The 72,089-nt window shown below is 30.4% G+C and overlaps 3 protein-coding genes across 4 annotated transcripts; 1 reads left to right on the top strand and 2 right to left on the bottom strand.

Moving 5' to 3' along the window:
* The first annotated feature begins 25,684 nt into the window (after positions 1 to 25,684).
* Positions 25,685 to 43,399, top strand: LOC113523616 (uncharacterized). Of its 2 annotated transcripts, XM_026909613.3 has the most exons (10): positions 25,685 to 25,830; positions 26,259 to 26,470; positions 28,303 to 28,494; positions 34,167 to 34,234; positions 36,061 to 36,238; positions 36,817 to 36,994; positions 39,417 to 39,612; positions 40,217 to 40,349; positions 41,395 to 41,575; positions 42,805 to 43,399. In XM_026909613.3, exons 1-10 carry the CDS (start codon positions 25,694 to 25,696, stop codon positions 42,941 to 42,943), a joined length of 1,614 nt encoding a protein of 537 aa, XP_026765414.2. In that variant the 5' UTR covers positions 25,685 to 25,693; the 3' UTR covers positions 42,944 to 43,399. The 2 variants fall into 2 exon arrangements, with proteins under 2 accessions (XP_026765414.2, XP_052758297.1); XM_052902337.1 differs by lacking the exon at positions 41,395 to 41,575 and having other exon boundaries at positions 42,805 to 42,946.
* On the bottom strand, positions 43,196 to 55,943 carry LOC113523417 (cytochrome P450 4g15). Its single transcript, XM_026909386.3, has 9 exons — positions 55,785 to 55,943; positions 49,397 to 49,623; positions 48,828 to 49,031; positions 47,559 to 47,738; positions 45,653 to 45,849; positions 44,988 to 45,281; positions 44,667 to 44,904; positions 44,217 to 44,402; positions 43,196 to 43,632 (listed from the first exon to the last, which is right to left on the bottom strand). Exons 2-9 carry the CDS (start codon positions 49,602 to 49,604, stop codon positions 43,454 to 43,456), a joined length of 1,686 nt encoding a protein of 561 aa, XP_026765187.1. The 5' UTR covers positions 49,605 to 49,623; positions 55,785 to 55,943; the 3' UTR covers positions 43,196 to 43,453.
* A 14,785-nt stretch (positions 55,944 to 70,728) lies between these two features.
* Positions 70,729 to 71,741, bottom strand: LOC113509146 (uncharacterized). Its single transcript, XM_026892448.3, has one exon. The coding sequence runs from the start codon at positions 71,468 to 71,470 to the stop codon at positions 70,832 to 70,834; it is 639 nt and encodes a 212-aa protein (XP_026748249.1). The 5' UTR covers positions 71,471 to 71,741; the 3' UTR covers positions 70,729 to 70,831.
* Positions 71,742 to 72,089: the final 348 nt, after the last annotated feature.

The raw sequence follows: 72,089 nt of genomic DNA, 5'->3' as shown, positions 1-72,089 counted from the left end.
TATCAATCTTCTTTTACATTTTCTAACTCCTATTTCCATTTTGTTTTCTAACATAATATTACTGGGGGGAAAGGCATTGTTAGTAATTTTGTTTCATGCCCTATTGCTAGCAATATACCTATAAGGTATATTGCTAGCAATAAGGCACTAGCAATAGACCTTCACGCGGTTTTCCCTGGAAACCATCGTGGTTTATTCTTGTTAAATTCGCCACGATGGGCTGACTGACTTGCTTTCACGTGGGGTTATCACACATAAAAAAATACATCCTACCAGATGGACCTCCACGCTGTTCTTTCTGAAAACCATCGTGGTTAATTCTAGTGGAATCCTTCACGATGGGCTGACTGACTTGCTTTCATCCCCACCTATCATCCTTCACTGGTGCCCTACCAACGTATACCGATAGCGTAGGTGGGGTTACCATTTCATTATCACCCACTAAAAAAACACAATATTACTTAGGGGAAACAACGGAAAGTGCATATCCATCAGTCAAGATCAACATGGCCTAATTAGATCAGCCAACATTTTCTGACCCTACTTTTATTTTGTATGTTTATTGGTCTTTATGAATTTGGGTCATCCTATAATTAGGTAACTGTACTGCTTTCTAACGAAATTATTTATATACATTTTTATACTAGCTTTTTTATATAACTTAGAATGGCAAACAAGCTGATGGTCCACCTGATGTAAAGTCGTAACCGTTGCCTATAGACATGAGCAGTACCATGGACATAACAAAGTATACTGTTTCGCCCATGAAACCCCCCAAGCGTTGCCGTTCCTGAGGACTCAGATATTATTCCTCTGTACCCTGTAAATTCACGCCATATCTTACCCTTCAAACCGAAACACAGCCATGCAAACACAGCTGTTTCACGGTTGAAACACGAAGGGACAGATATTGTTATAATTATCCAAATATATATCTATAATATATATTTAGACAACATATCCATCTCCAATATATATTTATAGTTATCTTATTCCGCTGAATTTAAGACAAATTAAAACAATATATTCAGACTGTCTTAGTATTGGACTACGTAATGGGTGTCCAGTACAATTTTTGTTCTTACTTACTTACTTACTTCTTAGGTTCACCTCGTAGAAAGTAGTAACCACCGCCTATCTAGCGTCATAGAATACACTGTGAGTACTTTTTATAAATACTCACAGTGTATTATATATATTATTAATTTTAAAGTATTGATTCACGTAAAAATAAACTAGCATTATAATATTTTTAACACGTAAATAAAGGCATAAACGATTAGGTAGAAGCTGTCAATGAATTAATGGTTTGTTCTAGATTAAAAAAAATATATTAAAACTTCATTAAAAATAACACAGAATTTTGAGTACCTGTATATTTTTGGAGTTATTAAAAAACATGGATATTTTGTTATATGTGGAGGTGTTATGGTGGAGGGAAGGACAGCAGCGTCCTTCTTAAAATATTTGTAAAACCCTAACTGTAATTTGCAACTCACCTACCAAGCGTGGCAACTTTTGGCAAAACTCCCCTTATGGGGAAGGCTTATGTTGTGGTGTATATATTAACAGTGGATAGTTAAACGTTGAAATAATAATAATATTGTTAATATTATAATGGTATTAAAACATGCTATGGAAAAAGTTTTTAGAAGATTAATTATTCACATGACGTGTCCTACAAGGTAAAGAGGTCAATCTCTAATGTGTTAATGTAGTTGCCATAAATTGTGTTATTTTGCAAAGAGGTATCTATTGGTATGTGAGTCAGGGGGACGAAGATTAATAGTTCCATGTCACGATATGTATAGGTACCATTATGCGTGCCTGCACAAAATATTACGATTTTATTACTTCCGATTTGCAGTGAGTAGGTTGTAAATTAAAACTATAAAAAAGTCGAACTTTTGTATTTAATCATTACGAAGGCATTATGTCTTCGTACGGTGTATTGTATCCATAGTCCTCTTGGACATGGTGAAGGTAATATACCTAAATGATATAATATGTAATATATAGGTGACTTATATTACATATTATATTATTTATTTATTTATATCAAAGAACATATTCAGATAATAACAATGTGTCAGTTGTATTCGTTCGATAAACGTAGTACCAAAGGTATTAAACCACTGGTTGTCCCATATTCTATCATAGATAAACTTATAAACTGTACTGTTTACACACATACTCAACATAAAATGTACTGTATATTTAGGTATATATACAGTACATTTTATGTTTGTAGAACATATGTATATAAAATTAGGTATGTAAAAGTATATTGAGAGTATTGAATATTCAAAACGTGTCAACAGTTACTCAGTAAAGTAAAGTAAATTGACATTTGGCCGAGTCATTTTTACTCATATTTTTTTTAAACCAAAATAAAATGCGCCATTTTTTCAGTATTACAATTAGTTTGAATTTCGGAGATCAGGTTGATTTCTTAAATTTGAAACTTTTTTTACTTTTTTTACTATATAAATATACATATGTATATAATACTTGCAAAGTAATATATACATATTAATTGAAATGGCGGCCATTTTCAATTATTAAAAAACGAAAACATATTTTATATTTATACTATAAAATATGTATTCATTTGTAATTAAATAGATGTAAATTAAAGTATTCAATAAAGTTAAGCGTCATTACAAATCATTATGCACTGTTCTTTCAAATATATTCATAAGAATTTTGTATCGTTTTTATTTTTCAATTTAACCTTCTAATATAATGCCCTCCATGTAATGAGTAATAAATGTATATTATAATAACCCTATTTACGCGTACAAGAATAAATAACAAGACAAGACAAGATACAAAATTTTACCAGTTTTAGTGAAATATTTGCATTAATACACTATCTACATAATCTAAAGTCAAAATATAAATATATTCAATTTTTGACAAAAAATCTTTTTATACTTTATGAATAAGCAATGAAAAGAGAGAAATCAACCACTTTTGTTATAATAAGATTTTCAAATAAATTCTCAGAATTTTATGTACAGTAATTTGTTTCGACCAATCGGAAACCATGTCTTGAAAATATACTCCGGCTATAAACTGAAAGCTTCGTATGGGCTTCCAACTTCAAATATAAATTTCATTCTGCCGCCGAGGTTTTAGTTTTATTGCGGTCTCTTGAAACACATACTGAACTTTAGAAAGACACAGCTGTAACTTCTAATGTTTCACTCTATTTCCAAATTCCATTAAATATAAAAATGTTAATATTTTAACTCATGAATAAATAACATAATATATTTATCGCATAGTGTCATTAATTGTATACTAAGTAGAGTGATACTATGAATACTAGAGAACTGAAAGACATAAGTACTTAACTACATTTTTATACAAAAATAAATATTATAATATACAAAAGAAAAACAATACAATATCCTTGATATAATTAGAAACCATGAACCAACAAATACATTATATTAAATAAGATACATAGTACAATCATAACATACAAATGTCATACATACTATAAATAGTGCGTACAATAAAGTATAAATAAGTAAAAAGGGCAATAGAACTCTCAAATATATTTACTTTAAGTACTCTTCACCTGACTTCAGAAAAGGAGTTTAGTTTGTTACGTCAGAACTCCCTTATTCATAATGAATTTGGAAAATTTCTTTTTTACCTGAAAAGATATAGTTTAGGGTTGGTCTTATAGAAATTTTATCAAAATCTATTCAGTTCTTTAAATCAATAGTTTTTACTATGATAATAATAATATCGATGTTTTATTTGTGGAACAAATCTTTAATTACATTTAAGGTTTTACTAGGTCCTCGGTTAATATATCGAAATACAACGAATTGCTATTGACTTCTTAATTTATTTCTTATCATTGAAGATATATCCAAGTTAAGTAAAAACAGGATAAACTTAGATCCCGCCAAATAAAACTTAGAAAAAACATAACTCGATTTAACAAGATTCTCTTCGATAACCAGATCTAAACCTTTTTTGTTACACATTGCATTGTTGCTTAGCTACCTATACACATCTACCTATTTATTTTTTCTACGGATTCAAATAAAAATCTCAATGGTATTGAAACATCGAGAATACAAAAAAATCTTGGCAACTAGAAATAAGATACGGGAATAAATTCCAATATTCCCACAAGAAATAATATTTTGTTCTTCTGACTTAAATATTATACGTGACTGTTATTATAAGTATTATATTTTATTTATTAAAAATAGTTATAAATGTTCTTAATATTTTGTTTTCGTCATTAAATACGAGCTGTATCTCGCAGCTTTGCTTGTTATTGTAATGTATTGAATTACCTATAACCTTCCCCAAGAAAATTGTTAAAGATTAAAAAAATATTCATATTCATAGTTTCAGTTAAAATAGTTCAAATAGTTTCAGAGATTAGAGTGTTGAAACAAATAAAGTCTTCCTATTTATTATATTACAAAGAAGTAAGAAAGAAAGTAGGAAATAATTTAATCAAAGAATATTAGTATAAATGATATGTCTAAGGATGATTCGCGAATAGAAAACATACAGGTTTATAGACTGACTCCACATTCATTCTACAAATTACTAATTTCATGTAGATAGATATAATTATGCCACATAATCGTAAAAGAGGGTAGCAGATACATTAATAAAACTATAGATATTAATTTGTTTTAACCTATCAATTTCAGTTTCAAGTTTTTTTTTTTGGCTTACATCTATTTTTTCTTCTTGATTGCCTTTCTACATTGAGCTGGTATAATGTACTCAAGTAAATGAAGTCCTGCTATCGCTGTCTAGAAGAACTTGTGCTAACTTATCAGTGGTCTAGTACGAGTACTATGAGTACTAGATGTTATTGTATTCTAATAATAATAATAAAATATTATTTAAATCCTTAAACACTATATAATACAGAAATACGATTTAGTTGTAGATGCTTACAATTTATAAATATGGAATTTGTAGTGCATGACAAAATAAAGAGAAACGTAAACGAAAATATACCTACATTTGCATTTTCTTTTCATAAAAAAAAATATAATGGTACGCAACGCGTACTGTATAAAGTAGCTATTTGCATATTCTGTGAAATTGAATTTCGTTCTTAATATCAGCTTTAGGTATTTTTAATTAAAAGAGTTAAATGATATTTTAAATGTAACAACTTTACGTTTTCCGCTATATATATATATATATATATATATATATATATATATATATATATATATATATATATATATATATATATATATATATATATATATATATATATATATATTGTGATGATTATGTAGATAAATTTTCAAAGAGATGTTTATTAGATTGTTAAAATAAATAAATGTAAATACCTACCATATGCTTGTATAGGCTAGTTTTTACAACACATAATGTTACAATGTTTGTTGTTGTAGGTAAGCTAGACATATAGAACAAATTAGTATAACTTAATGTGAAAACTTATGATACAGTGTAAGTAAAAAGTTATAATAGCTATTTACTGTCAGATATTATAATAATGATACCCATTTATGGTGAATTACTGTTTCTTTATTATATTTGATAGAATAATTATCATATATTAATATTACTTGTTTTTAACATATACAGCGCCATCTAGCCTTAATTATAGTTTATACCATAGGTATTAGACAACTGATAGACATATTTAAATACATTTTTGTGAATATGTACACGGTATATTATACTACGTAATAATACTACGTATATAATACGTAATAGAGACCAAGATCAATATAAACAAGCGTATAGGGATTGAGCCTTCAACTATCGGAAGGTGAAAAATATTATATATATATATATATATATAATATATATTATATATATATATATATATATATATATATATATATATATATATATATATATATATATAATATTTTACCAGAGGGAGACATTGTACAAAAGTCGATTGCTTGGGCCGTTTATTTGCCATTCTAAGTTGCATAAAAAAAATCAAATATTATAGACAATATATATATTATTATCTTATTAATATTTAAAAATTGTAATAAAAAAATGTATGATGATATGTGTACATGGCAAATATTTAAGAAAAATTATTATGAGAGGTTGTATAATAAGACTATATAGATAGATGTCTATCTATCTGTATGCCCATATGTATATTTGTTTCGGCATTACGTTAAAACTATTGCACCAAATTAGATGTGCCTTTCACAGTTTTGTTTCTAAAGGCCTAATTAAAACAGGGGTAGATTTTATCCTGATACACTTATAAAAAGTAATGTCGACTTATAGAAATCTAGTTATCGTTCTCCCTCAGACTTTATTCCACCGACTGTGCACCTGTCTCTCTCGGGTGGCGACTTGCAGTGGCCAATATGAAAATCTCTTTACAGATTGCGAACCCAGGTACTGCTGGAGGTACAACCTGGTGAAATAGGGTATTATATCTCAAGAGGCCTGCGACTGTGGAGCGCTATCGCAGACCATGTCTTACCTCCTGTCCATTGCTTTGTGTCTTTCATCTTGGACGAAAGAGAGCCTGAACAAGGCTACCAACTGTGCTAGTTAGTTACTAAGTTACTAAGTTTCAGTCCAAATATATTAAGGTAGCTAATTGATTCGAAAGGAAAAGAAGAAGATTATCTAGAAGTAGTATTTCTATAATTTTTTGTACTGAATTATTACCTTTATTAGTATTTCTTTCCTTGATTTCCTATTTCTGAAATTCATGTGTATGAAGCAGTGAACAAAAAATAGTAGATATGTATTGCAATAATATTTGTCATAATAATACAATTGTCTATATTTTGTCTTATACACCGAAGCCGAAATGCCATAAAATATGGGTATATTTTATTGGATTTCGACCTTCGTCGTCCAATTACGTACCTCATGATATTACGTCTAGTTTGTCCGGTAACCTTTTTATCTGAAACGATCTTTTTTTCGAACATTTTTAGCTCGAGAAAATGTACAATATATACCAATACAAGAATCAAACACCAATTACAAGTTAGTGTTATAAGATTTCGACTTTTATCCGCAACTTGATACACGTGGATTATTTTAATAACCTAATATTTTTTTCTTAAATATCACCTATGTTTAGATATCACCCTATTACAACTCTATTATGTTAGATAATATTTGGTAATATATAGGCTACAAAATGGACAGAATTCAAAATGCCAGGAAAATTAAGCGGTTACCAGGGACTGCAGAAGATTTATAATGGCCGTGGTTGAGTTTAATCGCTTTTGCAAAATATAGCTGTTTCTGTGTTTCTAGTAGTAGGTACCTAATTGTATATAACTAAGAACGCTCTGTAATACATTCACACTAAACAGATTTTTTTTTTTATACAACTTAGAATGATAAACAATTTGACGGCCCACTTGATGGAAAGTGGTAACCGTCGCCTATAGACATGAGCAGTTCCATGGACATAACAGAGTATACTGTTTCGCCCATAATACCTGCCATGCGTTGCCTATTCCTGAGGACTCAGGTGTTATTCCCCTTTACCCAGTAAATTCACGCCATATCCCACCCTTCAAACTGAAACACAGCCATGCAAACAGAACTGCTTCACGGTTTAGATTTAAATGATGAGACAAAACTAGTATTGATTACTATTCTTATTAGAAAACGTATCGATGAACGAAGATGTGTTTGATAGATAGTTATATAGTCCTTACTAATACTCGTATTACAAATGTGGAAATGAGTTTGTTTGTTATCTTTTGGTGCTTTAATTGTAAGTCATTAGGGTTTGGTTAAGACCAATTACTATGATAATGGTATACATATATATGGGATGAAAAAGGGCATACTACTCGTTACGTACTTGTTACTTCACTTAGTAAAGATGTCTTGTCTTAGTCACGCAAAGTTGCAGATAAAAGCTAGTAGAAAATATTCAGCACACGGAATCGCTAGTCATCATTTCAGCCATTATTCGTCCACTGCTGGACATAAGCCTTCCCAATAGACTGCCATAAAGCAATCGCTAGTGTATAAGTAAATTTTAATTTACAACAAAACAATAGTTTGTATCGTAACAAAAATGCCATCTTTAATCATAAAAAAACTAATCTACATATACATAAAAATTAATATCCGTCCATTAGTCCAGTTTAAACTCAAAAATATACTTATAGTAATACAGAGGTGGTTTAAAAAAAAGTCGAAAATACCTAAAGTCCAGCTAAAATTTCAAAAATTTAAATGGGTAATTTTATATGTGAATCACTGTTTCGAATACCTTTAATAGATGGCGTTGTTGATAGTCAGCTAGTATAGGAAAAACAAGAGCGTATAAAAATCGATTCATAAATAACAAAACTGTAGCGTAATATATTTAAAAAAGTAAACAAATCGAGGATATTTTTTTTTAAATTACTGGAAAATTTTAAGATCATGAGAGCAAATATTTGCTCTTTTTTCTTATTTCTGCCCTTTTCCACATCTATTTGGGGTTGGCGTAATATATTTTTCTTGTTTTATGCATCTTTATTTGGAGCGTTTATCTAAAATAAAAATAAAATTATTAAATCGTTTTGAAATATTTATATGTACAAAATTTGTAAGCGAATCCAAGCACATTACGACCTCAATAAGATATATCTATTTGTCAGTTGCCAATATATTCTTAGTCAGTTCACCGGATAAAGCCTGTCAGCTGTTTCATATTAATATTTATTCTGAGAATCCGATAGAAAATACTGAATTTGTGGAATGCAACGTTTTATTACGTACTTAATATGTTGTTGCAATATACACTTTGAAGACATGCATTAACACCATCGTATATAATATATTTGCTATTAAAATTGTTGACTCCAATGGCATTTACTTATAAATAACGTGGCCTACATTGCATGAAAACCGTAAGTTTAAGACAAAATTTCAACTTCAATTACATTTTAAAATCTTTGTGACTTTAATCACAATCTTTATTAATACGAATATAAGTTTGTTTAGTTGTTACCTCTTAACGACAGAACGATTTAACCAGTCGTCATGAAATTTAATTTATTTGGGCTATGTCCGTGGTTCTATTGTGGATATTCTCATTTCGGACTCTGTCACGTGAAGAATCTCCGATTTTTTATTTACTTTTGTTTTGATAAAATTATTTTAAAATATTTTAAATGCCAAAGAATTCAACGTTGAGTTTAGTGAGTCATACCTACTGTAAACGATTCTTTGACAATCACAACGCCATTTCCAATCAAGTAAAATTATAACAAGATGAAACATTGTGGTCTTTTGTTGTAAATTATTATGAATGACTTCTAAGCTTCTCGGAAATTTTTCCAATTACATATATATCTGTTGGTATGAAATTTAGTCTTTGTTACCGTGTATGTGACAGTCCCGAGTGACTCTCTTTCTTCTCTGTAATCCAAATTATATTTATTCATTAGGTATGTACTTTTTAGTTTATCCTATCTGAAACAACAATTATAACATAAACATACGAATAAAATGTTATTGCTTCTTAAAAACCACGTAAACTAAACCTACAGTTAAACATAAAGAAAGCATAATTAAAAAAAAAAACTTTATAGGTCGTTAATCACGTAATTACATATTTTACTTAATATAATATTATATTTACTGAAGTATAATTATAAACTCATTAGCAACGTATTTCAGTACGTAAACATTCCTTGAAAGATTGATCTCTCTCTCTTCAGTGATCTCCCAAATAATTTGAAAGGTTATTATTGTACAGATGATGACAAATTACATTATATTTGTTAATACGACGCATTTTATTTTATCATAGTAATATTTACTAATATTATAAATCTACAATTTTATGATGATATTCCAATGTTCGGATATAATCAATCACGCGTAAACGATTGAGCGCATTGGATTTTTGATATACAGGCCGTCAAGATGATGATCGCCAGTACATCGCTAAGTGTTGTGATGATACTATACACGTACTTAGATCACGCTGCCCTCTTTCCAGCAGAACCTCAATATTGTTATTCTACTTTATATATGCAAACAATTAAATTGGAATATTACATTTTCGTCATGTTTATTGTAGCCTTAGATAAAATTATCTTTAAAATATAAATGGTGACCCTCACATAATGAATGTAACAATGTAATATAAATAACATTTTAATTATTTTAACTTACTTCAAACATCTCAATAAACTGTATTTTAATATTATTTATTTATTAAACTTTATTACATCTAGACAGTGTAAATAGCGGACTTTATATCATATAGCGTATTGCATGTAGTTATTCGTCGATTAATAAAGTGATTTTCTTATGGTGCCTAGTTTCGAACCGGAATATACCTACACTTCTGCAATTATAGACTTAGATATAATAAATACTAACGCAGCAAATGCAATATTACTGCAATGTGTGCTAAGGTACTTTATAACAGTGTCGGATTAAAATACAGAAGTTTATTTTTTGACCCAAAATTTTACATCAATACACTTTTTAATGATTAGTATAGAAAAAGTTACTGAAAAATATTGATTTGATATTTTTCGCATACCATACTTAATTAGAAATAATTATTCGTATAATATTGCTAACTACTGGCAAACCCCCCTTATGGGAGAGCAGTGGATAACTGTAAATATTCTGATGATGATTCGTATAATATATTAATTTAGCGCGATAGAAATTGGCAGTGCGTATTTACCTTGAAGTTGTTTTAAAAATAATATCGAAGTGCCTAGTCATTAGCTTCATAATATATAAATGACAAATTAAATCGCATTTTCTTTCATTGTAGCTACTCTTTTCCTTCTACTCTTCTGTAATATTTCACTGGATTCTTTGTGTGTGCTATGTATATACACTCCTCGCAAAAATTAAGGGAACATAAAAATTTTTGAAATTTTTGGGTGATTTTCAACAGGCTGTATTTCAGTGAAAAATAATCGTACAGGAAATTTAAAAAAAGGGTTTGAAGCTTGAAAACTCTAGTTTTCAGATTTTTTAGTTAAAAATTTTTTTGAGCTCCGGTTTCCATGCAATTCTTAAACAAAGCTCAAAATAATTTTTTTCTAAATTTTCTAGGTTTCGTTTTTCACTCTATGGGCATGGAAAAATTTTTTCGAGCTACTCCATTGTATAGGTCTCTTAACGTGTTTATTCAGCTTCAAAAATCGCTTTAGATGGCTCAATTACGACCACTTGTCTCCGAGATATCGAACTTTGAATGCAAAAGCATCCTTTTCCATTCAACTGCTAATATCTCTAGAACTACTGATCGCACAGCAAGCAAAAATTTTTCTTAAAAATTTTCTTGAATTTTTTAGATTTTTTTTTGATAATGAATTTTTAAAAAACAAAAAATTGAGTAAAAAGTGAAAAACAAATGAAATTATTGATTTTTGAATGGATTAGGGTGAGTTTAAGGGACAAAAACCTTGTTCCCTTATTTTTTCCAAAATTTCAATCAATTGGTCCGGCAAAAACCGTTGAACCGATCGCTCCAGGGATTTAGGGGGTTCTTTAAGGAACAATAGACTGTAAAATTTTCCTCAAACCTTAGCTTTCCCGCCCATATTAGCGAAGATACAGCCAAGTAACCAAAAAAGGAGAACAAGTCACTTTTTTCCACTTTTTTCAATTCAATGTTAGAGGTGGAAAAAAATTTTTTCTTCACTAACTCTTGACTGTGCTTAATTGGAAATTTTATGCAGATAAAGAAACTCGGCGACCGCTTGCTGTACGACCAGTAGTTCCAGAGATATTAGCAATTGAATGGAAAAGGATGCTTTTGCATTCAAAGTTCGATATCTCGGAGACAAATGGTCGTAATTGAGCCATCCAAAGCGATTTTTGAAGCTGAATAAATACGCTAAGAGACCTATACAATGGAGTAGCTCGAAAAAATTTTTCCATGCCCATAAAGTGAAAAACGAAACCTAGAAAATTTTGAAAAAATTTATTTTCAGTTTGTTTAAGAATTGCATGGAAACCGGAGCTCAAAAAATTTTTTCACCAAAAAATCTGAAAACTAGAGTTTTCAAGCTTCAAAACCCTTTTTTTAAATTTCCTGTACGATTATTTTTCACTGAAATACAGCCTGTTGAAAATCACCCAAAAATTTCAAAAATTTTTATGTTCCCTTAATTTTTGCGAGGAGTGTATTTATATGTGTCTATAAATATATTATATATTATTTGTCATATTAAGTAGTTTAATAAATAACATGTATTTCTGATTTTTGTGCAATACAGATTTTTGTATTTTATGCATGTAAAAGTTTTTAATTCACTCTTGCTCCATCTTCCCACTTCTATCTATTCTCCTTTAACCAAAGATTGTTTGTAAGCAAGTGTAATAGCGACCGCCTTATGTACCCTTATGTATACATATCTTTTAAACTGTACTTGATGCTATTGTATTTCACTTGAATTTTATAATTGTCATTGTATATTTTTATGTTTTTGGTATAATAAAGAGTTAAATAACAAAATATGCATTATTTAAATAAGTACGAATACATACGATTAAAATAGTACTTAGAATTACAAATTTAGATAGGTGTTGTTTTTCGGTCAGTCAATAGGATTAATTATGGTAATTGATCAAAAAGTTGACCGGCCTTAAATTAAATATCATCGAGTGCAATAATGGCTGGCTCATCCGTCATACTCTGAATGGTTGCTTGTGGAGACTGGTCTGCTCATATTTGCTTATTTGTTTCATACATACATATACAATATGTATACATGTTCAATATGAACATGTATACATATTGTATACAATATGTATAGAATTCAAGGCTAATTATAGTCACAGTAATCATATAAATGTAAAATTATTTTGTATATAAACTAACAGAAAAAAAATAACTGTTGAGTTTCTTATGAGTTAAATTTTGAACCTTATAGTAGAATCTTAAAAAATGGCGATTTAAAAGAGCTTATAAATAAGTCTATTTGAATAAAGATTATTTTTACTAAAAGTAGAACAAAAACGCGAAGTACAGTTCAATTCATAGACATAATATAAACTTCAATTCGTAAAGACAGTTCGCATGTACTATTCTTAATCAATGGAGAGTACCTACCTATATACTAAATTAAATTCTCAAACAAGCAACCCAAACTACTCCAAAGAGGAAATGTAAACAAATCAATTCCACGCTCCGTAAAACTTACTTTTCGTTCAGCAAATAGGTTTTATGTTTTTTTAGAAGCACGGAAGAAAAGTTTTTATTCTGTTAAACGCAATACTGTCAAAAGTTTTGACATCTCAGATATAATGAATATCTTATAATGCTGAAATATAATTTATTTTACAAGATGACGGCCTGATATATAATTTGGATATGAAATGCCTCTTTCAGCAAATTTTAGACGAGGTATTTTATAATCATTGATATCATTATAGTGTTTAGGCGATCGAGATACTAAATGGTTACCACATCTATCTTTAGACTGAAACTTGGATTAAATATGTAAATAGGGTATTATATTAGTTAAATGCTCTTCAGTGTTTACTTAATTACCATAACATTTATATTTATTTTTGTGATATACAAATATGTCAATTAGTAACCTAATGCTAAGGATATCAGTTAAACAGCAGAATGAAAGTTCATGAAATAAAAATTTTCTATATTCATATTATAATAAGAGTAATATTATAGCAATACAAGCTCATAATTAATTTATTATTAATTCGAATATTACTTTATATAATTTTAAAATAAAAATTTAATGCTTAAATTTATAATTATAATAAAAAGGACGTTATTATGTTGTCCTATATCTGTAGCTTCATTATCATCATGTCAGCCTTTAACTGTCCACTGCTGAATATAAGCCTCCCATTTGGGGAGTTTTGCAAGTAATTTCACGTTAGCCAGGCGGATTAGTAACTGCAGTTAGGCTTTAGAGAAATTTTAAGAGAGACGCTGCTGCCCGTACCTCGCCCTCCCTTAGTGGCGTCTTACGACACCCACGGGATAAGAAGGTGTGGCCTATTCTATGCCAGGACTACGCGGCATAATTATAATTAAAAGGGCATTATTATGTTGTCCTATACCTGTAGCTTAGTAGTAATTAATTCCGAGTAAAGACAACACACTGACGAGACATAGATACTACTCGTAATCTATTATGCTATTGCAAACAAGTTTTACTTTGTCTTACTATTTAATTTTGTCACTGTAATCATTTCAGGTAATCATCATCAATTTTGAGACTATACTGTAAGACTGTCAGATTTTTACTACTATTACGTATTTTCAGAAATGCTAGTAGCTATAAAAAATGCAAAGAAAAATAAAGATAAAAGTGAGGAATCAGATGATATTGAGGATACTTCAGCAAACAAGGATGAAGAAAACGTTAAGAAATATCCTGTACTGACCAAAAAAATAAATGTAGAACGTACAGGCAAAGTAGAAGAAAAACAAATAATCAGCTCTACACCAGTTATAGATAAGAAAGTATAACAATGAATCTTCAAGTATTTTGTGTGTGATATTTTATTTTCTATCGAATACTGTTTCGTTAATGAGATTTACCTTTAATTTACCTTCCCGAACGAGGAATAACTCAAGAATTTGATGAAAATTGTCTAGGTAGTTTGACTAAATTATATCAGTATATCAGAAGAGATAACCTATACCAGTAATATAACTCAAGTTTACAATTAACTAAAACAGAAATTGTTTCTCGATAATTTTAAAATAATTTTATCATTTATAGATAAATATTTTTTTCAATTAATACAACTTTTATTAAATATGGAATTATCATGAAGTAGAATTTCTGTAATTTATTGCTCTACGCGTACAGACTTTTAACCCTTACATTTTTAGCTTTAAAACTTAAGTGGTTTTGTACGTAGATTAAGATTCAGACGAAAATAATGAAGTAATAAATTCTTCAGAAAACCTGCAATTAGGTAGATAATTGAGCATACTTATATATTATTACATAGTTACTAATATACCATATTATAAATTAGATAATTTGCATTCAGATATAATATCCTTTTTACCTAATAAAAAGGGATTAAATGTAATATAAATACATAAAAATTTTACACTTACTGATTATATATTTTTGAATAATGAATAAGTCAATATTTATTTAATATATAAATAAATACTGCAATCGAAAGTATTAGTTATAAGATATTATAATATAATATTTATTACCAACATATTTTATAAGATAGTAGAATTTTATAAAATATGCTATTATCGAACATATGAGCAGAACAACACAAAAATAGACAAATTCACAACAAGGTTTTCTATGTATTTACTCGTATTTCATCATGTACCATAATAGATTATCCTTCTCGAAAGTGGGTAACCATCTTAAAAACAATATGACTGTTGATATATTTCGGAGGCATTTTGGGTCTCTTAATAATATAACTGAAAGAAGTGGTTGGCTGGGGAACAGTTGACTGTATTCTGAAGTTTAGTTAGAGGGTACTTTGAAATCCCCACAATGTCGTAAGTACCTTTGGAATGACCTTGTGCTTATTACTTTGTTTACTCCATATTCAACCGACTACAAAAAAAAATGTTGCATTTAGACATAGGTAAAGAATACTGGTAAACTGATGTATGTGTTGAGTGATGTATAAGCCAACTCTGTATGGATTTCAATATCTTTTTACGGAACTATTTTACGTGATTAATTCATAATTTTTTCATTAAAGTAGATTTTAAAATAGAATCACATATTTCATTGTAAAATCTATTTTATAATTTTTTTTTATAAGGATAATAAAAATTATGTGAGTTCCTGATACATTATCATTATATCTTATCCGTAGTTGTAACATTTGACTTATCTGCACTTTTAACAGCCATCAACTTATTATGAAATTAACATATTATATTCTATGAGAAACCAAAGTAAATCCAAGTAAACTAGAATATAACTAAGAGGAAAAACATTTTGTTTTACATTTGCTCGGCCGAGAGCGGAAGTCGGAACCTCCTAAAGTTGGAACGCGCAGGAATTTGTCCTATTGCCCTTGAGATCGAATTTATATGCCAGTAATCGTACATGGTTTAAGAATAATCATAGGCACTATGGTTACACCTTAAATTATATAGAAAGAATGTCTCTATACAAATGCTTTGGGAAAAGCGGGTAATATTTTTCATACTATTTTTCGTGAACCTTTAGAACTTCTTTATTTTATATTTTTAATGCACAAAAACACATTTTATTTATTAAATAGTTAAATATAGCTTCGTCAAGGTACATTGTGTGTGTAAGTATATAGAACATTAATAAAAAAACGAGTCAGCTAATATGACAATTAGCTAACAAAAGTTGATCCGTTTTTGAGGCTCGATACTCTATCTATATAATCTAAGGGTTACAGATATAATTTTCATTTTGGTGCGTCCAAAATGAAAATTATATCTGCTTCCACATTGACAAGACGTGAAATTATAAATAGCTACATTATTTTCCCTATAAATTTCGTAGAAATAAATATAAAGTACTACAATTTTAATGTTGAAGAATATCCTTTGTTTCAATACTTGTACAGTCAGCATCAATTAAATATAATTGGTGCTAACATTACAGTTTTCAAACCGTCATGGAACAGTGGTGGAAACATTGCTTTGCCTAAATGAACTCTAGATTTCGATTCCAGATCGGGCGAATTTAGGAAGAAATCTTTTTGAATTGCCTCTGGTCTGGATTTTTGAGATATATTCTCAGATCTATTTTACCTGGTTCACAGGATACTCTAACTTTAATGCCAAGCAATTATTATTATTGCCTGACAAAAATCATGTAAAAAAATTGATTGCTGTAAAACGAAACTTACTCGTAATATACGATACGGTTGTATATACCTAAATCTACGAAAAATTTCGTTGTTTGTCATGTGTTTTATCACGATTGAAGTAACTATACATTGTGTTGAAAAACGTATTTTTATCTATGATTTACACTTTACTCAAATACCGTATTATACGACCATGTTGGCATTGCTGGTATTTACGTATTTAAAGCTGTATATGGTATGAGTTAAGCTTTAAATAACTCAATCATAAAAATATGCTCTTGAGGCTAAGTCTCAAGGGCAATTTAAATTTGCAAGTGGTTCTTATTATTATGTATAATTGTGAAGTAACAGATAATATGCGAACTTTTCCTGAAGTAATTATAACTTACATAATCAAAGTATAAGAAACACTTTCCAGTTTCAATGTTACAATATAAAAAACCAAAAACAAAAATTATAATAAATTATTACTATATTAGTAAAAAATAAATAAAACCACTGGTCAATTTAGAAAATTTGTCTTAAATTATCTTTAATTAATAAACAGCCTACAAATCACAAATCTTGATACTCCATCTAATATTTCCTGTCCAATTTTGTTTAGTGATCAACAATTTTAATATACGTACATTTAGTATACAAATATTGTTGATTATATTATGAAAGAAATATAAATGACATTTTACGTAATACAAATAGCGAAATCATTTCAAACACACATCTAAGTGTGCTTATAATAATAGTCTACCTATATTATCTTTATAGTTGTCTAATTTATAATTATACCTGATATACTTATTTTGTCTTCAGTTATTGTTATATTAATCTCCTTGAATGTTGATTAGATATAAATATCATATTCTTTTTTAAACGGTTTTAGTACCTATAGTACTTACTCGGAATGACAAGTTATCACTTCACGTAATGGAATGTGGTATATGACGTCTGTACACGTGTACAATACCATGAACAGAATAAATATATCATCTGCTTATGGTATCTCTCACGTATTAATACTCCTCACTCATATTGAGTGAGGAGTATTAATGCGTGAGAGATACCATATCAAGGTGATATGGTATCCTTTTATGAAATCGAAATAATAATACAAAATCACGGCATACTCATTTCCATAAATTCCTGTTGTTGCAAGCTTCTTCGTTTTTATACATTTTATTTTTCTATTTTTTATATATTTTTTTTTATTTATTTTTTTATTGTAAATTATCTCTTTTGCTGTCTTGGTCTTTCTGCATTTCTGTAATTTGTTCATTATAGTTGTTTTACATTTTAACTAATGAATTAAAAGGGAAAATACAATGGTTTAACTACATACATATATATATATATATATATATATATATATATATATATATATAGTTCATGATATCGACCACGATATAATACTATCATATAAAAAACGGTATATAAACCATAACAGCTACCGCGATTATGAATCTATGTATATAAATTATAAACAAGAATTTGTATAAACGCGTGTTCATTTGATTATGTGCGTGTATACAGAGGAACCATCATGGAAATTCGCATAACAAATTTGCAAGGATTTAATAAGAATAGTATAACAATTTGTGAAAATTAAAATCAATGAAAGATGTAATTTGATACAGCTATATCTACATTATTTGTCGCTAACCATGCTTATATCAATTACAGAATATATATAATGTTCTATATTGGGGTTACAATCTAGTGATTAAAGTAGATATACTAGATAGAAATTGATGGCGTCGCCATGACAGCGTACTGGCGCCATGCCAATGTAAGCTTGCTTCTCCCCTATAAACATAAAGTTGAAAACGTTCAGTGCTGAATAGAAATAATAAAACGTTTTATTTTTTGCAGACGACAATAGTTAAATGATATAAAAATATATAATTATAGATAGTAATGTGTCTATTGCCAAACGTAGGCCTTCCCCTATTGTCACAAGGGATAGATGATCCTAAGTTTTCCGGCTACAGAATTGATGTTGTCGTTCCAACTAAGTGTCTATTTTGACGCCACGTCCCTTAAGGTCATTTAATAGCAGTTGATCTATCTAGTGACGAGTAAATAGAATATAAAGTGTTTTCGGAATAAGGATAATTAGAATAAATATTGTATGATAAAACAGGAAATAACTATATATACATCTAAACGGTCACGTACTCGTATTATATTTAAGTAACAATATTTTATTTTCTTTTAAGTAACGTATTAAGTATTCAGTTCACATGTGTTGATGGCGTTACTCTCAAGGTCTTTTTAGATATTAATAAGTATTATTCCTATGAAGGTACTTACGTTTTGCTACATTACTATTTTATGTTTTATATAGGAGGTACTAGTATTTATAATAATTGGATGTCTTCGTAATAAACAAGTTCCTTGTCATGTAAGTTATTAAATTCAATTACTATATCTAATTCTGTATACGGCTTCTTCATTCCGATATGACTAAGTATTCATAACTTACATGTTTTTATTAATAGACACCTTTACATGTTGACTAACTTCATTTTTTTATACTACTATGGTGGAAAACAAGCATACGGCCCGTCTGATAGTAAATAGAATTACCGTAGCTAATATACGTCTGCAACACCAGGGATATCAGGCGCGCGGTACGGACCCTTAAGAGTATAGACTTAATATAACGTTACTATATATATTTCCTAATCTAAGTTTAAGAAACCCTCATACATTCTTTTAGAAAAATTGTAATTGACTATATGTGTTTAATCTGTGGACTTAGTCTAAGACATTGGCGCATATTTTTGTTATGCTCCATCCCATAAAACTGGCTATTAAACACACGTGTCCATGCAAGTTCGTAATACAAAAGGAAAGTTTGTCTTCGGTAGACACAATATCACTGTTGCGTAAACCAACACACTCACGCTATGTATCAACCTCTTATTACGAGTTTTGCTTGTTATATCCTCTATAGCAGGTTATATTCTCCCATCTTTCAATTATTAATAAACTTTTTTAATTACTTATTCGTTTCAATTTTTTTAATATTATTTTTCCTGTTTTGTTTTCGCAACGTTTCTTTAGGACACGATTAATAACGCTCGCTATAAATTCGGCCCCTGATTTCTTTCTTTCCAAAAATAATTTTATTTATCGAATTTTTCCTTTTATTTCTATGTCAAAGGACCCTGATCACTTTTGATTTTATTTCATTTTGGGTAAAATACTTAATTGTTGAAGAGTATTGTAGACTTCCGTGTCGTGAGGTCCTGGCATAGAATGGGCCACATCATTCATTCTAGTGTATGTCGTAAGAGGCAACTAAGGAAACTTATTAATCGAGGGATAGGCAACAGCGCCCCTCTTGAAAGATTTTTAAAGCCTAACTGCGATTACCAATCCGCCTACCAAGTGTGACAACTACCGGCTAAACCTTCTTTACGGAGGAAGCTTATATTCGGCAATAAACGCGTAATAGCTGTTGAAAAATGATGATGATGTTTGTAAACTTCACTGTTAATGAAACAAATAGGTATAATAGGTATATCCTTGATAAACCTTGACTATGCAATTTTATTTCAAATATTATAATCAAAGTTTTACTTTACACAACCACCATATTATTTGAGAAGTTGTATAAAACAACAAACTATTATGTTCAGGCTTGTTTCATTTATTACTGAATTGTCTAATATGTTTTATGTCGCACGATGCATATGCTACATTATAAATTCTGCTCGTGAATACCCAATTATATTTATCTATTGTTTATGAACTTTATTTATTGTATGCCAATCATTAAGACGAGAAGCAGACGATGCTGTACAATCATTTATGACGTCATAAAACTATGTTTCTTGTGAAGTTATACAACACCTGTTTCCATAACGTTAGATACATACCGTAGCAAATCTATTGTATTATTAGGTAGGCTTATTGAATACTTCAATATATTCTTCTTAATATTTAATATGATATTTGATTCTTATTCGCTGACTAAAATGAATGTTATTTATTATTAGATATATAATATCATTGAATACCTAAAGTTGATTTATGACATGCTATATTCGACACAATAATATTATTTGAATATCTATGTAAAATTCCAAATTGCTCCTGATGCTTCGTTCTTGTCTAAAAACGAAAAGGACTATAGGACTGTGAGATGTAGGGTATCTCATTTAAAACAGACGTTCAGAGACGTGTCTTCAAGCGACTTGCAATAGTAAATTCAGAGAAACGTCGCAATTAAGACAGCATTTAATTATGTATGATGCGATTGCGAATTCTCTACTTCTGTTTTGAATGTTCGCACTGGAACGCGCTTGGACTATAAAAATATATGTTGATATGGTATATACCTATATTATACAAGCATCTCGTGAGAATATGAAGGTTTTTAGGGAAGTCAAAAAGACAAACAGTTTCAGTAATGGCAAAATCAGCTATAAAAATATAGCTTATTCAATAAAAATATCAATAATTGTGTACTATATGGAAGCATAAATATGTAAACAACATAATCATATTATTAAGAATATTTCATATAAAATGATGTCTAATACCGATATATTTATATATTTATTTAGTCTTTATTGACTATTTAAAAAAATTGGTACAAAAGGCGGACTTAATGCTATAATTGATTGATAGATATATAATAAATAAGTAGGTTGCGATTTGAAATATAAGTAACACTAACTTATGAATTGTGTAAATTTCGACTTATGTTAATTATAATTAATACACCGGTGAAAATTGCTGACATATTTAGAAGCATTTAATTTGAGAAGCAATAGTAAAGTATTTAAAAACATTGAAGTAACTTTGAGTCGGAGTACATTAACCTTATTATAATACATAACGACAAAACAAAAATATTACGAGAAAATAAAAAATATACATCACATTAAATAGGTACTTATACACTGAAATGCTTTCAATGTGAATGACCCTTTATATCAAATAAACAACATCAATTTATATTTGATTATCATTGAATGCGAGCCTAACGAACCACTAAGAAAGTTTAAGTATAGTTTTCATTGGGTTTACGTTATATCCACGTATATTGTATCAGTGTTAGTATTATGTTATACAAATTAGTTTGTAATATGATCAGCATGTAGCAATTTCGATATTCTAAATGACCGTTTGTATATCTAATCATTTTATACGTATCTAGTATTAAAACATTGCCGGCTCACCTAATGGAAAGTGATAACCACGATGCCCATGATTAACAGGAGTACTGTGAACATCATATTATACTGTGACGTCGATGGTACTTCTTATACAACGTCATTCTCGAGGACTATGGTTTTGTATGGAAGTATAGCTCCATACCTTGTAATTTCACTGCAATATACCACATTTACAACCGAAATCTGGTAATTTCGTTACAATATTTGGGTTGTAACGAAACGATCTGTTTTGTATGACAAATAAATGACAGGAATGAATTATTTTGATTTCTAAGAATAAGCTAAGTTACAGTACGGATGCACGTGTATAACATTCCAATTTTGCTTGGTAATTATATGATCGATTCGAAGGGTATACCACCGTCCAGCCTAATAGATAAATGAAACAGTACAAACTGTGTACGTGATGTGTTTACTAACAACATTGCCAGGCTGTACGTTGTCGGGTATCAGAAGTTATCATCTATGATTATGACTATGTGAGTGAGCTATAAAATATTATAGACTAGCTGTATCCCGCGGCTTCGCCCATGGTCGTATTGTGATATTGAACAGTCTATAAATTTTCTTATGAAATTAGCTGTCAAATGCAAAATTATTTTTTTAAATCCAACCGATAGTTTCAGGTATTAGCGCATTGAAACAAACAAACTATTCCCCTTTATTATAAAGAATGATATTTAGTGATACCTATTTAATACAATAGGTCAGCTAAATTGATATTATACATACAGTTTTTAAGTAATCATGACCAAGAAGTAAGAGACAAAAATTTTAATAAGTGTATGTTCTTGGCTATAAATTCTAATGACGAAACCAAAAACATACAAACTACAGAATAACCACTTGAGGACATGAGAATAAATATATACTTCCAAAATTTACATGTACGAAATCACGTGCAAAAACTAATTATAAACTGTGATCAATGTAATTATTTAATTATATGCCTATTTTCATGTTTTTTCCCACGTTTCAAAATATTTACATAATTAACGAATTCTTATTTCGATTACTAAATATATTAATTACATAAATTATGTAAAAACAACCACAAAATAAAAAAAACTTTTAAATTATTTGTATATTATTAATTAATATCTTCATTACATCTTATAATTAATATCTTCATTAAAACTTAATCAATAACATAGTCACTATGAGACTGATTTAGTTTGAAGCCACAATGATCTTAGCAATGCGAAGTCATTAATTTTCTGGTACGGAAAGACAAGGCCTCCGTATAAAATGTCTCATTGTTTTTCTCTGTCCATAGAATGATACTAGTTTCTAGCTGCCACTTTATCTGCATGATCGGGATATATCCTTCCTAATTTAAAGTAGTATGTGTTTGTCAAATTTTATGACTATTATTTAAGGGGATAAGAGGTAATAAACAAATAGACTTCTGATGTATGATATTAGTAAGGAATTTAAAATGTAATCTGTAGATACAGTAATGCTAAAGTGTGTGATATTAAAACAATTTTTAATAAAAGAATATTCTTATATGAGTTAGTTAATTAAAAAAAACTACAAAATTTGTTAAGATATTTCTACATTGAAAATTTTATACGGAAACATTACTAAAGACCTTACTTTTCGATGTCAAGAAAAAAATACATGTATATATCTTTACTGTAACACCCAAAAAGTCTTAATTTTACATGTATGTAGAACCAGATAATTCAAGCTGTTTGCTCTCGTTGCGGTAATATGAGCAACGTACAATATGATACAACATAATCTTAGATCAACGTCGGGAAAAGGTCACGTTTCATATTATTATATGAAATGTGTTTTTTTTTCGTAAACTATACTTCATTTGAATTGTAATTATAATAACTTACCTACTTTGTGTCAAATTATTTTTCGTAAAAATATCAGTAATATATATTTGGAAATAATGATCTTTTCGGAACTTGGCAAGGGTGCATCAATAAACCTTAACAAGATGGCCCATAAAAAATAACAAGATTCAGACCATTTGTAATATATAGTGGCATTTATGTTTTCTTATACCTATGCAAAGGTGAATTTATAACTGATAAATACAAAATAATCGTATTACAGTATGATTTTCGTAACTTAATAATATTTTACTACATTTATGTCTTATAGCACACTCGAATCAATATTATAAACGTACTCGTATAAATAAGTTAGTTTGTTTCTTACTTTTCAGATTAATGAAATGTTAAAAAATCTAGAGTAACATGTATTTTTCTTTTTGGTGGATGAAAATGAATTGGTAACTCCGCCTGCGCTAACGGGATACGCTGGCGGAGTACCAGTGAAGGGTGATCGATGAGAATGAAAACAGGCTAGTTAGCCTATCATGATGAATTCATCATGAAGAATTAATCATGACAGTTTCCAGGGGGAACTGCGTGGAGGTCGACCTGGTTAGGTATATTGCTAGCAATGGTATTTTTAGTTTCCATTACTAACAATCCCTTTCCCCCCGAGTAAGATGTATTATTTGGTGTGGAGAAGGCTAAATACATGCATATGCAACTTTTAATCGCAGTCAATCCATATGTATTTCGTATGGTCCCGGCATATAATGAGCCACCCTGTTATTTCCCGTGGGTAAGAGGTAACTAAAAAAACTTATGTGATCGAAGGATGGGCAGCAGTCTTTAAACATTACCAAAGACTAACTGCGGTTGCCAACTCGAGTATCAAGCATGGCAGCTGCGGCAAACCCCCCAATAGGGGAAGGCCTGAAAGATGATGATAAATCAATATATCCCGGTTACGCGGTAAGTCATTAGTTGAAAGTAAATTTTAATAATTATATACTACTATTACAGTAGCCTCGTTATATTGGAAATAGTAACTAGATACCTCTTTTTGTGTCTATTTGTTTAGCTAGCAAAACTTTTCTAACTCCCGAGAATAAACCGCTAAAATAACTTAGCAAACACGTCTCTAGAGTGACGTCAAGTGGTATAAAATGGTGATTGGCAAATTCAAAGGGAGTATCAAGGGATGCGGTAGCTTAATTGCAAAAGCATAGTAATAAAATGAAGATTAAAGTTATCTCCTCTACCTTCGAATTATTCGAATAAAAAAATAATTATATTATTTAAATAATCTGTATTTTTAATTATGAATTCACATTTTAATAATTAATATGTATTAAATCATATTTTTAATATAAAATCTTATAGATATGAGGTATTAATACATAGTTACATTTATAGGAGAAGCCAGTTACAGTACGGAACAGTACAATATTACGAAGAAATCAGTTTTTAATATTTTATGCCAAATAGATTCATATCATCATAAAATAAAGTAAATACAGACATACTTTTCTTTCTTATTTTAATGTATTATGCTTAGATTATAATCGTTACACTATGTCTATGGTATTTTATAAGTCATAGCAATCCGGCCCAATTTCACACAGGTTGATATAATTTTCAAAAATAATATATAGCCTATATTACTCACCTTCTACAGGTGAAAGAATTTTTTAAATCGGTTGAGTAGTTTTTGAGTTTGTTCATTACAAACAAATAAATCTTTCCTCCCTAATAATATTAGTACAGATAACAAAACTTTTTAGGTTTACATTTAAGGCGTTAAAATTAATATTAAGTGACGTAACATGTCTGTCAAAAGGAATATAAATGTGAAAGTTACCTTATGTTCAATATTTTGAAAAAATTTTTGTGGTTTATTCTAAGTGCTTAGTTGTAGTAGTTGTAAAGTACTAAATGACATCGGAAGGCGGAATTCCTAATCGTCGACAACTGCCTAAACTTATGGCATGCATGACGAAAATTAGTTTGGAAAATATGAGGAACAAGGCACTTTTCAGTTTAGACGTTCTCGACGCAAAGGGAATACGAAGGTTATATTTTTTACTCCTTTAGCAATTTTATTATTTACAGCAACTCGACATGTTATCGACTTATTTTGCTGTCACGATATGACAAGAATGCAAAATTTCTTTCTTTAAATTTTATGTGTATTCACTTTATTTGTCCAGTAGAGTATTTTTTTTTTCAATTGCATGTTTTATATGTAAGTTACATGTATTTTACTTACCACTTTTTACTATTTAATAATAGTCTAGTCTTTTACTTATAATACATATATTCATCAAAAATTATTTTAGCATGATACCAAAACAAATATAGACATATAGACAAAAAATCTAAAATAATGTATTTTGACTTTTATCGGTCATGTTAAGACTCCACATATCAATAATGTATTATAAATATTCCAACAAAAGGTAAATATAAATTTCACACAATACACTTTTTTGCTTTTCAGGCAAAAATTACCTTTACACGAGTGTCTAATTCTAGAATTAAGAGAAGTAGGCTACATTGAATCATCAAATTATTTACAAGACCTCATTTACGATAATATACAGTTGCTAACTGAAGACGATATAGGCATTGTCGTTGATCTCAGAAAAAAAGTTGATTATCTAGAGCACATTTGCCATGGACTTCAAAAGGCTGAAAAACAAAGAGATAGAGGTAAGTATATATGAGAACATGACTGCTCTTCTGTATTACTGGGATATATGTTAATTATTATATATATTTCTTTTTCTCACTTTAATACATGCGAATAATTAAAAATAACGTATATTTACATAAACTCTTTTATAAGTTGGTATTATCATTTTTTATTATAATTCTATATAGTAGAATTATAATAAAATTATATTATTCAGAAAATTTTTATCTGCTGAAAATAAATTATGAGGAACTCCACAGTTAACTAATAATTCCGTATAAGATAAATGTATAGGACTTTGGTTACCTAGATTATTGTTACGCAACTTAGAATGGCAAACATACTAACGGCCCTCCTGATTGAAAGTTGTAATTGTCGCCTATAAACATGAGCAGGTTTCCTAGATAACCATTTAGAGAAAAGCTAATAGCTCTTATTGCTTAGCAAATTTTTTTTTATTGAAATATATTTTATATAGATCACCAAGACTAGACATATTATTTAAATATGCCTTACTTTTTTAAATGATATGTCTGAGCAGTAAGCAAAATAGCAATTTACAATTTCAATATTGTGCAATATTTCTAAGTATTATTCAGCGGTTTCATGTAGGTATTAAAATAATTATATATCTTATAACTTTATATCTATACGTTGTCTGTAGATGATATTTACTACTTTCCATCAGGTGGGCCGTTAGTTTATTTGCCATTCTAAGTTGTATAAAAAATTATATATAGATGAACTACATTGTTCATCCCAATTTTATTAAACCACAAAAAAAAATATATAAGTTCGTAAGAAATACATTACAAGACACTACGCTTATTTTACTTATAAAAGGTAAAGTGTGAATAACATTATACTGGAATAAAAATAAAATTGTGTCCGTAAATATTTCTATAGTAGGAGGATTTACATTTTTTAATGAATCAGGACATTTCATTTTTAACTGGATTTTAAATAATTCAATAGTTATCAGTTTTATTTATCATATTTTAAAACATGAAGATGGGAACAATGAATTTGGATTACAAGTTTCGATACCTGTTATAAAGAAAATAGCACTCAAATTGTAGAATAAAATAGAGTGAGAAATAATATGATTAAATATAAGTGTAGCCTGAAAGACGATGTCGCGAAAAATGTTGAAATGGGAGTGTTGCATTACTTTGGTCGTTTGGTGAGGATGGATTAAAGAAAAATTACGAATTGAAGAATAGGAGATATCGGTAGGGGCCGCACTGAACAGACATACAGGTATGTCATCCATATAGGTAATGTGCTGAAGAAGGTCCAAATTAAAAATACCCGTAATGGCCGTGTACGAATAGATTGATGAGTGTGAAGAAGCAAAAGAGGTATGTTTGAATCGGAGCATTTGGCGTTAGATTGTTTCTACCTACCCTAATGGGAGACAGAAACAATCCAATGCGGTTTGATTTAAAGTCTGATAAACCCCAAAAATTTGTCACGTAAAATTTTTAAGAGTAAGAAAATGCTAAATGCTAAATTTTTTATTTCGAAATATTTTTCCTCGTAATGATCCTCTAATATGTATTTCCATCTATATTATTTAATCTGCGTAATGCATAAGGAAAATCACAAAAGACAATATTTGAAAACAATACGATAAGATTCTCATCACGATTTAGACCATTTCACGACTACATCAAGTGATAATGAGCGGAACCATGGGATTGTCGCCCCTTCCGAAAGACAGAGTGACTTATTTTATACCAAGGACCGTCTGAGATAAATATTTAAAAATGTGCTCAAATATTTGTCCGTCTCCAAACCATCGATTTATGTTTATACTTGTATATTATTTCCTATATGCTTTTTCCAGGAAATACTAAAAAGGAATGCTTAGAACTTCTCAACCTAGCTATGTATTATGCAGAACAAGGAAAAGGTATTCTGTGGCTTGCTGAGAAGTTCTATTTGGCTTCTATTGCTGTATCGAGTCAATATTTAATAGATGGAGGACGACAAAAAGGATGTTGCAAATATCATTACGCTAAATTTTTACTTGATAAATGTAAGTATCTACCTTTTCTGAAATTTGGTATAATCCCTTTTTTTAAATAAAAACTAGTATAAATAAGTAATTTAGATGTTTAGACAAATCGATTAGTTTTAGTTTATTGGAGGATTGTAGACTCTTATCAAACTGACCAAGTATTATTTCGACTACTAAATTACTACAAAATTTTATTTCGATTTTTTTTCTATGTATATTGTACTTTCCTTTAATTATCTCTTATGATATCATGTGAACAAATAAGTGGTGAAATATTCTATTCTTACTCTATCATCATACTGATATTGCACATGTCTTTGGAAAATAAAACGAAATACGTGTGTAAGTATCTCTCATATCTTGCAGTGATATCGATGTATTGCGACAAGTGTGTAAGTACTTACTATCCCTTATCACTTTCACAAGTAATATATAATATTTCACAAGTAATAGACCGTAGTATCAAAACGCTTGACTAAACATATTTTGTACAATATCTTTTCCCCATAAGCCCTTTTCTCAGTTGATCTTTCGAGCGTGTGACCACAAATGAACACTTTTCCTAATAGAACTTAGATTATAAGTGTTTTGTTATATTGTAATGTACAATAACTGTAAGATGTAAAGAATGATGTGAGAAGTTTAGAACTTGTGAATTTGTAGTACATATCTATAAAGCGAAAGATATTAAGAGAATGATATTTGTAGAATGTATAATGTAAACGTTTATTAATACAGTAATAATAGTAATATAATAGTAAAGAAGGAGAACAATAGAAAATATAAAAAAGGTATAATATTAAGACGATATGTGTGCCGTGGCGCCAACAACAACATTCTTTTGATATACGCATGCGCGGCCTGCGCGCGCAACCCGTAGTCGCCGAGCGCCTGCGCGTCCTGCGCGCGCATAGGTACATCAAACAAGCTGCGTGCGCGACCGACCGTATTACATATATATATAAAATATTTACGCTTGTCTGCGTGTTTTTACAAAATAAATAAAATATATAATTTTATAAGTATGCTACATCACCCCCCACCAGAGACCGTCTCACGGGCGATAATATTTAGGGAAGTGAACAGTACGACCTGATCTCGTCTTACGGATATCATTTCTTCCAGTTTTGTTTGGCGTAGTGTGTTGTGGCGAATTTGTGGAAGAAGTGTTTGTATTGTGTGTTGTGTTATGATTGTTTTGTGTGTAATTGTTTGATGATTGATTACTAGATGTGTGTGTGTCTGGTGTGGTTGTACTCGTGTATGTGTTAATATCATGCAATATGTAAGCTGGCTTTATTCGGTCTATAGATACTGTGACAGGGTTATTACGTAAAAGTATTTTGAAGACTTTGTCTGTTCTTTCTAGTACTTCGTGTGGCCCAGTGTAAGCAAGTGTTAGAGGTCTGCGACAAGTATCGTCTCGAAGAAATACGTGTGTGGCTGTTTTGAGGTCTTTATATACAAAAACAGATCTTTTGCCATGACACGATGTCGCTGTGGGCTGTAACCTTTTAGCGAATGAACGTATTCGTGACAAATAATCAGTTACATCTGGGATGGTACTTTCCTCGTATTGAAAGAAATCTCCTGATAGCCTAAGTGTTTCTCCGTATGTAAGTTCGGCTGATGAAGCATGAAGATCCTCCTTGTATGCATTCCTAATCCCAAGCAGTACCAAAGGGAGAGATTCCACCCAATTAGAATTGGCATGACAAGTAATTGCTGCCTTTAATTGTCTATGAAACCTTTCTATAAGGCCGTTGCATGAAGGGTGATAGGCGGTCGTTCTTCTATGTTGGAAACCGATGAGTTCAGATAATTTTTTGAACAGGCATGACTCAAACTGTGCACCTCTGTCGGTGACAATAGTATGAGGACAGCCAAATCGAGAAATCCATCCATTTAGTAGAGCCTTGGCCACTGCTTCAGCTGTGATTTCCTGGAGTGGTATTGCCTCAGGCCAGCGAGTGAATCTGTCGATGGCTGTAAGGCAGTATCGATATCCTTGTGACAGTGGCAGAGGTCCAATAAGATCGATGTGAATATTACTGAATCTCGATTTCGGAAGCTTGAATGTGCCCAGAGGTGAAGAGACATGACGAGTGACTTTTGATCTTTGACAAGCCAAACAAGTCCTTGTGAATTCTCGACAGTCTTTTTTTATTCCCGGCCAGACGTACCTCTCTGACACCAGTTTGGAGGTAGCATTTGCTCCTGGATGACTAAGCGAATGAAGAGTTTCGAATATTCGCCGGCGATACTCCATTGGAACATATGGTCTCACAGCATTGTCTTTCTCATCGCAATACAGTTCAGACAGTGTACCTGGCAGTTTAATCTTTTTTAGATGTAGTGATGTGTTGCTCTTCAGTAGCAGCTGTAGTTCTGGATCGGATTGTTGTGCTTTCGCTAACAGCTCTAAGTCCACTGGTTGAACTATTTCTTCTACACGTGAAAGAGTATCAGCTACTACGTTATTCTTACCTGAAATGTGCCTGATATCTGTTGAAAACTGCGAAATGAAGTCTAAGTGTCTGAACTGTCTTGGAGAGCAATTTTCCTTTCTTGAGTGAAAAGCGAAACATAAGGGTTTATGGTCTGTATAAATAATAAAGTCACGTGCTTCTACCATGTGCCTGAAATATTTGATTGTTTCGTATATCGCCAACAACTCCCGATCATATGGAGAATATTTTCGTTGGGTTGAATTTAATTTTTTAGAAAAGAATGCCAGAGGTTGCCATCCTTCATTTTCTTTATACTGCTGTAGCGCTGCACCTATTGCTGTGTCAGATGCGTCTGTAACGATTGCTAACTTAGCTTGACAGTCTGGGTGTGCTAACAGCGCTGCTTCACAGAGTCCCTTCTTATAGGCCGTGAATGCTTCGAGTTCCTTTGGAGACAATGTGACAGGATGAGAGCCTTTTACTGAGCCTACTAATAGAGAATTTAAGGGGTCTTGGTATTTGGCAGCATCAGGAACGAATCTCCTATAAAAATTAAGCATACCCAAGAATCTCCTGAGTTCCCGTATTGTTTTTGGCACCGGAAAGTTCTGTATTGCTTCGACCTTGGAGGGAAGCGGCTTAGTACCATCGGCAGAAATGAGGTATCCTAAAAACTTTACCTCGGTAACACCAAACACGCATTTCGAGGTGTTAATTACCATACCGTATTCGCGTAGTCTAGTAAACAGCTGTCTTAGATGGTGCTTGTGCTCCTCTTCATCTTTCGAGAAGACTAGGAAGTCGTCCAAATAAGCGAATGTAAAATCAAGGCCTCTCAGCATCTCGTCCACAAAACGTTGAAACGTCTGTCCGGCATTACGAAGTCCGAACGTCATGAACGGAAATTCATAAAGACCGAACGGCGTCGTGATCGCGGTTTTCTTGATATCCCCGGCGCTTACAGGGATCTGATGGTAAGCTTTCACCAAATCAATGGTAGAGAACACTTTGCAGCCTGAGAGATTATGGGCAAAGTCCTGGATATGACGTATAGGATATTTGTCAGGTATTGTTCGTGCATTTAACATTCTATAGTCGCCACATGGACGCCAGCCATTATCTTTTTTAGGTACAAGATGGAGTGGTGAGGACCAGGACGACTCGGAAGGTGTACATATACCATTCATAAGCATTTCAGCAAATTCCTGTTTAGCTATTTTTAATTTGTCAGGAGCTAACCTGCGTGGTGTTGATGTAACTGGCGGGCCAGGAGTTGTACGTATGTGGTGTACAGTGTTGTGACTGGGGATGCGGTGTGTACCATGTGGACGAGTAATATCAGTATATTCCCTAAGTATACTGTGATATATAGACTCACCCATGATACTTTTTACCGAAGAAATGATATCACAAGACTGAGCAGGCGAAGCCGGGGTCGCAAGGGTTGTATTGTTATCGATCAAGCGTTGGTTCCTGCAATCAACAACAATATTAAAATATGACAAAAAATCGACACCGATTATCGCCCTTGTTACGTCCGCAACAACAAATCCCCAAGCGAAGTCACGACGCAAGCCTAGGTTTAATACTAAATGTACATAACCATATGTTGCAATTGTAGTGCCGTTTGCTGCACATAATTGATAATCCGATTTTGGTCGACGTTCTTTTAGATAAGTGCGAGGGAAAACACAGAGGTCACTACCCGTGTCCACTAGAAATTGCGTCTTCGTTTTCTTATCTGTTACAAATAGGCGACCATTTGTAGTGCAATCGTTGGCCGCCATTACCGATTGCCAGTTGCGTTTCCCGCCAAAAAATTGCAGGGTTGAATGCATTTTCTAGCTTGATCACCGAACTTGGCATGGTACCAGCAATTGGGGTACTTCTTATGGTTTGAAGCTGATCTTGATCGAGATTGTGATCTTTTTCGCAATCGGTTAAATGGTTGACGTTCGCTAATACGAGATATTCTGTCTAACCTTGTAGTGAGAGCGGAGACTTGTTTTGTAAGCTCTTCTATTTGCTGGTTTAGGTGATTAATAGACATACCAGAAGATGTTGCTGCCGATGTGGATGCTACTTGCAGAATTGGAGGTACAACGTCATGTATCCTGTCTGCCAACTCGGCTAGTTCTTCTAGTGAGGCTTTTGGTTGTGATGCAATAATTGACTGCGTACTTGCTGGTAGACGACTGGTCCATATAGCACGTAAAAACTCTTCCGGCACCCCAGGCCCTGCAAGATTCTGGAGATGTCTGATGAACTGAGAAGGTTTGCGATCACCAAGCTCTTCATGAACGAGGAGTTGTTTAACCTTCTTCTCTCTCGATGCTGACAATCGTTTAATAAGTTCCGTTTTAAGTCTGTCGTATTTGTTAGCCGTCGGTGGGTTTGTGATGACATCTTCTACTTCCGCTGCATATTGTGGTTCCAATTGGCTTATAGCGTAGTAAAACTTCGTGGAGTCTGCAGTAATGGTGGCTAGTTGAAATTGCCCCTCTAATTGTGCAAACCACAAAGCAGGTTTTTCAGGGTAGAATGGAGGTACCTTGACTCCCACACGGCAGGATTCCATGTTCTGTGCGCCTGGCTCAACGCTCATCTTGATAATCGTGAACAGTTTGAGGTCACCAGTAAAGCGGATGATGTTAAGAGAATGATATTTGTAGAATGTATAATGTAAACGTTTATTAATACAGTAATAATAGTAATATAATAGTAAAGAAGGAGAACAATAGAAAATATAAAAAAGGTATAATATTAAGACGATATGTGTGCCGTGGCGCCAACAACAACATTCTTTTGATATACGCATGCGCGGCCTGCGCGCGCAACCCGTAGTCGCCGAGCGCCTGCGCGTCCTGCGCGCGCATAGGTACATCAAACAAGCTGCGTGCGCGACCGACCGTATTACATATATATATAAAATATTTACGCTTGTCTGCGTGTTTTTACAAAATAAATAAAATATATAATTTTATAAGTATGCTACATCTACATGAATTCTAGGAATTCTTTATTTAATAAAAGTGATTTAAAATTTTAAATTGCCTTAAAAGTCATAGTTAAACGTGCAGTAAAATATTAAATATTATTTAAAATCGATTTTATAGGTATCTGCACTTAGTACTACTAAGTTTTCTAGACAGGTCTAAATCAGTATTCCAATTAAGATTTATTGTAATGCTATTTATTAATTAAAATTAAACAATACATTATTTAAGTTATAATATTTAGTTCCAGGAGCAGATTCAGAGGAAGCATTTGTAATATTAACTGAAGTCAGAGATAGTGCCATTGGAAGGGTAAGTATTTTAATCCAACTTAATGATGTGGTTCTCATCATCATCATCATATCAGCCTTTAACTGTCTACTGCTGAACATAAGCCTCCCCCTTGCGGGGTTTGCCAGAAGTTGCAACGCTTGGATTAGCAGCTACAGTGAGGGCTTTAGAGATGTTTTAAGAAGGACACTGTTGCCTCTCCCTTGCTTTCCCTTAGTCGCCTCTTACGACACCCACGGAAAAAGAAGGGATGGCCTATTTTATGTCGGCACCACACGGTAGTAATAATAAATAATAAATACAATATTTTGCTACCTCAATCTTAAAACTACAAGATAATATTTTTCAAGAAAAATATAATTTAAGAAGGTTAATCTTCCTTGAATTGTATTAACTCATAACGGTGTTTGAATAATTGTCAATATATATATATATATATATATATATATATATATATATATATATATATATATATATATATATATATAAATCGTTAAATAATTTTTTTTCTTGGGCCAATTTACAGATATATATTAAAAATGCACGCACTGCAAAAAAAAAAAATGTTGAATAAATTTACAATCATTAACATGAATAAGAGGGGGGGGGGAAGGGATTGTTGGTAATGGAGACTGAGAATCCCATTGCTAGCAATATACCCAACCAGGTCGACCTCCTCGCGGTTCCCCCTGGGAACTATCATGGTTAATTCCTGATGAATTCATCATGATAGGCTAACAGGCTTGTATTCATATTCATCTATCACCCTTCACTGGTGCTCCGCCAGCGTATCCCGTTAGCGCAGGCGGGGCTACCATACCATTTTCACCCATCAAAAAAAAAAAACATGAATAAGAGCTGCTTAGTAATCACTATAGTCCAAACTATTAAATCAATCCTACTATTCGAATACGAAAATTTTAATAAAATGTTTGTTATTTAATCATGCTTTAACGGATGAATAGATTTGAATGGAATTTGGTGCCCATTAAAAGCGGGTCGCCTTGAGAATGCAAACATGTTTTGCATGAGCATGCCATGTTCAGCTTATTTGTAATAATTGTGAAAAGCTTAAAAATAAATAAACCGATAAATCTACCCCTTTTGATTGTTGAATAAAGTTTAAATAATGTTGTAAAATTTTGCTGACATAGGTAATTACATGATAGTAATTTTTAAAATAGTATATCTTATACGTAAAATATTATATATACTGTATTGTCAAGCAATCTTTGTTTGCTTACAAACAATGGGCAAACTGAAAACAACGACAATTTGCATAGTACACATCATTTCGTACAAAGAGAAAACTCTAATCCTTAAATCCAATCTGAGTAATGCTATTGGGACAACAGTCTTCACAATATTGAGTTGCTACAGTTTTCTGATCCCCTAGGAATGACTACGGATTTAATAAGTTTTTCGTGTTTGCTGAAGAGTGTCAAGCTCCACTGATTTACTACTCAAACCGTAAAAATAATTAATTTAAATTTTGTTCCAAAAAACATTGAATCGTTGAAAAATTGTAATGTCTTTAAAGTTAATATCGTATAACTTACACTCAATAAACAACCAATTGAGATTCCTCTTTTTTGTCCATTCAGTTATATTTCTATTTTCCATCTTTTGTGATGTACAATACACTATATTGTACTTTGCTTTCTAAAGTAGTCTCTTAAAAGGTCACAGAAATATAAAGGAGTGGTGCTGGTTGCATATGATATGCTTACATCATTAACAAACAGAGAATAAAGAACAAAAAAAAAATAACCAAATAAACTGAATGGAAGATTGTATAATCTCTATAAAATATTCTACTTCAATTAAATATTATTTAAATTTTACAGGATTGGCCATTATATGAAGCAGAGACTGGAGATGAAGAAGTATCAGCTGATACTTTATTTTCAGCCACTGCATTACAATTGCACCGAGTACTATTAAGTAAAGCCAGAGAAGTGAGAAAGGCAGATCCAGCTAAAGCTGAGAGGTTTTCGCGTTTAGCTGAAAGAAGAGCTAATGATGGTTATATATTTCTCTTGTGCCATATTTTATTTTATTTAAAAATAATAAAAATAGCTAATTTTTTTTAAATATATCAGTAGTATCCGTTATATATGTACTTTCGTACTACCTATTATTATTTCAACCGTTAACTATCTACTACTGGACATAAACCTTCTTCATAAAATAAGCTTTGCCAGTAATTGGCATGCTTAGCAGGTGGGTTGACAACCGCAATTAGGCTTTTAGAGATGTACTACATATAGCATTTATTTATTATTATATATGGTGATATTATGAATGTTTATCTCGTAAACCTTATTATTTCTCAATTTATAACTAAAATCAAACAAATCTCAAATTATATGTTTGGGTCGTTTAAAAATAATCATCACTGGCTTCATGCTTCGAAGAGTATATAAAACCATAATCCAGCGATCTATATCAAAGGCATTTGAACTCAACAAAGGCGGTTTAGAAATTCTTGATAAAAGAAAGCTATACCTTTATACAAATAGTACCTACTAGGTATTCTGTGAGATAGTGATAAAAGAGTTAACAATATTGCATACAGTTTTGATTTGCTATTTTTTTTCCAGCTAATCGGACTGACAAAACAGCTGAAGCTATTATCGAAATTGGTATTTGTCAGTTAATGATGAATAACTTGAATAATGCACAGAAGACATTCGAGAGAGCGTACAAGATTCATACGGCAAGCAATAATATAGATGGGTTGTGTGAAACGAAAATGCACCTAGCCGCTGTCATGCAGAGGTTTGTATAAAGATAACATAACGAGTCACGGTTTAGTTAATTTATTTATGAATATTATGTGTCGTATTTTAAAGCATCCTATCTGGATTATTAATTTAAAATATAAAATAATATTATTGTCCACTGGCCATTCCCCGCGGCTTTAACCTCGTGAATCAGTATAGTTTTAGTATCCTATGAGTAAAAATATAACCTACCTGTGTATCGAATTATATTCAAATCCTTTCAGCGTGATTAAGTAATAGTAACATCCAATCATCTATTATAAACGTTCAAATTTATAAGTTGGAAAATTAATGTTTTTCCTACATATACCTAGTGATAATATTTACGTTATCTTTGTCCATCATTATATAGCAAAAAATTACATTACAAATAATATTTTTTTGTTTTGTTAATTAAATAATGAGCTGATAAAAATATTCATATTATGCAATCAGCACTTTCGATAATTTACTTCATACGAACACTCTTAACAATAACGCCTGAACGCCTTTTTATTTTGGGTAGGCAGAGACTGTAGAGTAAAACTTTTTGCTATGATTTGTTTCTACATTGCATTCTTTCATATTTGTCACTTTTGAGGCTTGACTTCTATTAAAAAATTAGGTCGTTTTATTCATGTTTATATATGATAACTAATCATTATTTACCATGTATTTAGTCGTATTAAAATAACTCTTTATGTGCTTATTATGATTATAAAAAGTGATACCTACTAAATACTGTAATTAGTTCCATATGCGATATAAAAATGTATTCTGAATTAATTATATTTCGATGCGCCATTATATTCAAATTTTAGATGCGAGCAATTGATATATAATCATGTCTATAGAATATAATCTAAATACAAACCAAGTTATTTTAACCGCTTTTGAAGGTGACGCTTTGCGAATTTGCGAACAAAAAAGTTATAATAAAGGGAAAAATGTACCTCAATAAGTTAGAGTTCAAGATGGCAATATATATATATATATATATATATATATATATATATATATATATATATATATATATATATATATATATATATATATATATATATATATATAAATAAACGACGATACTGATTGTCTGACAGGCCCATATGTCATGGCACAACTGAAATCGCTGAATTTAAGATCTTAAAATTTCGCAAATATATTCATTTTATAGCGTAGATGGACCATTAAAAAAGAATATTGAAAATTTAACTATTAATAGGGTAATTTGGAAGTTGAAAATTTGTATGAAATTTCATTAATTTTGAAGTTACACATTAGAAATTTTATAGAGCAAGAAGTAGAATACCACGTAAGCAATACCTTGGGTAAAATCTAGTATATATTATATATATTGCAGACAACATAATATTTGCATAAACTTCCATGCAAATTACAAACATTATTTGTTCTGTTCTGATAACCCCGTCCCATTTTAAATTACCCATTTGTCAGTGTGGTGGAATATATAAATAAATTAAAAAATCCCTATGTATGCTACACTTTTTTTTCGGGTAATTTTTGAGAGCATTTATTTTCTGAGCGTAACTATAATTTTCTTTAAAACTATATCATTTGAAGAGACCGAGTGAGCGAAACCTAAATTAATTTAGAAATGAATTTATGACGAGTTGATTGTTGCATTATAGGTAGTTCATAAGCGAGTTTATTACTTAATCTACACATTAATAAATTCCCTGCAATTATATTACTCATAAACTTTGGTAGTTAATTCTTCAAGCCCATAAATTTACTAAACATATGGCATTGTTTCAATAGAAGTTGTCGTGATCTTTGCAATATTATTATAGAAAGGTCACATTGATGTTTTAGGTACGTGTCCTCACAGTAATAGCTGATTCATATAAATTGAATGGCAGTTTATTTATTCGCATAACAAATAGGAATCAATTTATATTTTAGACTTATTACAACGATCTTCGACGTCATTAAATTTTTTAAACTTCTGTACTAATAAATTAATCGGTATTATAAAATAGTTTAATATCTGATGGTTTTTTTACCATTTTATTAAAAATAAAAGTTGCTTAAAATTACTATGATTATATTTTCTATAAGTGAAAATTAGCCGAGTATAACAATAACGAATTGCAAAATATAAAAAAAATAAGAGAATATACAAAAGCGTATAAATAAATAAAATTTTTTGTTTCTTACTTAAAAGGTTTAATATTCGATACCTATAATGGAAGTAAATTATTTTAATTATTTTCCAAAATTGTCTTTGTTTTTTTTTTTAACTGTGGACTATGGTTTTAAACCATCCTATAATTTTACTGTATTATTAATATATTATATATTATATTTTTTATTTCACCCATCTTACTAATACAAACCGAAACAAATTTATGCAAACATAGCAACTTCACAGCAAAACAGGAAAGAAACAAAGGCACCTAAGCAGATGGCTTTTTCAGATTAGGGGATCATGAGATGTCAGCAAAATTGCTAACAGAAATGGGCGCTCTAGCGATGGAACACAATCTAAGGCGACAGTTGGGAAAAGCATTGCATCTTCTTGGAGAACTTCACCTTCGGAGGGAGCGACCAGAACTGGGCACACAGCATCTATCTGAAGCATTCGCTTGTTTCATGGGCTTTAGTTTTCAAGAAGTATGTTGATGACATTAAACTAATTTAAGTTGTTATTAAGAATTTGAAAAGTAAATAATTTGCTTGGCACAATTTAGAGTAAATTACAAAAAAGAATTGTTTGAATGGTCGAAAACCAGTAACTTTTTTAAAGACTTTATAGATGAAGGACTGCTAGTATCGTTAGAATTCGATTGTACATTGAAATGAATAAACCACTACTATTAACAGTACTATATAACAGCGTTACCAGTCTTATAACCACTCATTTGAAGGAGAATAATATTGTCAGGTCGATCTCGACACGATTTCTTCTGTAAATTACAAATTGATAATGGGATATTGCTTTAAATTGTAACAATCTACTAAATATAGGCCTCGCCATAAAATTCCTTTGTCATTGAGAGGTTTAGCCAGTAGTTGTCATACTTGGCAGGTCGGTTTGCAGCTGCGGTTAGGCTTTGATGTCTTTTTTAAGAGGGATGCTGCTGCCCATTTCTCCACCATTAAGATCCCTTAGCACATTAAGAGGCTTATGGCACCCACGGGAGAAGGGGTGACACATTCTATGTCAGGACCGCGCGGCAAACAATCTAAGTGCTACTCGTACATGTACTTTTTGCAGGCAATCTCTGCATTGCCGATACATACAAAAACCAAGGAAAATACTGAGGGTGCCTTTATATATCAGTCTCGTAAGAAGGAAATATATGAAGAAGAGGCGGAACAGTCACGACTCATGATGGCAATTTCAGCAGGTAAATCATATATATAGAAAATGTATTTTCTCAGTGTACTATCAAAAACATTTAGCATTTTTTTGGATTAAAATATATTAATATACTCGTATTGAAAAGGGGAAGCATTTTTAATTCATCATCATCATCAAATAATCATTATTTATAAACACGTGGATGCTCATGTATAAATAAATGTTAAATAATATATGCTAAATTATTTTAGTACTGCATTATAATTATTTATGTCGGCTTTACTCACGATTTAAATTTGTTTTAAATTGAGTTCAAAACTGCTCTGGCATCCCCGAATTTAAAACGTGGGAAAAGCTGACATAAATAATTGTAATAGATGAGTAAATAGATAAATGAATAAATACAATATAGTATGACTCACGATAGCTTTTATTCAAAAATATTCTAGTACTTGTATTATTTAAGTAAAGGCTAAAGCGGAATAGTAATTAGATTCTCCAGCTCTTGATTATTATCAAGCAGTAAGGTATCAAGTTAGGCAGGTAGTCTCATCAGATGCCTAAATAACGTTATGGAATCCAAGTGCAAAATTTTGCACTCAATTTTAAGATATATGATATACTTACTATATATCGCGGCGTTTTTTACGCAATTTAGAATTATATTAGTACCTACTTATCAAAATTGTGATCAGTCTTTATAAATATTAATGTTTCATTTAAAGCCATTTAGGTATAGATGATAGATACTCTTTATTATTTTCTCCATAAAATTACAATATTGAACTTATTATAAATATAAACGATATATAAAACAAGATAACGATTATGAAACATACACATTTTCACATTTATAAGACCACAATAACTTTTATAATAAAAACAAAAGTTAGTATAGACTTTAAGCCTGCTCGTAAAATTACGAGGATTCTAAAGTAGATAATTAAAGTAAATAACCCGAGCTTCTGAGAAGTCTCATCACTTATTAGAATAAAAGTGGCTTTGAGTCGCTGTTATGTAACAGTATAATGCAATAGGCAAACGTCGCCGCGGTCGAAAGATAGTAATTAATGAATATTTATGTTATTAAGGTCAAGAACTAATGGCCGCCTATTTTAACCTCATAAGAGAAGCAGGAAGCTGTTCAATAGCACAAACAAAAACAATAGAATGGAAACTCTCTAAAGTAGGCTGGTGGGTGAAGAGACGTCACCACGACCTTCTACCATGCCTGTGTTCTGTTCACCATAGAACACCATTGGATGTGCTTAGGTATCTTAGATTATAAACTAAATTTACAAAATATATCCAATATATTCTTTATCCTACTCGTGTTTCTACCATGTAACAAATATTTACATAGCTATATTTCAGTTCGAAGGGTGATATATTGCATTGAAATTATATAAGGTTATAGAGGCACAAAACTACTTTTCAGGGATGAACATGTGAGTTACCATGAGCATTACAGAATTTTATATCCATAATGCAGTTCATTTCTACAGGCGACAGTTACCACTTTCCATCAGGTGGACTGTAAGCTTGTTTGTTATTTTGAGTTTCAAAAGTTAGATAACATGAATAAGGCTATATTACATATAAGAAAGTGATAAAACAGGTATAAGTATACATTCTAATCATTACAACTGCCAGTTATAGACTTGATATGTATTTGATTCACTTAGACGCGTATATACTATTGTATATTTTATTTCTTTTGTGAAATAGTAACTTAATGTACCGAACTATATTTAATTACTGTTTGATGACATTTGAATATTATCATATATGTCTATAATTACCTATTCTTATATTTCAATATACGAATGCAGTGCGATTTTTTAAAACATCATACTTATTTGAGTAACGAAGTGGGCAAGGCCAATTCAAAAGAAAGGAAGGGAGTGGCCATACTGTATAAACGATATAGACTATACCACTCTTTATCAGAAAGACTCTCCATTTGTTTCTCATTTGTAGTACAAAAAGTCACGCATTTTATTGTAAAAGAGTCTCCACAAGTACAGTATCTAACACCCTATTTTATGTTTATGTGCAAGGACGTTTGAATAACAAAGATCTTATTTAGCTAATTACGTCATCACGATTTTAATTTACGGATTTTATTGTTGATCCAATATTTAGACGACGTAATTTTAAGCAGTTTAGCCTGGTCTCATTTTTTCTTGAAATTTTTATATATTTTGCAATAGAATAAATTGAAATTGCATACGTAGCTGTAAAGAGACATACTCGTCTTAATATGTCTAATAATATCTCTTAACTGCTACCAGAAAAATATTATACTTTAATAATCCAATAATATAATTAACGTCAATAGAATATATAATATATGATGCTTCAATATGAAATCTAATATTGAATTATACCTTGTTCTATGAATAATATTCTGTTATTATACGTTTAGATTTAATTGGAACGTTTTAAAAGATGAATACAAAATTAGACTGTATGATTAATACTGGTCTATTCTTTTATAGGATTCAATTGAAGCTAAAAGAAGAATCAGCAATAGATAAAATGCATTTAGAATATTCAGAGACTAATGTAATGCTTGAGAGGATGAACACTGTAGAAGATATTCGCAAACTTCGAAGTAGCTACCAGAATATCACGTAGCATTAAGTCGAAAAGTTGCCTAATTCATAGATAAAATCGTATAATCTATCACCTTTTAATTTTTATAATTTGAAAAGTGATAATAATATTATTTAGTATTTTAGTGATAATGTTGATTTAACGATATCTTTTTAATTATTTTACTATTATTAGCTTATTAATTATTGTGTAAACATTCCAGTTTTATTAATAATCAATAAAACCACAAAAAGAATTGTAACGATAAAATAAATTAGAAATAAAAAACAAATATATTTAAGAACGTTTATTTTAATCTTATTACATAAAAAGTAATAGTATCTATGTACTTTTAACTAACAAATAACTTTTTTGAGCAAAATGTCAAGCAATCCTTTTACCGTCTAACCCATCTGAAATAGACTACTATATTCCGCCTTTTATAATTATAAGTAACAACACCTAATTTTAATCAGTACTGGCATCACAAAAATAAAACTTATGATTAAAATTAATTTGAGAAATAGGAGACATTAAAAAGTGCTCATTAAATTAAAACGCTTTGGCTGCCCTCTTGCGGGGTGCGAGTTTAATTTTAAATCCCTCAGCACGTTTCAAAATAATGTCAGCTTGTAATTGGAAATCTTCCTCTTTCAAATCGGAGTAAACTCGGAAATTTCTGAGTATAGTAGCTAGAATAATCTTCAGCTTAAGCATGGCATATTTTCGACCTGATTAGAAAAAGAAAAAATCAGTAAAAAAAGAAAGTCCTTAATAAGTATATACAATTATACTAGTTACAGGACATAAAATAAAAAAAAATCCAATACCCCACAGTCAGCAGGAGTGTGGATTATTAGACAATCGATGAGGTAGAGGTATGATATATATGACCTTAGATATTTGATTTGTATACGTGAGAATAATTGTTATAATTAGTTCATTAAATCGCAAGTCATGTTACATTGGTACATTATTATTTTCTTCCTGTTATTTATACAATATTTAATTATTGTTTTATGACTGTAAAGTATGTATATTCATACATATGTACATGACTTGTATATTCATGTCTATAAGTGACGATTACCATTTTCCATAAGGTTGGCCGTGACGCTAGTTGCTATTCTAAATTGCATTAAAAAACTAAAATAAATATCTCCCATGTACAGACATCGTCAAAGTTTAGACCGCAGTTACATTTTTACTATACTGGTAAGAAAAGGGTTTATAATTATCTTAAGCTGGCTATCAAAATAGTTATCAATCAAATTTGTTAAACTATTATTTATATGAAATTAACAACACAACTTACCCACGCAACTTCTAGGTCCGGCCGAAAAGGGTACAAATGCATAGTAGTGACGGTCTGCAGATCGTTCAGGTAAAAAGTTGTCCGGATTAAATTTATTAGGATTGGGATAAATATCTGGTCGGCGATGTAACTTGTACGTTGCGACTACTACAGTAGCTCCTGCAGGTATCTTTTTATTACAGGATGCTGTAAAATATATTAAGTTGTAATTTAATTAGAATAAACAAAAATTCTATGTAGTAACAGGATAAATATACAATTTGTCATTATGTTACCACTGCTTTTATTCCTTAGTATACACCAGTAAGCAAAAAGTAAATTTGAAACAAAACCTTCGAGGTAATAATAGATTAATATGCTCCTCTCAAAGAAAGAAGCACATACGTAACAGTACGTTAATTTATTTCAACAGTACACGTTTAATAATTTCTTAGTGATTTAATACCTTACCTAATGTAATATCTTGTTTGAGGTTACGACCAATTACTGGAACTGGAGGATACAAACGAAGTGTCTCCATCAAGCATCTTTCAAGATATTTCATTTCTAAAGTATCTTGGAAGGTTACAGGGCGATCTGAATCTCCAAAGATCTGATCCAGCTCTTCTATGACTTTATCTTGAATATCTTGGTGAATTCCCATCATCGACAAGAAAAAGCTGCTGCCAGCGGCTGTAGTATCGTGGCCCTAAATATATATGTATATATATTAGTGTAAAGTTATGACAATAAAATTGAACATATATATATTTTCCGTTTATATAATATTACCTCAAACATAATTGTATCCACTTGTTCCTTTATTTCCTCGTCAGAAAGAACAACCCCATTTTGTGAGCTTTCTAACAGCAGGTCCAGGAATGCTAAACGTTTTTTTTGACCAACGTCATTATCATCAACATCCAAGTCGTCTTTAAGACCAGATGATTGACCGAAGGATAAACCATCAACCGACGTTGTTTTCATAGGCAGAGTATCGTCAGCACCGTTCGTAGTGGCATTTATTTCATTCATTAGGGAAGATTTCTTTCCAGATTTATATTCTTCTTTCCTCTTCTTAATGACCTGTATATTATATAATCTTATATTGTATAAACTTTTAAATTTTTTACAATAATTTCTAAAATAACAATTTATTAAATTATATTTTTTGATATTAACATTTTGTACAAAGCCGTTTGCATGGATTAACATTACAATCTGTATTTCGATTTGGAGAATGAAATATTACCGTAAAACTACACTAACTACATTACATTGTAATTCAATGGCTTCACAATAACATATATACTATATTGTTATCTAAAAACACTACAGGCGTTCATGGACTCCAGCAATAATCCATTTATTTTCCATCAAGCAAGCTGTATGTTTATCTACAAATTTATCTATGAAAAAACAAACACTTTTATTATATAAATGTCTAAAATAATTACCTTTTTCGTTAGGCCATGAATAACACCCAAAAGTTTCTCCTGATTTTTGGCATATTGGGTGAAGTTGAACAGGAACTCTGGTCTTAGCCAAATCTTGGTATGTCTCAAGTGTAGGATGTCGCACATTTTCATCACGGCCATAGCATATTCAAACCCGCTTTCACCTTGAGTATTCTTACTAACTCCCATCGCAGTTTCTAGAATTTAATTAAATATCTCTGATGTTTTATAGAGAAAGACTGTTAACCTTCGCTGTATTTAGGTTACGCAACTAGAATAATAATCGAGTCTGATAATATCCAGTAGTCCGTTGATGGCGAATATTGGCCATTATGTACGTGTTCGCGTGGGGGGTCGCCAAAGTCGGCATCGTTCTGCGACTGCGTATAATCAGAATATAATTCACTGCAAAAACTTAAAAAAAAATAGCTCTGACACACTTATATAGCGTCACTTTGATTTCGCACATTGTTATAAAAAGTATCAAATGGATTCAGGATATGTTTATATGCAAAAAGTTCATTAAAATAGAGCTATTACTCAATCACGTTTAAAGGAAATATATAAACGAATACAAGTGTATGTGTGTACATACAAATGTCCATTAAATATAATAGAAGGAAGCAGGATAATAGTGACGAAGTTGTATATAGCCATATAATAATATTGCTGAAATGAAACAAAAGCGAACAAAACCTTACCCTCACCTTGAAGTTTGTCACATCCCTATCTAATTTTATCTGATTGTCTATAAATAACAATAAGGTACTTTTAGACAATAAATTAAATTCAAGGATGACAGTATTCGAAAGACGTTACTTTCCACTAAAAAGATTTATATCTCTCATTTGCATGATAAAAAGTACAATTACTTATCGATGTCTGTGAAATATCGCACCCAGATATCCAAAGTCTCTAAGACACCATTAATATAATTATTTTAAATCTTTAAAGTGGTTGATTATACTACAATAAAAGAGTTGAAGTGAGTTATTAGCTCTTTAAACTGATATACATATCTAAAGTAAACGACATAATTGCACACCATAAGACACTTCACGGACGTAAGTAATGCATATTGTAATTTAAAGGTCTATTTAATTCAGCTTCCTGTATTAATTCTAGGTAAAGTTATTAGATTATAATGATCTTATGTCCTATAACATCCACTTATATGGAAACTGAATCTAATTATGATCACGCAACAGACTACAGATTGTTGTTTTATTTGATTCAAGACATGCTCTACAATTACTTAAAAGCTCCATTTACGAATTTGTCTTGTAATTTTCGTGAGTCAATTTCGCAAACGGTAATAATTATAGCCTTCAAGAACACCATCTAGCGAACCAGTGACGATCGCCGTGACCTGCGTGTAGTTCGCAGTTGACTAGCTACGTGACGAGACAAATAAATTGATCTCTATATCACTTTAATTGTGCAAAGACTCCTTGAAATTGTGTATGTATCTATGCAGATTTCTTCTTATGATAGGTACTTTGTTTTAAATTTTCCGTAACTTAAAATGTTAAGACCGTGATAGCGATTTCCTGTTGTTGTGATCTAGATAAATACTACTTGTATCGTATTACCATAGTAATAATTGCAATTACTATATTCTGACTTGAATCTATATGAGCGTCAATTTTATCGATTTAATCAAATAAAACTTTTGCAATGTTAAGGCTTCCGATTTGATTCTCTATCAATTTTAATTTGAGAACCAGAATTATTTGAAAAAAGATAGAGATATTTTTTTAAATTTACACCGTAAGTATGAAATTTACTAGAAATAAACATAAAGTTGCATTACAAACTATTAGCATACAAAAAGTAAACATTAAGATAAGGAGAGCTTATAGTTAGCATTGTTGTATATAAAAAATTATGAGCTAAAGGCACTTACCTAGTAAGATTTCTACTGTGCATTCACTCATGTAATCGTGACAATCAAAGTTACTGGTCTCCTTCTTCAGTTTTTCCACTACAGCTTTAGAATTAGCATTGAATAAATCGATGAAACTCTTCAAAACATTTAAGTGGAAAGTGGGAGCGATTAGTTTACGATGAGAACGCCATTTTTGACCTAAAATGAAAAATAGTATGTATCATATATATAGCATGTAACCTCACCTGCTATCGATGTATACTGACATGGTTATAATGAAGGATGATAAGTGGAAATGAAAGCAGATCAGATAGCCCATCGTGATGAATTAACCACGATGGGTTTCAATAAAAACTGCGCGGAGATCTACCTCACAGATTACTCTTAGTTCCAATTACTAACAATCTTTCTCCTAATACATCACCCTATAGATGCTGGTGATAATCACACAGTAAACAGTACAATGGATCAGATTAGGTCTATCTAAACCAACGAGTTGGAGCCCTTTTCCAATCCAGTTGTATTAAAAAATCTATAAGTTTTATAATACACTAATCCTCGTATTTACTCTATATGTATATGTTACTAAATATACATCATGTATATACACGACGTATATTTGATGAAAACGCGAAATTTATTTCTATCTTTAATGCGATCTGTGATGTTATTTACAATGTGTCCTTATGACGATAGGCGACAATCATTTCCTATGAAAATTATAGTAGTAAAAAATATTTAATACATTCCGTAATTAATTTCACGGGTTTTTTTAATGTCTAGGATGTCATAATGAATAAGTAAAGGAACAAATACACAATAAAAGAACAATCAGTGTGATTGGTAATACACATTTTAGTAAAATATAATATAATGGTAACTAGACGATATCTGTACATGGGAATTATTTAAGAAAAATTTATATGAAGGGCTTTTTTATTTAAATAAAGTTATAACAATATATATATTTAGAAATTTTGTCTGTCTGTATATTTGTTTTGACATGAAATGATAACTACTGCACCAAATTGGATGCGGTTTTCACAGTTGTGTTTTTGAAGGACTAACTTATAAACTGGTGTGTTATATGTACCATCTAGAAGTAGTTCATTGCAATAATTGAACCACTTTTGAACTGCACGAGTACGAAAGTAAAAAAGTTATTACATAATAATAATATACCCGTGCATGTGAAGAAAAACTCAAAATTAAAACCTATGTCAATATGCCTGTTTAAGAAGATAATATATCCAACTCTTATAAGGAAAAATAAAATGACACACATACCTGTACTTATTAGCAAGCCATTTCCAAGCCAAGGTTTGAAAAATTTATAATCATCGGCTTTATCAATGTGGACATGGCTACTCAAGATCACTTCCACATCACGAGGGTCATATATGAATATAATTAGTCTTGGGCCAATCCATATCTTTACTATTCCAGAATCGTCAAAGTTGTAACTCTTCGTAACAAGATTTCGAAAAATATCTGAAATAAATTAAATAATGCTAATTTTTAGAGGAAAGAGAATGGTGAATATTAAATCTAATAACGAGAGACCTATGCCTAACAGCTGGACATTAATTACGTAAATATTTTATATTTGTTGCTTAAGTAGTTTTATGATCGTAGTACCATGTGAAGTTTTTTATTTGTACATTCGAGTATCGAGTTTAATTTTAGTTAAAATTAAGAAAGAAAATAGTTTTATGTGTACAATTTATGCAACGTATGAATATCGTGAAAGGCAATTTGTAGTGTCTAGTCTCCTTATATTTTGCCAATCTATTTGTCTTCATCGAAGTGGTAAACGAATAAATAAATAAGGAAGAAAAAACATGAGGAAAACTTACCTGCCGATCCCCCGGTAAATTCTAATGCGTTCCCCAATAGCGGTAGTCCTGGAGGTCCATCTAACTTTGCAGCTAATTCATAAAACCTTCTTCTAGACATCCTCCAGTAAGTATACCATAAAATCATAGCTGGCAGCAAAAGAGCATAAAACAGGGTGGTGGCAGACCATGTGCTTGATTGCACGACATTCTCAGCAGTGTAACTCATCTTCTTAATTTACGTTTATCTGTGAACAATAATATAATATAGTAACACATGAAAGTTTTCACGAGCGTCATATGGTAATACACGTCTATATGTGACGGTTACTTTCTATCGAATAGGCCGTCAGCTTGTTCGTTAATCTAAATATCTATATAGTATTTTTATTATATAATAAAAAATAAAAAAAGTTGCGCAAGATTATGATAAAAAATAATTTTGTATTAAGTTTCGATAACGATACTGTGAATGGTACACAAATTTATGATCCAAAGTGGTAACTAACGCCTACAATAATGAATCTATGATACTGCATAGACAGCATTTTGAATGAATATTGATCCTAACGATATCTCTCATGGATTGTCATTCCTGAGCACTATTATATTATAATGCCTGAATAATAAAATGATAACAAGAAGCAATGATGTATGTGTACTTCTAAAAGCGAAATTGGATATATAGATAGTATAGGGAAACTATTCACGTAATTGTTTATAATACATAATTATTAGCTGTGTCTACCTTCATATGACCTGTATCCTTCTCTAATACAAATACTATGTGTATGCTAAATTTTATAACGTTTGGTTGAGCTTTAAGAACGTCAAAAGGTAACAAGTAAACGAACTCATTTTTTCATTTACAATTTTAGTAAAATCGAGTTAATTGCCAGTACTTTTTCAAAAACAAAATGTACTTAATAGAAAATTATTTTACGAAATATATATTTGGCCCTACTTATTTACTATACTTTTATTTATATAGGTTCTATTTGCGATTGATATTTTTTGTTATTAGTGCTTGGTAATAGAATCATACAAAGTGTACGGTGCTTTCTCTATCTGTTCTCTTAAATTAGTTTTATATAAACAAATTATTATTAAATGTAAACAAAAAAAAAACTTTATTAAAATCTCACTTTCCAATGTAAGGCAATCTAAACAACTGAATATTTCAAGTTGAAAAAGCATTGGACATTGTTAATGACACGGTATTTCTAAGTATCATTAAATATAAGCAAATTATAATGGGGATCTCGTATATCAAAATTAGCTGTAGACTTGATCCTGCTGCTTTTCTAATTAGGTATTAGGCAATTAACACACACGGCAGCGGCTACATTTATTTTGACTTTATTTTATAATATTTTAAATTTGTAGTTTATATATTATAAACTACTAAAATACATAACTCCTGCTATTATATTAATAGTGGTAGTTAATACCCACATAATCAATTTCAATTTACCATCAATCAAAATTTAAATTTATGTTGTGATAAAAGTTTATTGAAATAAAAATCTATCTTTATTGTAATCTTCCACAGTTATATATAATTAAATATATTACTAATGTAATAGCATGTTACTGCATAACAGTACACATAGTATGCTGGCGAGTTCATTGTTATAGAATTAATTATATGGACCAAATATGGCCTGAAATTTTATTGTCACATTGTTTGTATCACAGTAAATTATCATTATATATTCTCAATTAGACACATAAAGTACATAGCTATATATTAACTATGACATTGTGATGTTCTTATTTAAATATAGGTAAGTAAAGAACAAAAATCATTAAATATTCCTAAAAGAGGTCATTTTAAAAGTGATTTAAATTAGCTACTGTATTATAATTTCAAGTTTACGTTTTATTGCATAAGCTAGAAATATCGCAAGCGTGCCTTTAAACCTGTACACTACTATATTCAAAAGGTTTAAGTGCATCACATTCGTGCCTAGTTGCATTAAATCACGTAACACATGCAATCGGCTGTTACTGGATATACCTATACTGAAGCCTTAAATGCATTGTAATCATAAGCATGAATAGCTTACATCATATATAATATTTCTACTAAATAATATCTACTTACAACATTGCGAAACGTATTGAATAACATATTTTATGCCAGATATTATAGGTATCGTTTGCAAATTTTGTATTAGAAATTTAATACGTAGTAATAATTTAAATACTAACATTATTATTTGGATATTTGTAATGATGTTTTAATATTCAGATATTTGGATATTATCGAAAATATTAATCATAGCTGAAACTTTTAATATGTACTTGTATTATACTTTAATAGTCGACATATATATTAACAAATAAAGTCAAGGTAAAGTCGTATAATAAACAAGTAACTAATATAAGCAGAAAACTTACAGTCCCTTAAGTACGTACTGTATCTTCACGCTCTTTGTCTGTTATAGAGTAGATAGAAACACCATTTACCTGAGTTTCTCTATTAATTTTTTTTCCGTTTGCCACAATTTATAAATATGAAATCGTTTAACATCACGTATTTTAAATTATATAATATAGATATCAAAATTATGTTTATGAATATATATTTATGAAAAATATTATTAGTATGTAAATTTATGGGTGTGCCTTTTTTCTAAATATTTTATTAAAAAAATTACATTACGTAGTACAATCCGACGTAATAAACAATTTAGTATAGTACACAGCACTACTATTACTATGGAACTATGACTAAAATTTATACATAAGGATTTTTTTAAGCTGTAATAATAATCAAGTGATAAAATTTTGTATACACGTACCATGGAAAATGGAAAAGGACATAAGCCACTTTTTATCTTTACAAATGGCCTTATGCCGGTCATCTAGACAAAATCGTGGATAAAAGCTAGTAATAACAAGTCACTTATATGTCCAGGTGCAAGATTCGAACATACAACCTCGACCTACAAAGCCTTCTCGCCACTAGGCCTACCAGTGTCGTCTTTAATTTTACGTAGATTATGATAGTTACTAATAAATGTGAAAGTGTGTTTGTTTGTTTTTTCTTAGCGATTTAACATTTTAACCAATCATTATGAAATTTAGTATATATCTACTATATGGGATGAGGAAGCACATGGACTTTTATCCTGGTCATTGAACATATCTCGGTCACGCAGATGATGTCTCAATTAAAAACTAGTTTAATATAATTACACAATAGCAAAATTTACATGTCATTGAACCCCAAACCGGTTACTGCTTAGAGCGTGCCATTTACCATTATCTAAGCTTAATACTCAGCTTCGCATTTGAACAGTTTATTAGATAAATAAATACAATTTTGCATACCCACCGCATTACATTACATAGCTATTTTAATATTTAATTAAACATGGAACGACAATTAAATGACAATAAATATATTATATTATTGAAGTGTTAACTACCTACTAGTATTGAATTAATTTGTTCTGTGTTACTTCAACACAACATTGTAATAAAACCATCAATTGTTAGTTTTATTGCAACCTATAAAATATATTTCCTCGAAAGACGCCTTTAAGATATTCAGTACTATATTCTATATCGACATTTATAATATATATTTTTGATAATGATATAAGTACAAGAAAACTATGCGCATTTGCCCTAATCGAAAAACTTTTTTCGAAATGGCTAACAAGCTAAAGGCTCATCTGACGAAGAGTGATAACCATAGCTTTTAGACATGAATAATAAAATGAATACAAAATACACTGTAATGCCTATTTTACCCTCACAAATTACCTTGTTATTTTAATAAACTGCAAATATTAGACGTAACTTAAGTCGGTCCTCCACAGAATTATAGAGTTAGATCTATCAGATGACCACTACGAAAATAACTCTGTGTAGTTATATAACTTCATATTTTAAACATTTTGCAACCTACTAAATTAATGAGTGGTCCATGCAACAAGGTATGGAAGTGTAACGTACACTTTGCTACTAGTTTAAAATGATGTCACAAATTTATAATGTAATAAGTAGACCATTTGAAATAGCTGACAGAGATATATATATTATTATTGCAACTGACACGATTATTTAAAAGGTATATTGTAAAAGCAAAAAAATAAAATACACGTGTAGCTACTTTGTATATTGTGTTCTTTTTTTCATATTTTAATATGCAATAAAGTTGACATACAAACTAACACATGTACCAATACAACATAAGATAATGTTGATATCGAGAAAATATAGCAATATAAATCTTTAGACCAAACTTTTAAAATAGGAAATCGTTTAACACGTTGAAACTGATGAATGAAGTATTTAATCGTCTAATAACGTTATCGAGTTTTAGTAATACTTACATAATTTATAACTGCGTAAGCTTTAAGTTATGTATTGATAACTTTTACACAACGATAATTAAATACGTATTTACAACATTTTATTTCTAAATGAGAAATCGACTAACAGATCAACAGAGTCAAAACTGCTAAAATTTAAACTTTGTATATGACTTCTCATCTTACTATGAAGATGTGGATTATGTCTACAAATGACGTCCACTACTTTATGTCAGGTAGAACATTAAAAGTTACATAAAAATTAAAAGTACCAGTCGGTCACGCGACCGATTAACTATGAAAGATTAAAAAATATTTTCTGTCACTATGTTGTTGTAACGATTATAAATCTGCAGTTATAATAAAATTATTTTTTTTATATCATGAAGACGGCAAACAAGCATACAGCCCGTCTGATAGTAATCGGTAACTGTAGCCTATGGATACCTGCAACACTAGGGGTGTCTCATGCGCCCTGCCGACCCTGAAGAAACCTTAATATACCCTTTTTGAAAAACCCAATACTGTAGTCTTTAGGAAAAACCTCGGTAAAACAATGCACAATATTTATTTTAAAATTTACGATTAATAGAAAGTGTTCAAGTTTTTACTAGAAATTACATTACAATGTTCTTCAAAAAGGTCGTATTAAGGTTTATATAGAATTAATAATGTTCATAAAATACCTCTGGTATTTTAGGCATCCATAAGATTACCATCAGACTGGCTATATACTTGTAACCACTATCACTCAAGTGGCAATACATACGTGCTTAATTCAAGGTGCTTGACTATTTTGGGGCCCTTTACATTAATATTTCATACACATACACTTTATACGATACTTGAAACTTCGTCCTCATAAAATCATCACATCTCTGTTCTCTATATCCGTGCCTTAACGTAGATTATTTAACTGTTAAAATCTCCTCAAATTTGTGTAATAGTTTAACCAAAAAATATCACAAACAAAGGCAAAGTAAATGTTGTATTATAATATTAATAAAAATAGTGCATATACCTATTAGTTTATATAATTTTGATTACACATTTTGTTTATATAATGTTTATTGTTAATTATTATTGTACTAATTAATAAAAGTACATATCAGATGAACTAGAAAATTTTGCTAAACGATTTACAAACGTTTGCCGCAGACAACAAGGTCAATAGTAAGTATTTGCGAATTTGTGACTAAGATTTCGTTGATCTGTTATTTACGTTATGCTGCTTCGACAATATTTCACAATACCAACAGCTCGCTTACAGTGGCCTAGTTGTTATTCACTATTATTGCTAAGATTATATTGCAAAATTTTATACCTAGTAGAGATATAATGTTGCGTTGTTATAAATATACTTACGATATTAATTTATCAACACATTTAGTAAATTCAATGGATTTTTTAATCATATATTTACATACTAACTGTGCTCAAGAATCTACCTAACCGAAATAAATAATAACTTATGTTAATGTCCATACAGAAAAAAACGAACACAATAATTTTCGAAAGCCGCTAAATATTACATACATACATATATATCTGTCACGTAAATATTATAAGCTCTAAACAGCCTGAATAATCTAAGTATTAAATAACAATCTTCATACCTACAAATATGTAAATAAAATATATTAAAAATTAACACACAAACATGTAAGTAAATAAATTAACAAACTCATTTTCAAATATGTAACGTTAATAAGAGAAATTAATAAATTGTTTAATAAATAATACTTATATATATTTTTTTAAGATAAATTGTGTTATTTTTATTTTATATCATTATTATTAATTTCTCTAAAGTCCTTTTTAGTTGATATTTAATAATTAATTTATATATATACTTTTATTCGTTCTTTTAATATTTTTAATTTAATTACTACAATAATGAATATGCACCTATACGTAAATAAATCCCAAAAAATATTTTTTTAATTTATTAGAAATAACATACCAATATTATATATTTCATCTTAAAAAATATATATACAAATACACCATTAACACCACTAAAAAAGGACATAAAAATTTTAATTGTCCTATAAGCAAATAAAAGAAACACTACTTCCTACCTTTTGTAGTGACCAGCCAGCACACAACACTCGGGAAACTTCATTAAAATGGTTAAGTTTAATAATATATTTATTTATATTAAAAAAACCGATCTACTTAATATGTATAAGATCTACGACGTCGTGACAGCGACTATCCGCATCACTCTCGCGCAACAGCCTATATACATCGCACCTGCGTCACAATTGAATGTGCTATGTATTTACATATTTAGATGCAATTATTATAGAATTTTTTACACAGTTTATTATAAATTGGTAAAATAATTATCAATGTGAATCATTTATAAACTTTCAGGTGTTTTTGTAATTGTAGGTTTGAATAAATTAACGAAATTATATAATTCAAGAATATATACAAATAAAAACAAAAGAATGAGCTTCCTGCCGTGATTTTCCTTAAAAACGTATGCGCTTCTTAATAAATTTTCTAAAGGATTCACAACGTGCTTTAGCGAGCACCTGTAGTCTGCGGTAACCGTTTACCATCGGACGGGCCGTATGCTTGTTTGCTATAGGCGATAAGCAGATTAATTTATCAGCTGTTTTACTACTATAAGCTGTGCAAAAAAAAATCTAGCAAAAAGATTATAGAAATATTATTAAAATATGAAAATTATATTCTAATAATTAAAAAGGGATTTAAAAATATCGAAGCGCGCGAATATTGAACCCGGCATACCATAAAAAGTGTAAGTTTTTTAATAATATTTTTATACCAATTAATAATTATGTAATAAATTGTCAAGAATCGAATCATAAATAAAAATGTTTAAAAATACTATAATTCGTTCAATATAAATAAAAAAAAAAAAAGTGATACATATATATAAACTATGCCAGAATAATGCCATATTAGAATATTAACCTAGAAATAGGTTTAGAATAAATAAAATCGGTCAAGTGCAAATTGAACTTAAATACCAAGAGTTTCATATATATTGTAAACTAACCTGTTAATAGATTTATGTTTTCTTTAGACAAAAAAATATTTGAATAAACCTAGCTACATATCATTAAAGAATTAAAATTAAAGGAATTTATCTTAAATTAAATTACTATATAATACTATTATATAGCATAATAGATTGAAGCTCTTTAATTAACCATGACTTAACTATATATTTATTATATTAATATGTATTATGTATAGTTATTTATATGTGTATTGTATTGTAAGTGACTTATGTATGTATAGTTTTTGTATATATAATATATCATTCTATATGTTTGTATGTTCATACATCTTAAAATGCGTTTATATTGTTATTTATGAAATCATTTATTTAATTTACAAATTGATTTTGCTAGACTAATGCACTGCTATTTATTGTCTATTTAGCGTAACGGTTGACGAGTAGAGAATGCCATCAGGCATTAAGTCAGCCCTATAGACATATTTTAATGTGTGCAAAAGCATAAATAAATATATAAAATTAATACTAATATAATATGTCTTTTATATGAAATAGATACTTTATTTTATTTTATTATTGATATTGCAATTTGATTTTTTTTTATTTTGCACCATAACTATATTCAAAAACCGGATCGCATAATTAAGATTATTTATGAAGGTTTTTTTAAGTATGGAACCCTAAAAATGAAGCATCTGTTCAATTCGTTTCGAAGTCCGAGAGACCGATTCAAGAACACAATCTTTATTACGTTGTGCCGAATTTGGTAAACAAGTTTTCCTTAAAGTGACGTCTAAAGCTGCCATTCAACAAATAAAAAATTGGTTCAATCTTGACTGAGACTTTGCATCTCTGGAATTTTATACAAGTTGCCCTGCACTGGAAATAAAATCACACAAAATATCACATTTGCATATAATTTATTTGAGTCTTCTACATCCCATAGAGAGGTTGGAGGGAGGGGACAAGAGATGGTCGCGAAAACCTTTTTATTCTTTTGATTCTCCGGTTTCTGACCGAGATATTATAATCATAATAAGATAAAACAGAACTTTATAAATGGATTGTGAACAATATGTTAACAAAATAATATTATATTATAATTATATATAAATTGCATTATTTTAATGAAAATTTCTTATGTTAAATAGTTTATTATAAAGTTTTAAAGACTATATATAAGAAAAAAGTAAATGTCATCATGTCATCAACAATACACTAATAATATCTGAAATACTAAAATTGATAAGAATTTAAAAATTTATAATACCTTAGCATGACTTTAAAATCCGACTCGGGGCTGTAAAGAATTGTTCTACAGGGATCATAGCATGATCGTATAATTATCGCTATATAAAAAAATTGTTAAAAATAAGATCATATACAAGAAATCAAACGTTTTAAAACTAAACATTTTCTATAATAATGCAGTTTTTATCATTCTACTAAACTTAATTCAACGTAAATTTAATCTAGGAATTTTGAGTTTAAATGTACTTTGATTAAGTAGGCTTTACTAAGCTTACTTCGAATCAAAAACCACAGGGAGATTTGTACAAAAGTCATTTGATTGGGCAGCTCTGTCCTATTCGTGTTTCTACCGTGAAGCAGTTATGTTTGTATGACTGTTTCAGTTTGAAAGGTGGGATATGGCAGTGAATTTACAGGGTACAGAGAAATAACACCTGAGTTCTCAGGAATGGCAACATATGGGGAGTATCATGGATGAGACATTATACTCTGTTATATCCATGATACTGCTCATGTTTATAGGTGACGGTTTTTATTTTTTTAATGGGTGATAATGGCATGGTAACCCCGTCTGCGCTATTGGTATACACTGGCGGGGCACCAGTGAGGGATGACAGATGAAGATGAAAGTAGGTCAGTTAGCCCATCCTGACGAATTAAACTAGAATTAGTCACGATGGTTTCCAGGGGGAACCACGTGGAGGTCGACCTGACAGGGTATATTGCTAGTAATAGGGCTATTTGACCCCGTTACTAACAATTCCTTTCCCCCCTATAGGCGACGGTTACCACTGTCCATCAGGCGGATCATTAGTTTTCTAAGTACTATTCTAAGTTGCATAAAAAAGCATACACGCAAAGTTCGTGCAATTATACGACATCTATTCCAAGCTAGGTCTGTGGTGGAAACTACGTCACGCTTAATAATATTTAATGGTATTGAAAAATTTTCCAACAGATAGTAGTTACTTGTTCCGTGGACGTAATCATTGGATATATAATGGATTGTTAAAGAGTGAGGGAGGAACGAATATACAATTTGAAAAGTTACATTTTTTAATGGTATATTCATTCTGTTTTTTAATGCCGCTCAAAACATAGAACAATAGTGTTTCTTTTCTTTTTTTTTCAACAAACTTCAAAAAGAAGAAAATTCTCAATTTAATTGTATTTTTTTATATTTGTTACAACATAACTCAGTCAGCTGTAAACCGATTTAGATTTTTTTTAACTTAATGAATATACTTACAGATTATATCCATAGAATTTTTATCAAAATCGGTCCAGTAATTTAGTTTTTAAATCAAAATAACTGGTTTTGCTTCAATTAAAGTCGGTTTTTTTAATGTAAATTAATCAAGGAATGAGACTTAATTATATTAAGAGATACTGGAGTTAAAATACCATTATAATATTATTGAATTACTGAAACTATGCTTAGAGCACACATAGACATTACTAACATTGATTTGATGAGTTAAAATGGTATGGTAACTCTGCCTGCGCTATCGGAATACGCTGGCGGAGCACCAGTGAAGGGTGATAGATGAGAATGAAAACAGGCCAGTTAGCCCATCATGACGAATTCATCAGGAATTAACCATGATAGTTTCCAGGGAGAACTGCGAGGAGATCGACCTGGTTGGGTATATTGCTAGCAATGGGAATCTCAGTCTCCATTACTAACAATTCCTTTCCCCCAACGCCATAGGTTAAAGCAAGACAGAGTTATAAGTCACTTATTGTGATTATTGTATTGGCGCTAGACTGGTATAAACTATAATATAAAATTATTCTGAATGTAAACTTCTTGAATGAAGATAAAAACTTATTAATAATTTCTAATTGGTGAAGATATTTTATGTAACTTGCGTAATAAATACAGTGAAATTGCACAAATCGATTAGCGCCTGCCTCGCCCGCATTCATATTACATTTATCAAGCAAAAATTACTAGCAATCTATAACGTGCTTAGGTATCTATTTTGATGGAGCTGCTAATTTACTACCTTTTTATATCTAACCATCCATTTATTTATGCAGTAGCTAAAGATTTTTTTTTATACAACATAGAATGGCAAACAAGCTGACGGCCCACCTGATGGAAATGGAACCGTCGCCTATAGACATGAGCAGTACCATGGACATAACAGAGTATACTGTTTCGCCCATGATACCCCCCATGCGTTACATTTCTGAGGACTCAGGTGTTATTCCTCTGTACCCAGTAAATTCACGCCATATCCCACCCTTCAAACCGAAACACAGCCATGCAAACACAATTGCTTCACGATTGAAACACAAATAGGGCAGAGGTTCCCAAGCAATCGACTTTTGTACAAAGTCTCCCTCTGGTGTATTGTGATTGTGTCCCAGATTGTCTCACTTAAAACCGACTTCAATTGTGACTAAACCAGTTACTTTATTTTAAAACTAAACTACTTAACAAATTTTAATGGAACTTCTATGAAACTATTCTACTAATATATCTTTTCTGATAAAAAAATATTTTCCTAATCGGCTTAGAAATTACAGAATTATGAGGTAATAAACGTAAAAAAATACAACCGAATTTAGAGCATCCTTTATTTTAAAATTTATAAAATTGATATGTTAGGAGTAAGCTTTTCTGGGTTACTAGCTACTATTACTACCGACACCCCTTATTCTTAAATATTTCGTCTTTTTTACTATTTCTACCTGCGCAAACATTCATAGTCGCAATTTAACATTCCTTTGTCTTTTAAAGGAAAAATACGGATACTACAGTTACGGAAAGGATACAGGTGTTGTAGTAACTAAGGAGCCTGGGATTGCATAGCCGTATACCGTTAATCCACATTTGAGCAAATTAATAGAAAGGAACATCCTTGACCTGAGATACAAAGTCTACCTAAGATAAAAATACCTGAAATATAAAGTGCTCAATGTGTTTCTGGATTGAGCAATTAAACGACCAAGAGATAATAAACAAACAAACTTGCTATCATATTCATAATATTAATAAGATTTCTCTTTAAGCTACATGGATCATACTTGTATCTCCAAACATAGAAGGTATAACATAGACTGCAGGACCATTCTTAAACCTTATATCAAAAATTCATGACTGCGTTTTTGAAACCTGTTTGTTGTTTAAGACAAAAATAACCTCATGTTTGTAATTGAACAAGCTAAATATTGAAGGTCAATTTAAAAATATATCGGGCTGAACCTAGACCTACAAATTATTTATTTAAATAACTCTATTGGCAAAATAAGAATATAGTACAAATTCGGAAATAATTCTAGTTGCATTTTCTACCAGTAAACCTTTGGGATGAACTCACGAACGCGGTACTTCATTATTAAGGTAGGTAAAATTAATAACACGTATACTTAAAGAAACATAATATAATTATCTGGTGATTCAAAATATTAAGATTTCTTCACGATTGGCAAAACTTATATATTTATGTTTATAGTATTGCAAGCGTCCATAGATTACAATGGCCGTTTAATACATAAACTGTATACTTGTTTGCCACCATAATTATATATTTTTTTATACAACTTAGAATGACAAACAAACTGACGGTTGCCTATAGACATAAGCAGTACCATAGACATATATATACTTTTACTGTTATGACCATGATACCCCCATATGTTGCCATTCCTGAGGATTCAGATATTATTCCTCTGTACCCTGTAAATTCACACCATATCCCACCCTTCAAACCGAAACACAGCCATGCAAACACAACTGTTTTACTTTACTAAATAAATGGTTAATAAAGAATAAATAAATAAAATAAATGTGCTATACTAGAAGATAGGAGTAAAGTTGGGGGGTCGATGACTAAATTACACAAGGATCATCATCATCATGACAGCCTTTAACTATTCACTATTGAACATAAACCTCCCCTTTGGGCGACTTTGACAGTAGTTGCCACTCTTGGCAAGCGAATGGACAACCGCAGTTAGGTTTTGGAAACAAGAGAGACACTGCTACCTATCCCTCGCCTTCTTTAGTCGCCTCTTATGACATTCACGGCAAAGGAAGGGGTGGCCTATTCTATACCGGGACCACATGATAATTAGATGAGGATATTCTTTCATAAACTGAGTTAAAAACAATGAATTTCTAGTACCACTAAATTACATAATAATATTATTCATGTTAATAAAATAGCCATAAACAAATTTGTATTACATAAAAATATGAAACCGGCTAAGAGTGAACACGCAACTAAAACGGTTTGTTTATTAAGTGGTCAAAAAATTATTTTAGTAGATAAATAAAAACATCAAACACTGCCATCGACGTTAGCCAAATATTGTAATTCTATAGCTTAAGTAGTAATAATGACGATAAGATTTGAAATTAAAACAAGGCTAATAATTATATTGTCTGCTTTCTTTTTAGATAAATAAACGCCTAAACTTTATTCTACAAGTATTTAATTTTTCTCTTTTTGTGAGTAGGGAAAGTAGATAAAATATTATTTGAGAATTCAGTTCAGGATATGACAGGGCTAATACACTTAAAGACAGTAAAAGCTCATAAAATTTAATATAAAAAATAAGATAATAATAAATAAATATAACCTTCATGGGATACCTTATAAATATTAGATTATTAAATCACATACATAAATAAAAACGAGAAAACTTTTTTAATTATGACTACATTATTATATATCGGCCATATGATTCCGGCAAAAAATAGGCCACCCCTCTCATTCCCGTGGGTTAATGGTCGAGGGATGGGAGGAAGAATCATTCTTAAAACATCACCGAAGCCTAATTACGGCTGTCAATCTACCTGCCAAGCGTGGCAACTACTGGTAGAACCCTCTAAAGGAGAGGCCTATGTTCAGCAGTGGATAGTTAAAGGCTGATTTTATCATCATCATTATCATCAATATAATATGAAAACAGGATATTTTATACATAGTCTACTCGTTAATTATTATTAAGTATTAACAAATAAAGAAGTAAGTATTATAAATAAACATTTATCACAAAGATACCATTCCAATATAATTCATAAGAAAAGATCGTGCCCGTTGTTTTATTTTACTCCGATGTATATTTCCATTGACGTCACACTTCTCTTGACCTTCGTCGTCTTAACATTGACTTACAAACCAGTCTAAGTTTCTGGAAAAGTTCTTTAGATTGTTTTTAAAAGGTATTTGGGTCGAAATTCCTGTGTCATAAAGTTAAGTTTATTTTAATTTGTTGCATGATTTGCATTAAAATATATGCATTGAAATGTATCTACTAGTACAAGAAACATTACATTTTTGTAGATTATATTTAATTATTATGTGCTAATTTAAAATTATGTTTATGGCTATAAGAAAGAATTTAATTTTACCGTAATTGATATGGAACCAACACGGGAGTAAAGGTTTTCGATTTTAAAATAATCAAAAATCTGTTCTAAATCTGTAAAATGCAGTCAATGTAAAACCACCTTTTTAAAATCAATTGAAAACTTTTTAAGTAATACAAGTAATAAAGGTGTACTAAATAGATTAAAGCACTGTTGAAATTCTATATTATAATGAATAATGGTAAACACAATATATAATATTAAACAAAAGAGTCAGGTATACATTAATACATACTAGCTTTTATTCGCTACATCACCCGTGTGACCGAGATATATTTTTTCGATGGGTGTTAATGAAATGGTAGCCTCGTCTGCTCTGTCAGTATATGTCGTGGTACCAGTGAGAGCCGATAGGGCGGTAGATTAGTTAGCCTATCGTGATAAATTCAAGAATTAACTAAAATGGGTTCCAGGGGGAACCGTGTGGAGATCAGTTTGGTGTATAACCCTATCGCTAGCAATATAAAGTATATATTAGTTAAAAAATTCCCCCCATCGATATATTAATTGATTATAACAATGAGAAGTTTATGTATTTCACCATCTCAAACCATAACCATTTTTTACGATTGATTACGTCGATAAGGCACCAAGGTACATACAAAAATTAACTCATTTTCATATTTTATTTATATGATTTTTATTCACTATACCCGTGACTACGTTCATATAATAAGTAAGTAACTTCGTCATACTAATTAATATAAAGAATGACATTTATTTGTACTGCTAAAACGCCAAAATGTATTCAAACATATAAATACACAAAATTATGTTCACGTTTATTATATTAGTAAAGATGTTATTCGTGTACATTACATAGTATTATCTAGCGTAAGCAATTTACAAACTATATCTACTGGCAGCGTAAGTATGAAATACAATATGCATTTTATAAAATGTTGACTTGTTAAATTAAATGAATCGCTAGCAGTTTCATGTTTTAAAAGTGAAGTATGGCAGCAATATTGGCTGACCTAAAAATGCCGTTTTGCCCTCTGCCGCTGCAAAACGGGTTCATTTTCTGTGAAATTTAAGCAAAGAATACACATACAAATATACATACACACGCAAAATTTTATAATTATTAGATAAATAGTTTCGAAGATTAGTGTGAAGGAGCATCGTGATATGAGATTTTTAAAATCGAACATATCTTATTGGACCTATATATTAATAGTACATTTATTTAACACCAGTATATTAGGAGATTATTTTTGCAACTTAGAATGTCAAACAAGCTGACGGCTCACCTGATGGAAAATGCTGACTGTCGCCTATAGACACGAGCAGTACCATGGACATAACAGAGAATAATGTATCGCCCATAATACTTACTCCCCATTTTCCCCCTTATAATAATAATGTGTTATGCCTCTGTACTCTGTAAATTCACTGCCATATCCCACCCTTAAATCTGAAACACAGCCATGCAAACACAACTTCTTCACGGTTGAAACAACGTCACGTCACCTCCCACATTTCGGTCACCTCGTAAGTCAAGTCTCTTTTTCTCGGCTTCGGCTTTCACGAGGTTCTTGTCATGCACTATGATAACATCTACCAAAAACACCCTCGAGAGTGCCCGATCACACCTTATAACGGAAATCTGAAGCTGATATACAGGGTGTATTTTTTTTTTCACTAAGCCTTTATATTACATTTTTTTAATATCTCCTGTGTATAGATATCATTTAGTTACAATTTTATTACATTGGTAAGAGTAAGAAAACCATTGGCAAATTTTATAAAGACAAGACACCTGAGTTTAAGCAAGACATTCAGGAATAGAATAGTGAACAAATAGTATCTAATTTAATGCAGTACTTTTTTCGTAGCAGTGAAACGTGATGATGAAACAAGCATATAGACAAACAAAAAACGTTTTAAACTATTCATTTCTGTTGCTCTTATTAAGATCCCTAATAACATTTTCAACGGACTTCAAAAATGAGGTTCTAAACAGTAAAACAAAATACTCTCAGTTTCAATCTAATTTACTTGAATAAAATTATTTTTTTCTTTCTTTCAAACCAAATTAAAAGTTATTATTATTACACATTAAAGTGATTCCACCAGCTCCACGATGCTTCCAGTATAAAAAAAATTGTTTTGCCAGTGGCAAAGAATCAAAACTGGGGTCCCAGGATCATTCAAACATGAGAGCTTACTTTGGATGCAACCATTTTCAGTCCTATAAGATGATATTAGAGATCAACCTGCAGATACAGCACTTAATCGAAACAAGTCCTAGCATCACTCAGTCACGAGCTTACTTATGGAGTTTCCCTTCGGTTCAAAATGTGACAAAAGAGATCAAACTGTGGAGTCAGCCCGAGACGTGACTGAAATCATGAAATCACTCGGACACCAAAACTTATGGGTGATTTTTTTTTCACCCCTATATTATGACATTAAAGATCAATCCGTGGAGATAAAGTAAGATAAGTTTTGAGTTTGTTGGATAGACCGAAATCATTTTATGTTGTATGGGCCGTAGCCATATATGAATCGATCAACCCGTAGGTCAAGCGCTACTGTATTTTGATTATAATAGGATGAGCGCTCTACTAGTCCTGTCAAGTTAGATATACGTATATATATTTGATGACAGGGACCATAGGTCCAATTTGCGACACTGATTAGACACATAGTGAACGCTAGTTAAGATGTTATAAAACTTTCATAAGGAGGACTATAAAGTTCAGTTGTTTGATGTTGTAGGAATATGAGTATAGAGAGGACTCCAGTGGTTCGGATGTAGAAATACATGAGTGTAAAGAGGACTATAAATCCGGTTGTTTAATGTAACGTGTGTATAGAGAAGGCACTGTATTTACATAAGCCCAGTTATTTGTAATTGTAGATTCCGATTAACCACATAGTGAATTAAACAACAAAGTAATTAAGTTTATAGTGTGCACTTGGTCTATTTAGATAATTGATCATAAGCTTATATACGGGATGGTTCCTTAAGGTTGTATTTTGTTATAGCATGACAGATTAAACACATAGTAAATTAACCAAATAGGAATTCAAGAGTTTATAATGAAAACCATAAGAACAGTTATAATGTTTGTATATTTATTTAATTAATGACATAATGAAACAACTAAATAAGCCGTTTTTATTTATAAATTTTATATGTTTGAATGATTAACCACGTAGAATAAACAAATAAGGTACTTATTAGAAGTTTAGTGAGGACTAAGAGTCCTATTTTATGACGTTGCAAGAACTGACTAATCACTTTTTGATGAGATTAAGCTTCTTTAAAGTCAATGCGGTTTTAAATACGATTGCTTGATTACTAGGTAACCAAGTAATATTTAGGTAAGAGTTATTATAAGGAACAAGTCCTATTGTTTGTTGTAGCAAAACCTATTAATTGATTATTATGAAGTAATTGGTATTAAAATTGATAATAGTTTAGTGAAAACTACATGTCCTGTTTTTATGTTGTAGATAATAATATGTTTAATTAATCACATAGTGAAATAAACAAATAAAGAAGTAAGAGTTTAGTGAGGACTGAGAGCGCTGTTGTTTATTGTTTCAAAATCTGATTAAGTGATTAAAAAAATAAAATCAGTGATAATAATTGATAATTGTTTACAAAAGATTATAAACCCTATTTTAATATTTTAATGTCTGTATATTTGATTAATCACTTAATAAAATAACCAAATGGGATAATTGAATAAGAGTTTATTAATAATCGAGTCCTATAATTTGTTGTTTCAGATCAAAATCTTAAAGATTTTTTTTTGTTAAATACAAAATAATCTATTATTATAACAGAATTATATTATCATTACCTGTACTCTACATCTAATGATCTAGGTAATTTTAGAACTCATCCTAACGATTCTCTATCTATCCTATCCTACCAAAACCGTAAATAATTTTAATTTAGCGAATGTATACTATTAAATAATTTCTTCAGCTTAATTATTCTATCATAATATATAACTAATAACTAAGTATCCTAATCAATTTAAATATTCTATCCTATCCTAACAAAACCCTAAATCATTAATTAATCAATAATAAAAGTTTACTAAAAGAATACTATCAATGTAATTATATTATTACCATCCATGCCTAATAACGTAGATAAACTTAAATATTCCTAATTATTTTCTACCTATCCCATCCTAACAAAACCCTAAATTATTATTTAATAACACTACTTATAGCTATTCACATAATATCTAAACTAAAACCTAACCTAAACCTAATTCAGTTTAATTGATTTTTCTATAATAGTGTATCAAACAAATCTTTAAATAATTTTAATTGCCCAAAATTTATTAAGTTAATTGTATGTGTAATATAATAAATTCACTTAAAATTAGACATTAATAACTATCTAAGTTATTAATATCCAATTTTAAGTGAATTTAAATTCTGACAAAAATCTTACCTAATCTAATCTATGAATTTGATAATAGAATTAATATTTAATAAAATGAAAATAGTTATTAATAAATTATAAATAGTTAAATTTATAATCTAAACAGTTACCAACATAAGGTAAATAAAGCATTTATTTACATAATGTTGGTAATTCTTTTGTTACGAAATGGTTGACCGATAGTACTTTATAAATATCAAATGAATTTGGAAAACGAAACTGACTATAGTAAAGAACAATGAAAAATGTTTATTAACCTATAGACATGGAAATCTGAAATTTAAATGCTAGACCTATATCAAAATCCATTGACCCAACCTTATTAAAATCATCAAAATAATTTAACAAAAGAATTATCAACATCATTTTATTTACCATGGGGCGTATAATTTCAGAATTATTACAAATAATTAGTCACAGTCTACAGTGACTACCCTCTTTGCATTAATTATTCATAAATCACTTTCACCGCCAAATATGTAATATAAATATAAATGAGATATACAAGTATAAGCACACAAAATGAGGTATTTTTTTTTTCAAAAATGAGATCGTAATTAAACTTAAAAAATAATACACATATGCACATAAAATTTAAAAATGGCATAGAAATAGAATATAGTAAAGTATTCAGAATATCTCTTCATTAATGTATTAATGAATAGACTGTTTTTAAAACTTAATTTATCTTATGAGCCTTTTACTCTCCACTGCTGAACATAAGTCTCCCCCTTATTTAATAAATAACTGGTCGCCACAATTGAAGTCGCTTTTTTTGTGTAGCACAATCTTTATTTATTTAATATTTTACAGTTACAATTTTTTTATATCGGTAAGAAAATAAATAGACCATTTCCAAGTGACACATTAAGATAAAACATATAGCAGAATTTAAGATAGGCATTCAATAATACAACTGTGAACTGAATATAGTTTGGTGTAGTAGTTTTTGCTTGATGGCAGAATAAACATACAGACAAACAGACAGATAAAAATCTAAGAAATTATGTTTTGGCTTCTATTGCTCTTATAGTACAAACGTAGTGTAGTTACAACTTTATTATGTTAATACAATAGATGCCAATTCTAATGTCGTTTAAATAATTATAAAAACAATTCGATAACGATAACCACCAGAGGGAGACTTTGTACAAAAGTCGTTTGCTTGGGTACCTCTGTTCCATTCGTGTTTCTACCGTGAAGCATTTGCCTTTGCCTAGCTGTTTCGGTTTGAAGGGTGGGATATGGCAGTAAATTTACAGGATACAGAGGAATAATACCTAAGTCCTTAAGAATGGCAATGCATGGGGGGGGGAGATATCATGGGCGAAACGGTATACTCTGTTATGTCCATGGTACTGTTCATGTCTATAGGCAACGGTTACTACTTTCCATCAGGTGGGCCATCAGCTTATTTGTCATTCTAAATTGCATTTTGTATCAATTATTACAACTAAATGTTAATGAGAGAGCTAATAACAACAAAACATTGTGTGTGTAGTGTAGTTAATGTCAGTAATATTTTTTAGTATTATTTTCTTTTGGTATGTAGTATAAAGACAGAAAAGTGTTATGTTTCTTTAGTCTTTAGGAGGGAGTGGCTGGATTCTTATATTCTTCCTATTTTTGATAATATAAAAAATATATTTTTGCCAGCCAAAAACCACTCAAATTGTTTTTAAAAGTACTGTACCTATTTCAAGTATATTCTGATATAGTTCTGTTCTGTGTAGTACGAAGTAATAGTATTATTAGTAATAATGACTTATGAAACAACACTAATCACGGCATTTTCCACTAGCCATAATATTATTAGATCCGAGTTGTATATTATTATTGCATCCAGTACCTACATGTTATCCTTGCATTCGAAACTTAACCATATATTGAATCCACGCGTAGTCCACGCAGAAAACAAGAAGCCTCTCATTACTGCGCAGCCATAGACCTGTCTGATGATTCATTAAAGACACATTTAAATATTAACTAATATAATAAAATAATAGTTTAATTACATATATTTATCTATAAATCTAACTTCAAGCCAAGCCTCTTGAGGGTTTTTTTTTTATAAAACGAATATAGAATAGTAACCATGTCTACGTAAATAGACATATTATAGGTAAATATGATGCCAAGTCAATCGAGCCATCGCAATAAATTCGCCAGAAATTAACCATTAGGTTATAGGATACACAGTTCTTAAGAAAAGAATGAGTACAATGACAGACTTATCCCATAAACAGGGTTACTTCCAGTTACTCTTAGGGAAACCGTGTTTAGGTCGACCTGAACTAGTTTTTTTCTAATAATGATCCAATATTTCTTTTCGCTCTGTCCCTTGCTACATGCAAGCCTTATGAAAAGATAATTAAGGACAACATCTTTAAAATAATAAGGTAAATCAATACACTTCCACGTATAAAGTAGATAACAGAAAATCGGGGTCAGACGAAGACAAACAGGTTAGGTGTAAATACCTAGTTAAGGTAAATATCTGTAGTATATAACACATTTTATTATTAACTAGCTCACGTGATAGACATAATTTTTAAGCGACTTCAAAAAGGGACCTCATAACTCTGCTAGTTATAAAACGATTGGGATTTTTTTTTTCTTAAAAGGTATACTTTTAAATTGGTTTCATAGAAATTTTATTAAAATCGATTTAGTATTCTAATTAATCTAAATAAGTGGTTTAGGCACAATTGAAGTCTATTTTTATTGCGGAACATAACTTTGTTGTTATTATGTCATAAATTTTTAACCTTTTGTATAAGGAAAAATTGCTTTTTTTCAGGATGAAAAAAGTCCTTGTAAAATGCGCTTAGTATATCAACTTTTATTGACACAGAACGGATATAATGATGACGAACTGAGGACTGTAAATATATTTATTAAATATATAAAGATATAACATGAAAAGTCATCGATAAAATGCAATAAATAAATAAAATATTACTAGTACTATTATATAAATTGCTTCATAATTCCTAGATATACTCGTACGTACACACTTAGCACACAGATGCAATTTGCACTATGTTCAAAGAATTAATGCATGAATAATTTACATTCAAATCGTAACCCATCGGAGTTTCTGAGCATCAATTTGCAAATCTATTTCACATATTTGATAACACGGTGTAGTAGTTTTTCTGGACGCAACAAATATCATCTTGGTGTAGCACGATGGCCTCTCATTGACATCGTCGTAAACGAATCCCAAGTTGAACGACAGACCTGGTGGTATTCTTTTGCTTCGAGACAGTGACAAATTAGTATATTTAAGTTGTTCTAAATCTGGCACCAACTTGTATAACTTGATATATACGGGTTCTAATATGAGATTACAGAATTTTATACTCTGTGCAATGATGCCACCTCGTTTATATTGAATTCTGTATGGATTGGGATATGAGACAAGCCGATTTTCGCATATGTACGAAGCTGTTTTGCGCAAAGGACTTGAAAAGTACTTTGATATTTCTATAAATCTTTCTATTTCAGATTTGAAAGCTTCATCTCTCTCATCACGGTCTACAGCACTCTCAATTAAATCTGCCTTGAAGTCCTCCTTCACTGTCTGAAGTTCAATTGAATTTGCTATTGTTTGGTTATCTTGTCTTGGCTGTATAAAATGTAATATCCCAGCTATTGGTCTACCTCGCTTATACGGAGGAGATTTTGGTTTATTTTTTTCTTTTTGATACATTTCAGATGCTTCCAGTTACATGAATTTGTCAGTTTAATAATAACATTTAATTTGGCAAGTTTGACATTTCAGGTAATTGACAGTCAAACATGTACTGACTGAAAAAAAAGTTTCATAATAGAAATCACTTAAAGACAACTGCTGCATAGACTCTGTCCTTTTGTCTTTCCTATAGATAGGAAAACAAAACCAAATAAAAAATGGTAAAGACCGCACGTATTATTGTAAGTCTATGGGTGAAACTTAACGTGTTTCTTTTTAAATAAATTGAGTTATACGCACGAAGGTACTATTTATTGTTTGTAACATTTAAACTATTAGATTATAATTTGTATCTACCGTTACCTTTGAATATTTAACACAGAAACAAGATGTAAATTTTAATAAAAAAATCTTCAAACTTATAATGTACAGGTATCCAAATAGATACGAGTGTCTCTGCATTTTAGCTTCCAAATCAATGAACATATTGTAATCAATAACTTTTGAATATATATAATTAAAGATTGTGTCTCAAAAAAAAACACTTCAATTATGACAGAATCAATTATGTAGATCTTTAAATTTTAAAATTAACTACAGATTTTAATAAAACTTCTATGAAATCGGTCTGTGAGTA

This window comes from Galleria mellonella, unplaced genomic scaffold (genome assembly GCF_026898425.1).
Source record: "Galleria mellonella isolate WM207_F2 unplaced genomic scaffold, CSIRO_AGI_GalMel_v1 utg90, whole genome shotgun sequence".
Taxonomy (NCBI): domain Eukaryota; kingdom Metazoa; phylum Arthropoda; class Insecta; order Lepidoptera; family Pyralidae; genus Galleria; species Galleria mellonella.
This window is presented reverse-complemented; position numbering and strand designations above follow the sequence as displayed.

Coding starts and splice junctions, on each gene's coding strand:
- LOC113523616 (XM_026909613.3), top strand. CDS start 25,694: ATGACATCGGAAGGCGGAATTCCTAATCGTCGACAACTGCCTAAACTT. Junction 28,495..34,166: donor TAAATTTTTACTTGATAAAT/GTAAGTATCTAC, acceptor TATAATATTTAG/TTCCAGGAGCAGATTCAGAG. Junction 41,576..42,804: donor ACACCATTGGATGTGCTTAG/GTATCTTAGATT, acceptor ATTCTTTTATAG/GATTCAATTGAAGCTAAAAG.
- LOC113523417 (XM_026909386.3), bottom strand. CDS start 49,604: ATGAGTTACACTGCTGAGAATGTCGTGCAATCAAGCACATGGTCTGCC. Junction 47,739..48,827: donor TGGCTTGCTAATAAGTACAG/GTATGTGTGTCA, acceptor TTTTCATTTTAG/GTCAAAAATGGCGTTCTCAT. Junction 44,403..44,666: donor CAAACAAGATATTACATTAG/GTAAGGTATTAA, acceptor TATATTTTACAG/CATCCTGTAATAAAAAGATA.
- LOC113509146 (XM_026892448.3), bottom strand. CDS start 71,470: ATGTATCAAAAAGAAAAAAATAAACCAAAATCTCCTCCGTATAAGCGA.